The sequence below is a fragment of the Phaenicophaeus curvirostris genome, chromosome 8 (assembly GCF_032191515.1).
Source record: "Phaenicophaeus curvirostris isolate KB17595 chromosome 8, BPBGC_Pcur_1.0, whole genome shotgun sequence".
Taxonomy (NCBI): domain Eukaryota; kingdom Metazoa; phylum Chordata; class Aves; order Cuculiformes; family Cuculidae; genus Phaenicophaeus; species Phaenicophaeus curvirostris.
In genome coordinates this window covers 16,956,986-17,008,225 of record NC_091399.1, presented here as the reverse complement: position 1 = coordinate 17,008,225, position 51,240 = coordinate 16,956,986, and the positions used below count along the sequence as shown (strand labels likewise).

General features: G+C 54.4%; 2 protein-coding genes and 1 pseudogene across 2 annotated transcripts; all 3 read right to left on the bottom strand.

Annotated features, from left to right (window-relative positions):
- Positions 1–3,725: 3,725 nt before the first annotated feature.
- Positions 3,726–11,728, bottom strand: LOC138723340 (cell division cycle protein 20 homolog). Its single transcript, XM_069862286.1, has 11 exons — positions 11,720–11,728; positions 11,455–11,572; positions 7,869–8,017; positions 6,704–6,800; positions 6,214–6,342; positions 5,653–5,849; positions 5,211–5,305; positions 4,778–5,009; positions 4,543–4,668; positions 4,255–4,372; positions 3,726–3,904 (listed from the first exon to the last, which is right to left on the bottom strand). The coding sequence occupies exons 1-11, from the start codon at positions 11,726–11,728 to the stop codon at positions 3,726–3,728; spliced, it is 1,449 nt and encodes a 482-aa protein (XP_069718387.1).
- Positions 11,729–16,662: 4,934 nt separating this feature from the next.
- On the bottom strand, positions 16,663–33,333 carry LOC138723339 (tudor domain-containing protein 5-like; annotated as a pseudogene).
- An 8,352-nt stretch (positions 33,334–41,685) lies between these two features.
- LOC138723338 (cell division cycle protein 20 homolog) lies at positions 41,686–47,880 on the bottom strand. The gene is made up of 11 exons (XM_069862285.1): positions 47,714–47,880; positions 47,245–47,321; positions 45,839–45,987; positions 44,672–44,768; positions 44,182–44,310; positions 43,613–43,809; positions 43,171–43,265; positions 42,738–42,969; positions 42,503–42,628; positions 42,215–42,332; positions 41,686–41,864 (listed from the first exon to the last, which is right to left on the bottom strand). The coding sequence occupies exons 1-11, from the start codon at positions 47,878–47,880 to the stop codon at positions 41,686–41,688; spliced, it is 1,566 nt and encodes a 521-aa protein (XP_069718386.1).
- Positions 47,881–51,240: the final 3,360 nt, after the last annotated feature.

Sequence of the window (51,240 nt, the reverse complement as noted above, 5' to 3'; positions counted from 1 at the left end):
TTTGTAGCCCTCGTCCAGACTCGCTCTAACAGGTCTGTGTCACTGGCATGTTGGGGATTCCAGAGCTGAACACAGGGCTCCAGGTGGGGTCTCACCGGAGCGGAGCAGAGGGCCGCAGTCACCTCCCTCGCCGGTCCCACTGCACAGAACATCTCTGCCACAGCCACTGCTCCCTCTGTGGGGACAAAAGAGAGTAAATCCCAGCAGTTCATTTTCCACTCGCTAAGGTCACCAGCATCAGAAGCACAAGGATTTTCAGTTCTTGCAAACAGAGAAGCTTCCTACATCCCTTTCGGCAACAGCAGTTGCCCTGCGTCCAAGGAAGCTCTAGGCATCTGTGTAAGGCAATGATGCACCATGGACCTCCAGAAGCCATAAGCACAGATCCAGACTGGGGGTGAATTCTCTATGATTTTTCAGATCCATCATCTGGACTCGCTCTAACAGGTCTGTGTCAGTGGCATGTTGGGGATTCCAGAGCTGAACACAGGGCTCCAGGTGGGGTCTCACCAGAGCGGAGCAGAGGGCTGGAATCCCCTCCCTCGCCGGTCCCACTGCTTTGGACGCAGCCCAGGACACCGTTGGCTTCTGGGCTGCAGGCGCATCCATCACCAGAGCTTCTCATCCCATGGCGTTTCTTGGGGGCTGAGGTCAGAATTGACACAAACAACCCATAGCTGCTTCCTTCAGGACAAGCTTTGAAGCAGATCTTCATTCAGTCTGGTTCAACACAGAACACCACATGCTGTCTCCAGATACCTCTGATCCAAAGAGGTTTCTCAGGTCTTCTAAATCCAGAGAGGGGACAGGAGCGCCTTTGATCTCTGGAAGGAGAAGACCGTACACTTGAATCCAATTACAGCACTCGCTCTGGGAAGACCTAACAGAAAATTATTACTAAGGGAAGAAAAAAAGAGCCGTTCAAATATTCCCTCATCAGTTAAACAACCTGTCACTGGCTGATCACTGCCACCAACCAATTCCTTCTGGCCAGCACAGAACACCTCTGCCACAGCCACTGCTCCCTCTGCGGGGAGAAAGGAGGATAAATCCCAGGAGTTAATTTTTCACTCCCTAAGGTAACCCACAACAGAGGCACAGGGATTTTCCATTCCTACAGAGAAGCTTCCTACATCCCTGGAAGCAACAGCAGTTGCCCGGTGCTGAAGGAGCTTTAGGCGTCTGCGCAAAGGAATGTTGCGCCAAGGACCCTCGGCAGGGCGAAGCCTGTCAGAGCACACTCTAGGAGCCCCAGAAAAGCAGAGTTTGTAAGTGAGCTGAGGGGAGTGGGAACTCCTGTTATCCAAGAGCTGTACATTTCTCCTACCCGATTTCCTGACCCCATGCAGAAGGAGGACTTACTTACCACCCCTCTGGCTAAAAGTTCCCTCCCGTTCTGGCCTTTAACCCTCTGTGGAAACAACCTCTGAAAGTCGCCTGCATCCATACACCAAACGCAGACACGGGCGAAAACCCACCTCCTTGCTTTTCAAATGTCAGTCCCTGGTTCTTCTCTGCAGTTTTCTCTGGAGAGGCTTCCCGGGCTCAAGGACGGTTCTCCACTCCCAACTCGGCGCTGACTCGACTCGCATGGAACGGATCCACCTGTTGATTCCTTCGACCTGGAGCTGCGTGTTGTTTTCAGCACCTGAAAGGGTCCCTTCCAGCTTTCTGGAACTTCCGCTCTCCCACGGCTTGATGTCGACGGAGTCTCCAGGCTGGAAGGGGCGTCCTGGAGAATCTAAAGCGAGAGGCTCAGGACACGTTACGCACCGCCCCAGGTCATTCACTCTTTTACCCGACAACAGCAGAGAAGATTTTAGCTCTGTTTCTCCTTCCAGCACCACGTCTCGAGGAAAAAGGGTCATTTGATAAGGCCTCCCAAACACTGATTCATACAGACTGCTCTTTGTCTCAGCTCTCGGCTGTAGCCTTGTTCTTAGCACAGCCAGTACAAGAGCTCGAGGCCACCACAAAGAAGTCTCCTCACAAATTTTACCCTTTTCCCTCTGCAGAGTTTGATTCACCCTTTCCACCTTCCCACTACTCTGGGGGCTCCAGGGCGGGTGCAGGGCCCATTTTATTCCTCGGACTCGGCTCAGCTCTTGTACAATCCCCGCCAGAAAGCGAGGACCTCTAGCTGACAACAGACCTATGGCAATTCCAAACCTTGGTCAAATTCCCTACAAGGAGGTTTGAGTCACCTCTCTTGCTTTGACGGTGCTGCAGGGCAATGCCTCTGGCCAGCCTCAAAATGTGGCTCCTGGTCCCCACAGGTCCCGGGATCCGCCCTGTCTGGGCAGCTCAGAGAAATCTCTCTGCCAGGGATCACCGGGGGCATTTCCTCTGCGAGCAACTCCTAGGGGAGGGCGCTTGAGAGGGACGGGATTATTTTTCAAACAGATTTCAGGCCTCCCCACAATGGATTTAGCAAGCCTGCTCATCCTCACGCTAACTACTTGTCCCCTTAAATCATCGATTACAGCCTCTGCTCCCCAGTGAGTTTCTTGATGCTTTTTCTCAATGAATTTTAGCACTACCAGGGAGAAACTACAGCCTCTTTTGTAGGGGTCACCATCCACCCCCTCTCGTTTGCTGTTGCCCTCACTGATTTTGCCAGTTCCAGATCAGCATCGCTAGAAATGGCACTTGAGAGGGACGGGATTATTGTTCAAACGCATTCGCATCCCCCCACAACGGATATTCAGATCCCTCTCCACAGAAGGGATTAATACCAAGATACCTTTTCCTGCTGCCCTCGAGCTGCTCGCTCTGCCAGTCCACTACATACCTTCATCGGGGACTTTCCCACCCGAGGAGCCTTGCGATGCATTAACGCCGCTTCTCTCCGTTGCCCGACGTCTTCCCGCAACTGCAGGATTTCTTCTCGGTGCTTGACGGGGGATCCTCGTGCAGTTAACACTCCTCTTCCTTTCCACGTTGCCCCACGGGCACGGACCAACCCCAAAGCGTATTTGGAGGCCATCCATCTATTTACCTTCTGAAAGCTGTCCTGATACGGTAATTCCCCTGTTACCTTTACCCCTAGAAAGGCAGCTGCATTTCCTCCCGTAGCTGTTTTCAGCTCCTTGAATCAGGAGCACTGGTGTCGCCGCTGCCCGCAGGCCCTGGCCACCCCCGGCTCACGTTACTCAATTCCTTAGAAAAGGACCCACCGGTCCCCACACGAGCAGCCCTTCCCCAGAGGCCTTAAGGGCCTTCTAGAGAGCCTTTACCACAAGTCCGTCACGAGGTATCCCCAGGCGACACCATCAGCCGTTCCCAGGAGGTCTCTCAGCTCCCACACGCCTCTGGGCTCGGCGGTTCGGCAGACGCTTCCCTGCGATCGCTCCCGAGTCGCTGACGTCCCAGCCGTCACCCCAGGGCTGTCTCTGTGAGCAGCACGCAGGGCGCAGGGCGCTGCAACCTCCTCGGCGCGCAGGAAGGCAGGGGACCCAGGCTTGGAGACCGTCCTGCTGGGACACCGCGGGACTCGTCCTCCGCATCCACGCTGGGCTTGCTCCCATCAGCCACGGCCTTCTCTTCCAGCAGACTCCATAAAAAAGACAAAGGAAAGCACTTGGTTAATTTTAAAACCTTAATTAACATTTATTAACATTTAAACTACGTACAGGGGAAACCATTGAAACTATGTACAGGGGAAACCATTGAAACTATGTACAGGGGAAACCAGGTTTCCCCGCTCCCCCCCCACCCCCATGCCCTCATCGTATGGCCTGGCGAATGAAGCTGCTCTGGACTATGTCTGCCTTCTCTCTCTCCTTCTTCCTGATGGGATCCACCGCAAAGCAGCGCCAGAGTCGCAGCGTTTCATCCGCAGCAGCCGAGGCCACTGTTTCGCCATCGGGGCTCAGAGCCATGCTCAAGACTCTCGCCGTGTGACCTGAAGAGGAGGTGTGCGCTCAGGGACGGGCCGCTCGGCGCACGCCCCGCTCCCTCTGCTTCTGCCACCACGCTCACGTTTACTGCGTGGGCCCCGGGAACCCCAGCAGCTCGCAGAGCTGGCCCCGCACCGGGCTGCAGCAGCAGGAATTCACAGCCCAGGCGGGCATTTGCACCAACAGCGTTCCTTCAGCAGCCCCCAGGAGGGCCTCCCTCGAGCAGCACACGCCTCTGCTCAGCAGCCCGCACCAGCCGAGCTCCAGCTCGGGCCACCGCTCCGCTCCACCCAAGGATCACGTCTCCTTCAGCCGCCAGCAGCCCTCCCTGCCCCAGGCAAAGGGCCCTGCCTACCTTGCAGCTCAGTGACCTTGGACATGGCTGGATACTTCCAGATCACCAGCTGATTCTTTGCGGAGCCGTGGCCCGAAATGAGCTCCTTGTAGGTGGTCGACCACACGATGGAACAGACCTGGCAGGAGGCGGCAATGCAGGGAAGACGAGCTGCTCGTGCCGATGCTCAGCACCCCGAGAGGAGCACGGCCCCCTCCTCGGCCCTGCCTCGGGGCCTCAGGAGCCAGCAGCTCCGCTCAGGCGTCCCACCACAAGCTGTTTACATCCAAGCCGACGCTCACGTCTCACCTGGGAGCGGGCATCGATATTGCCCAGGCAGGTGCCAGAAGACACGTTCCAGAGGCGGATGCGTTTGTCGCCGCCTCCGCCTCCAGTGGCCAGAACGCTGGGCTGCCACGGACACCACGCCACAGCCTGCCAGAAGAGGGGTCAGCCTGAGGCGTGCAACGAGCACCCTGCGCGCAGGCAGTGCCGCACGGCTGCCTCGCACACAAACGCGAGCCCACAGCTGCCCCGCGCTCACCTTGACAGCACCCTGGTGCTGACGGAAGCTCTGCGCTGGAGCAAATCCTCCACGGCCCCCCTGGCTGCTCGGCCAGATGTTCACCACGTGGTCGTCACCACCACTGGCGAGGAAGCGGCCGTTTGGAGACCACTTGAGGCCACACACCTCCCGCGTGTGACCAGCAAGCGTGGCCACCTGGTGCTGAGCGACTCTGACGTCGTGGTGCTGGATGCAGCCGCTGCGAGCCCCGCTGCAGAGAGAAGGCTCACAGGGTCAGGCTGCACACAGTGCTGGGAAAAGCCATCCTGGCGCTGGGGCAGGACGGCTGCACCTGCCGCAGGGTTTCACACCGGTGCTGCCGGCAGATCCGGGCTCTTGGCGTGAGCCGAGCACATCCACAAGGATCTGCACCGGCTCCGCTCCGCCCTTCCAACCCCACCCACTGCTTTACCTGGACAGGATGTAGCTGTTCCAGCTGAGACACCCGACACGGGACACGTGGCTGCTCAGCGTGCGGACACGTTTCCGACGCTCCACGTCCCACAGCTAGGGAAGCAGAACAACAAGTTCTCCAGAGGGCCAGGAAACGCCAGCCCCGTTGCTTTGCCCTACAAACCGCAGCGCGCAGGCTCTGCCATTCAGCCTGCTCACTCTGGGAGCAGGGAACTATTTGTATCTCCTGCCCGCAGAACGGAAGGAGAACGCCAGGGGTCAGGAACCCCAAACCCAAGCTCTGCCTCACTGCCGCAGCTGCTCACTGCCGGAGGACATCTCCAGCCCACACCAGGCAAGTCGGAGCGCGTTGCATCCTTCTAGCGCCAGCCAAGCCTTCGTCCCAAGGCCCCACAGCTCCAGCAACCCCTAAACAGCTCCAGCTCGACTCCTGCACTCACCTGGACCTCACCGTTGCTCAAGCCAACAGCCAGGCAGCTGCCTCCGTTACCCCACGACACAGACGAAACGTAATCAGCTACGTGCTCCGTCTCCATGAGGTTGATGATCTCCCCAGAGACGTGGTGCCACAGGTAGACAGTGGTGTCCAGAGCCAGCGCCAGGAGGTTTTGAGAGCTCCAGTCCAGGAGATTCAGATCTACCGTTTGGAAGAGCAATGCAATGCAGGCCACCCTGCGCTGCCCTGGAGAGCCCTGCCCTTCACCGGTGCTCATCATAGAATAACCAGGTTGGAAGAGACCCACCGGATCACCGAGTCCAACCCTATTCCACCTCCACCAGGTATGCGTGTCCCCCAGCCCCAGTCCAAGCCACCTGCCCAGCACTCGGGACCACTGCTCCTACAAGGCTTCACCCCAGAAGTGGTCCATGCCAGCCCGAGGGCAGAAGAGACCGAAACAGCCCAGGCAGAGCTCCAGTCCCTCAGACCATGCTGGCCTAGGAACCGCACTGCGCTACACAACGATCTCAATGCCCAGCGCGCGACATCGCAGCCCACTTACAATAGTCATCACGGATGTCTGGGGCATCCAGGACCCGCTCTGGCGCGCAGGGAATGTATCTGCCCTTCCTCCTGCCGCACCCAGGCATCACCTCGTGCCCGCAGAGCGCTGTGACGTTGTTCTGAAAGCCTGTGTGCAGAGAAACACTTCTGTTAACCGGAGGTCCCGTTTCCTCCCAGCTAAGCCCTGCTCACCCGAGGAGAAATCCCTCCCGGGGAAAATGCAGCCCTGAGAGCAGAGCCACGCTCAGAGGAATGCAGGGCGCTAACGGCACTGCCGGGGTGAACTGCTGAACCAGCTCTGGTAAATCAGTTCTCTGGAGCTGTCACACAGCCCCTCAGCCGCTGGACACCTAAGGATTAGGGAGAGCCCGGTGTGCACAGCAGCTCCCAGAAGCCGGTCAATGCCTCCAAATGCGGAGCCTCTGTGCCGCTGTTCCCCTCCCCAGGGCTCTCCAGCCGAGTCGCCTCACCCAGAGCCTGTCCCTCACCTGCCGTAGGGCTCGGAGCCTTTCCACTGAGGCTCAGGATCTTTGCCTCTTCCACATCGAAGCCGTTCAGCCTCACTGCCCAGGCTTTCTGGCGCGCCTGTCAAGGCAGGTCGAACAGGACAGGTGACCCCAAAGCGACCAACGGAGGGTTCCATCCCATCTACGTCGCCCTCGCTTTGAAACCCAAAGACCACGAGGGTCGGCCCCCTCCTCTGTGACGGCCGCTGAGGACCTCGTCTCTCTCTTTGCCCCCGACCCTGGACCCGCGTGTTCCTGACTCCAGTTCCTGAGCTCAGCTCCCTCCTGGCTGTGGAGCCATTCCCTCGATTCTGCTCTGCAGGATCTGTGGTGACGTTGAGTCATCGAGGGCGCGATCTCAGATATTTGTGTGTATATATATATATTACCACTCCTAATAAGATCAATAACCATTATTATTATTATTATTGTAATTTTAATTAAAGCTGCGGTTTTAGTTTCCAACTCACAAGTCTCTTTCCTCTCATTTCCCTTTCCCCCTTTCCAGGGGTAGGGAGTGGAGGGATTTGGGAGCGCAACTGCACGGTTTTAGCTGCTGAAATCAGCCGGGCTGGGGCTAACCCGTGACACAGCTCCAAGGGGTTTTTCCTCAGACACCAGCAAGCTCTCCTGCTCACATCTGAGCACAGAAGAGCGGCCAGGTCAGCGTCTCACGGCCAGCGGACAAAGCCACGGCCACAAGGAACCAAATGCTTCCTACAGAGATTTCAGAACCCAGCAGACACGTTCCAGAGCGGCTCCCCACGCAGACATTGTGCTGGAACAGCTCCCGCCAGCAGTGTCCCTGGGCACAGGCTCACAGCCTAGGAGCTCTGTACCCTGGGCCGATGAGGCTTTAAAACGGAGCAAAGCTGTGTTTGGCTCCCACAAGGGCCAGAGGCTCTTCCCAGGGACACGACCCTACAGAACAGCTTCGCTCAGGGTCCCGCGTCCCCGTTCCATTCCCAGGCCCTACAGCTCCAACCTCATCCCCGGCTCCTCAAGGGCAGAGCTGGAGGCAGCGGCGCTCGGGGCTGTCAGCCTCACGCAACCACGCGACACAACTTACAGTTTGCTTCCCTGGGAAAGGCCGCGAGGGCGTTTGGGAGGGAGCAGCGCAGTCCCTGCAACTCAGCAACACGCTCACCTTCTTGGTGGGTGACACCAAGGCAGGGTCCTGCTCTTGGCTCAGGAGGAACTTGGCCACCTCCATCCTCAGAGCGCGACGGCTGGGAATGTAGCGATCTGGCCGAGCGGTCGTTTGGCTCCTCTGCATTTTGGATCCTCGTTTACCTGCACTCACACGCATCAATATTGTCTGACAGCTACGCAAGAGCCCAGAGGAGAGCCCTCCCGAGGCAGCCAAGCCGGCGCTTTGCCACATCCCCCCTCGCAGACGAGCGGGACTCCCAGCGCTCGTGCCATCCAAAGCCCAACTCGCTCGTAGCTCTGCCCCCCGTCTAACGCACCAGTTAGAGGCTGCCGAGCTCTGTGCCCCCGGCCTCCAGAGCCCCTCGGCTCCCCGCACCCCCCTCTGCCACCGCTCCCCGCTCACCGGCTGCGCCGCACCACATCGCGCTGGAGCTGCGGCTGATGGGGCTGAGCCCGGGGCTGAGCTCTGCTGGGCCTCGGGGATCGCCGGGAGCGGCTGCAGCAGCGCCGCGGGGATCACTGCAGGGATCGCCTCAGGAATCGCCTCAGGAATCGCCTCGAGAATCGCTTCGGGAATCGCCTCGAGCGGAAGGGTCGCCTCGAGCATCAACTGCACGTGGGACGCAGGCGAGGGCGTCAGCGCAGGCAGCAACGGGACTGGGCTGCAGCCTGGCTGCCAGGGCCCTGGGCTGATCCTCAGCACCCTCAGCACTGAGGCCTCCTCTGGCCCGGCCTCTCCCTCTGCCCCCCTTCTCCTGCCCCTTCCCTCTCCCCTCTTTCTCTCTCTCTCCCATCCCTCCTCTCCCTCTCCCCTCTCTCCCTCCCACCCTGCTCTCCCTCTCTTCCCTCCTCCTCTCCCTTTCTTTCCCTCTCCACAGCTCCTCTAGGACCCCACGAATCCCTCTAGGAACAGCAGAACCCCTCTGGAGACCCCCAGGACCCCTTTGGGACCCCCAAACCCCTAGAGGGAACTTCCAGAATCCTCTAGGCACCCCCGCAAGACACCCATAGGACACCCCAGAAACCCTCTAGGGACCCCAGGACCCCTCTGGAGTCCCCCAGGACCCCGTTAGGACCTCCTAGAACACCCCGGGGACCCAGAACCCCTTTAGGGAACTCCAGGCCGCCTCTCGAGCTCCCCTGCAACAAGGTGGGGATCAAAGGGGAAAAGAGCGCCCCCCCAGCTCAGTGCCGCCGCCGTGTGGCCGCATCGCGGTACTGCAGGAAGGGCTGCAAGAGTCTCTTCCACAAGCTGCTCCTTCTCCCTTTTTCCCACCCCAATTCCCCCAGGCGGGAACCCCAGACGGGTCCTGGGGGGTCCTGCAGGGGTTTTTGGGGTTCTATAGGGGTTCTGTGGGTCCCTAGAGGGGTCCTTGGCATCACTAAATGGGTCCCGAGGCTCTAGGGGGCTCCTAGGGATCCCTAGGGGGGCCCTGGAGGTGGTGGAGAGGTCCTTCAGGGGGTTCCTAGAGGGGTCCTGAGGAGTCCTAGCGGGGTCCTGGGGGGCTCTAGAGGGGTCCTGAAGGACATAGAGGCATCCTAGTGGTCCCTAGAGGGGTCCTGGGGGTCCCGAGACGGGGCCGGGGGGGGTCCTAGAAGGGGCCTGGGGGGCTCCAGAGGGATCCTGGGGGTCGTGGAGAGGTCCTGGGGGGTCCCTAGAGGGGTCCTGGGGGTCCTAGATGGGTCCTGGGAGGCACGTGAGGCCACTCCCCTTTCCTCCTCCCCCCTCTCCCCCCATTCTCCTCCCCTGCCCCTTCTCCTCTCTCTCCCCTTCCCTCCCCTCCCTCTCTCCCCCTCTCCGCGCCCCTCCCCGCCTCCCCCGGACCCGCCGCTCGCTGCCTCCCCCGGACCCGCTGCCGCCCGAACCTCCGCGATGCGGTTGGGGCTCCCGCAGCCCCCGACGGCGGTTGGACCCGCGCGGACGCGGCTCCGATTGGCTGGGGCGGGGACGGGCCCCTCCCATTGGCTGGGGCGGGGACGGGCCCCTCCCATTGGCTGGGGCGGGGACGGGCCCCTCCCATTGGCTGCGGCGGGGACGGGCCCCTCCCATTGGCTGGGGCGGGGACGGGCCCCTCCCATTGGCTGCGGCGGGGCCTGGGGGCGGGGCTAGGGCGAAGCCCTAAGGGTGTGGGGGGAACTGGGGGGCTGGAGGGGGAAGAGAGTCGTGGGGGGTCAAGGTGCTGGTGGGGTTTACAGGGCCCCCTCTAGGGACTCCAGGACCCCTCTAGAACCCCCAAAACACCTAGAGTGAAGCCCAGAACTCCCCTGGAGCTGCCCAAGCCCTCTCTATGTCTCCCCAGAAGCACTCTAAGGACGCAAAGACCCCTATAGGGAATCCCAGGACCCCTCTGGAGCTGCCCAAGCCCTCTCTATGACCCCTCAGAACCCTCTAGAGACCCCAGAACCCCTCTAGCAACTCCTCAGGTCCCCTCTAGGATCCCCCAAATCCCTCGAGGGACACCAGGACCCCTCTGGGGCCCCCCAGGACCCCTTCAGGACCCCCAAAAGCCCACAGGGAAGCCCAGGAATCCTCTAGGCTCCCCCAGGGCCTCTCTAGGACCCCCCATAACCCGTGTAGGGACCCCAGGATCCTTATAGGGAAGGCCAGGACCCCTCTGGAGACACAACTCCCCCCCACCCCAGGACCCATCTAGGGTCCGGGGAAGGTCATAGAAGTATCCCGGGGTGTTCTAGAGGAGTCTTGGGGGTCCCTAGAGGGGTCCTGGGGATCTTTACATGGGTTCTGGGGGTCACTAGATGGGTCTTGGTTGTCCCTTGAGGGGTCCTGCGGGGATCTAGAGGGGATTTGGGGGTTCCTAGAGGGATTGAGGGGGGCCCTGGGGGGCCCTAGAGGGGTTCTGGGATCCCTAAAGAAATCCTGCAGGTTCCTAGAGGGGCCCTGGGGGGGTCTTAGAAGGATCCTAGGGGATTCCAGAGGGGTCTTGGGGAATCCCTAGAGGGTTCCTGGGGGTCCTTAAAGGGGTTCTGGGGGTCCCTAGAGGGGTGCTGGTTGTCCCTGGAGTGGTCCTGTGAGGATCTCGAGGGGACTTGGGGCTTCTTAGAAGGATTCAGGGGGTCCTGGGAGTCCTTAGATTGGTCTTGGAGGGTCTAGAGAGATCCTGTGGATCCCTAGAGGGGCCCTGGGGCTTCTTAGAGGGATTCAGGGTATCCTGCGGGGGCCTAGAGGGCTTCTGGGGGTTCTAGAGGAGTCCTGGGGTCCCTCGAGGGGCTCTAGAGGGGTCTCGAGGAGCCTTAGAGTTATTTGGGCGGTTCTGGGGACCCCTAGAGTCATCACGGGGGTTCTGGAGGGGTCCGATGCGTCCCTAGATGATTTCTAGGCGTCCTTAAAGGAGTTCTGGGGGTCCTAGAGGGGTCCTGGGGGCCCCTAGGGGTTCTAGCGGTGCATGGTGCTAGCGGGGTCCCATAAGGCTCTAGGGAGGTCTTAGAATGATTCGGGGGGTCCCGGGGAGTCCTAGAGTCATCCTGGAGAGTCGAGAGGCATCTTGAGGGTCTGTAAAGGGGTCCTGGAGGTGCTAGAGGCGTCCTGGTGGCCCCTAGAGGGGTCCTTGACATCACTAAATGGGTCCTGGGTGGCTGTTTAGACGTCCTGTGGGTGCTGGTGGCTTTAGAGGGATCCTGGGTGTCTCTAGAGGGGTCCTGGTTGTCCCAGGAGGGGTCCTTCGGGGCTCGTGAGGGATTCTGGGGGACCCCGTGGGGGCCCTAGAGGGCTCTATAGGGGTCCTAGGGGTCGCTAGAGGGGCCCTGGAGGTCGTGGAGAGGTCCTACGGGGCCCCTAGAGGGGTCCTGAGGAGTCCTAAAGGGGTCCTGGGGGGCTCTAGACCTCGCCCAGTCCATCCACGCCAGAGCCCGGGAGCTGGATCACAGCCCTTACCCTTCACGGACACGCAGGACAGAGTGAGATTACGCAGGGAGATCGTTAAGAAAAGATTTTATCCCAAACTTCTTGTGCGGTTAGTTCTGCAGGCACTTTTCTTGTTGTGTGTGTATATCATGGGTAATAGAAAGTGTGATCGGTGGTGGGAAAGATACAGGAAGAGAAGGAGAGAGAAAAGGTTTAAGGAGCAGACAATACACTCGGAGATGCGTCCCGATCCAATATCAGGGAGGGTTCTTAAACGATCCCAAGAGACCAAGATTAAGGCACAAACGAGGTCAGGTGCCGTACAATCTTGTGAGCTTTATTTTAACAACTGACAACAGCGACAGGACAGAGAGGAAAAGAAAGGAAAAGTTAGAATCCCTAAGCAAGAAGACGGTAGAGATGCGGCTAATTACCACCACCACGAATCCAGCGATGTCCCGTTGGATCGGTCTCGGTGCAGGTGATGATGAAGACACAGCCACGGGGTGATGATGATGTTCCAAGCTCCAGGAAGTCCGGCGAAGGCACACACAGCAACACACACGAGGTCGAGTCCACCAGCAACGAAGAAGCAAGCAATGAAGGAGTCCAGCACCCCGAGCCTGCCGAGCAATGGGGAAGTCAAGCACCCTGAGCCCGCCGAGCAATGACGAAGTCGAGCACCCCGAGCCCACCGAGCAACGAAGAAGCCAGAGGCTCCCCCATTTATCGCCCCAGTCCACGGTTTCCCCGAATAGTCCAACCATTTTCAGGAATGCCCAGGTGCCACTCGGTAAGCGCACTTCGGGTGGATGTCATGGTTTTTCCGTTGGGGACAGTTTGGCAGCGCTCACGAGATCGGCTCTTCATTGCAATAAAGATCCCTTACGAGATCGTGGGGGGGTTGGCAGCGATGTTGAGCCAAAGCAGTTCAACGGTTACGGCCCCTTACACCGCCCCGTGGCTCAACATCGCTGGCTTCATGGCGGTGTGAAAGACAGAAGGACAGAGAGAGAAAAAGGCCAGAAGAATGCGCAATACAACAACAAACAAAACGTCCAGCAAATATTACAATCACAAGCATCTTCTTGACAATATCCTTAACAAATATTACAACCTTAACAAATATAAACATCTTACAAACCCACAAGCCTTATCTTAAAAACTACTTAAGCCTACAAAACCGTAACATCTTATCCTAAAACTAATCAACTCGACAAAGCTTCAACATCTTATAAAACAGTTTTAAACCTCCGATTCGTTGACCGTCGGTGCCTCCGGGCCCGCCTCTGATGCCTCCGGGCCCGCCTCTGATGCCTCCGACGAGTCAGCACGACAACACAATAGTTTACATTGTGGACATTCATGAGGCAAAAATACACGTATACAAAGGCAAAACACGAGAATCAATGCTATAACGCTAAGGGTATAAAAGATGGGGACTAACACCAACATTTTTAAAGAAAAATACCAAGAAGCGTCTGAGGCCCTGGCAGTCCACGCGGTCGCTGCTTCGCCCGATTTGGAGGTCGCATGCGCAGTGGGAAAATCCCTTTCCACACCTCCTTATAAAGCGATTTTAAGGCGTAACGCGCATGTGCTGTTTGGGTCTAGAAACTTCTAGGTGGTTCTATCCTAAACTTAGAAAGAAAAAAAAACCCTCTTGCAGCCCTTCCTGCAGTACCGCGATGCGGCCACACGGCGGCGGCACTGAGCTGGGGGGGGCGCTCTTTTCCCCTTTGATCCCCACCTTGTTGCAGGGGAGCTCGAGAGGCGGCCTGGAGTTCCCTAAAGGGGTTCTGTTGAGCCCTAGAGGGGTTCTGGGTCCCCGGGGTGTTCTAGGAGGTCCTAACGGGGTCCTGGGGGACTCCAGAGGGGTCCTGGGATCCCTACAGGCATTCTAGGGGTTCCTAGAGGGGCTCGAAGGGGTCCTAGAGGGAGCCTAGGGGGTCCCTAGAGGGGTCCTCGGCTTCCCTGTAGGGGTTTTGGGGGTCATAGAGGGGTCCTGGGGGCTCTAGAGGGGTCCTGTGTGTCCTCTTATTAAACCTTTTCTTAACCATCTCCCTGCATCATCTCACTCTCCCCAGGACCCCTCGAGGACCCCCAGAACTCCTTTAAGGACCCCTAGAAACCATCTAAGGATGCACAGGACCCCTCTAGAATCCTCGTGACGACTCTAGGGGTCCCCAGGACACCCCGAATAACTCTAAGACTCCTCAAAACCCCTCGAGAGCCCTGCAGAACCCTCTAGGGCTCCCCAGAACTCCCCGAATCCCTCGAAGAACCCCCAAAGGCCCCTCTAGGGACCCCAGGACTCCTCTAGAACCCCCGAGCATCCCTCTAGAACCCCCAGAACCCCTTTACAGACACCCAGAAGCCCTCTAGGCCCCCGCAGGATACCCTGAATCCCTCTAAGAGGCCCCAAGGCCCCTCTAGGGACCCACAGGATCTCTCTAGACCCTCCAGGACCAATCTAGGGACTCCCAGGACTCACTAAATCCTTCTAAGAAGCCCCAAGTCCCCTCGAGATCCTCACAGGACCACTCCAGGGACAACCAGCACCCCTCTAGGGACCCCCAGAACCCCTTTAAGGACCCCCAGGAACCCTCTAGGGATTCCCCAAGACCCCTCTAGAATCCCCTAGGATCCTTCTAAGACCCCCCCAGGGCCCCTCTAGGGACCTGCAGAATTTCTTTAGGGACCCCAGAACCACTCTAGGGCTCACCAGGGCCCCCGAATCCCTCGAAGAACCCCCAGATCCCCTCTAGATCCCAGCTGGACCCCTCAAGGGACAACCAGGACCCCTCTAGTGACCCCCAGAATCCATGTAAAGACCTCCAGGACTCCTCTAGGGACCCCTAAGACTCCTCTAGAACACCCCAGGATACTTCTATGACCCCCCCAGGACCCAAGAGGGGTCCTAGAGGGGTCCTGGGGGTCCCAGAGGGGGTTTCATCTCCAGAGGGGTCACAGTCACTTTACAGTCCCCTGAGGCACCTTTCTCTTGTTCCAGTGCCTTAAGGAACAAATGTACAAACAGGGACCTGCCAGGCATGAGAAATGTGAGCTGAGATGCTCTGAGATGCACCTTTTCTCTTGATTGAAAGTGCGTGGAAAACTATTCAAGCACTCGCAGACACGTGAATGGCAAAAGCTTGTAGGAAAACATGCTATCCTGACAAGCGAAGCACCAGCAAAGGTACATGGGAGCACAGCAGAGCCCTGCGCCCGCCTCCAACAGGTACCCAGGAGTGTGCAAGAAGAGTGATGTGCAGTGCTAACAGCCCAGAATATGCTTCCTCCCTCCCAGACTGGCAGGTTAGGGTGCTCCCAAGTCACAGGCAATGTCCCGACGCTGCTTAATACTTGCTGGCTGCTCCCTTGCTGCACATAGAAGCCCCTGGTGTCCACGCACCCTGTCTTCCAGACCCTGACAGAATCTCCCCGTTCCCAATTTCCCGGGACATCCCATGCTGAGCCGCAGCGGAAGCCGTCCCCAAAAGCCCCCAGCAACACTTCCAGGCAGCTGCAGGACCCACTCCATCCCAGGCAGGGCACGGGGATGGAGGCAACCCCAGCTGGGAACAGGGCTGCTGCCCACCCAGCAGTCTTTGCAGCTCCTCATCCCCCACAGAAGAAGAGTTCTATGCTGCAGGGAGCCGAGCTGTGGAGCCCAGCAGGGACACGGCAGCAGTGGGGACAAGCAGGGGAGGACACGCGGGTCTCCTTCGGACACCCCAGCCCAGCCCCAGGTCCCACGTGCTGCAGCAGAAAGGGTGCTGTTGGGACAAACACCCCATCGCCCGGTGCTCCGAGCAAGCTCAGCTCCCTTTCATCCGCTCCCTTCGCTGGACGACAAACGTGTGAGACAAGCCCCCAGTCTGAAGCCAGAAACCTCCCCACAGGGTTGTACAGCCCCTGCCTGCTCAAGCCATAGCTCCCCACCTCTCTGCTCCCATCTCCTTCACTAGCTTCCCCTCCCAAGAAGCCCCAGATTCTCTCTGCCTTTTTTTTTTTTTAGCCCTTTCACACATCCAAATCCACCCCCAAATGCTGAAATCAAAACAAAATAGTCACAACATCCTGAAAGAGTTTGGGTTGAAAGACAGCTTTAAAGATCGTCTCAGACCATCAATAAACTTCTTATGCTGGGCTTTTAACTGTTTCAGCGTTCGTGTTAAATCCCACCTTGAGCCTTTCTTGGGGCTCAGCAGCAAAACACACCTCTGGCACATTTCGGGGTGGGCAGAGCGGCCCCTGAAGCCCTGAAGAACAGTCCAGGCAGCAGCAAAGCAGCTGAATGTCAGCATTCGCAGCCAGGGCGCATCTCTTCCCACAACTTTTCTCTGCATTAATAAACTCAGGCCCAAGAGGATTTCTTGCCACAGGCAAAGAGCTACGTAAACAAGGCCAATGTCAAGCTTCAAGCCTTCTCTTACTGGATTCTTTATAGATCTCATTCAATATCTGTACCACGGGATTCCCGATGCTTCGTAGGTGTGGCATCCCGATCCATCAACAATTCAGAGCATCCTTCTCTCGGGGAAGGAGATTTCCTTTGGCAAGTTCTCAGCATCACCACGGACTGAGGCCACAGCTGGGATACAACCACCTCTCCTAAGAGCAAGGAGCGTGTGGAGCATCCGTGAAGTCAAAAATCAAAAAACCATTTCCCCACACAACGTCAAAACTGCTTGTGCGCCGAGGGAGTGAGGGATAGGTAGTCCACTTCCCTCTCCTAAACTTAGAAGATATATAGCACAACGTCACACTCTAATGCAGTGCTTCAGAACAACAACCAAGAGCAATAAATCAGTACCAAATCAAACCGTTTTCCTGAAACATTAAACATTTCTGAACAAAGAAAATAACAGCGTGGTCATACCGGTGGCTTTTGCTACTCCAGGCAGCCTTCCTTGGCAGTTGCTCAGCCTTCTTCCCCTCTTCTCAAGTTCTTTCTCAGGCCGGGGAACCACTGCAAGTAGGAACCGCAAGTGGCTAAGCGAGCAGCTGGGAACAAGGCAGCTAGCGTGACAGGAGGGACAAGCAGTTTCAGAGACGGCGCTTGGTCACACAGCCCGCTGGCACCGCACAGGCCAACCTCGGCACTTCTGGGCAAGTCTGTTCCTCACTTCCTCTTTCCCTGCATAAGGAGGAACACAGAAAAGAAAGACGGCATCAACAATGGCAACTCTCAGAGCTCCACTTTAGACTGATGTCCCTTTTGCCTAGACCTTACCGGGTCACGGCGAGAGGGCTTTCTACTGCACATCTCTTCGGTGAGCCCAACGCAGTATAATCTGAGAGCCTCTCTCCCTCTCCTCCCAGTGCTGCTACTCAATTCACATCTGATTTCCCATCCGTTTCCCCGAGGGGGGAAGTCAGATGTGAATTGAGTAGCTCCTGCCCAGAGAACCGGGCCTCCACTCCACAGAGAGCGCAGACAGATCCGTTCCGAGGCACAAAGAACAGGCGCCGCCTTTGGCAAGTCAACTGGCCTTGTAAAATGGGCAAAGCTCATACAGGTTGGTGGATCCTTTCATCATTTGGAAGACGAACACCCACACAGGGACCTTACAAAGTTAAAAAACTGCTTTTGTCCCTTACCTCTGGCAGTCAGAGATTCAGTATGAAATGAACACGGGCTAGCATGGAGAAACAGACTTCTGCACGAAAACAGCCTGAAGTCTAGAAAAGACAGCAAAAATCAGAGAAATAACCCTCAATGCACTTGTTCCCACGAAAGACCAAACCGATGCATTGCACCTGGTTATTTACTATCGTCGTATCTCCACCCCACAGGAACACCAACGTTTCCACCTGTTCTAGCAAAACAGCAGCACTAGTCCCAAGGTGCCCAACAGCGACTGCAAGAGTCGCAGCACAGTTACAGGCTGCTCGGTTTTCTGCTGTGTTCAAAGTTTACTGACAAATCTATTCGTACTGTTATGGTCGTCCAGCATAAATGGCGCTGCCATAAGTAGAACAGCGGGATGCAGAGCAAGACGTTGGGCCTCGTTGGGAAATCTTTCTGTCTGATCAGGGTCATCTTGGCTCATTCCTCTTGGTTGCCTGGAGTAGGTATAAATGTCTTCCACCGACTTGAAGAAGACAACTGGTATTGAGGACTCTTCAAGAGAGGGAAGTGTCTGCAAAGGTATATCAAAAACTCATGAGAAGGCACGATTAGTACATTCGCTTCATCGGCTGCCCTGGTCTGTATCCTCTCTCAATTGGAAGGAGAGCAACTGGATAATTTAAAAACAAAACACCAGTAATTACTAACAACTTTGGCCAAAGGGCAGCTCTCCTGCACAGCAAGCTGGAAAGAGGAACACATTAGCACAAGATACAAATCACCATGTCTTAGCAAAGAGCGAACAGCTGGCTCACCTCTCGGCAGCCCCACGCAGAACAAATTATGGCAGCAGAGGGAGTTTCTGCAAGGGAGCGGGAACAGAGTCAGAGGCCGTCGCTCTGCATTTCTGCTCAAATTAAGCAAGTTCCAGGGACGATTACCCACCTTTCGGCCACAGACAGGTAATACAGCCAACGTTTGTATTTGTTAACGCAGCCCGGACGAGAAAGATAGCGAAACAACAGACAAGCAACTATTCCCCTTGCCCAACTACGGCTGTTCAAAAATCCGGTACTTGCTCTCTAGGCTTCTTCTGTTGTCAAGGCAGCAGAAGAGAGCCATCCATCCTCACAAGGGGTGAATCGCCATTCAAAGCTGCTTCACACTTGGGTGGAAGTGTGTTCAGAGGATTAGCCCACAACAAAACAATTGTTTTCACAAAAAAAAAAAAAAGGATTTAAACAACATAAACTGGCCTCCCCAGGGGACCACAAGGTGCTCCTGAAGCAGCATGGAGAGCTACACGGCTGGGCAGCAGAAATTCTGCGCTGATAGGACACCCATACAGAATAACTTGGGTGAGAGGTGAATCCAATTAACCAGCCGGACTCTGCTCGATACCCACCAGCCCACTGTAAAATCCCCACCTGACATGCAGTAAAAATAAAAACTGCTAGGACAAGAGTTTAAAAAAAAAAAAAAAAAGAACCAAACAGATGTAAAAGATGACTATCACCTCCTCTTGCCACCCATGCTATCCTCACTGGGATAGGCAGCGTCACTGCCACTCCACAGCAAAGCAGAAACAGACAGGGTGCAAGGGTGGACGCTAAAAATGTCTGTTAGCACACAAGAGGCAGATGAGAGCAGGTACCCTAGAGAGTGTCGTGAGGAGCAGGGAGTAGCCAGGCCTTCTCTGGTCCAGTTAGCAAATCCCTATGCTTTGGAACTCGCCGTTTAATACTTGTGGGGAAGTACTTAAGTCAGCTCACAAGGACCCTATTGCTATCTGCTCATCTGCCTACTTCTCATCTCACCTCATTGTACTTTCTCCCCACGCTTCCTAGGAGAGGTTTTCCCTCCTCTCTCCTTCTCTCAAGGTCCCTTTCCAGCTTGCTTTCCCTCCATCCCCTTCAGGTAACATCTCCCAGCGCCACCAGTTCTTCCAGCTCTGCTTTAGACTATCTGAGAGCCAACTTCCCCCTCGTCCTTCTACAAAGCGCTTTGTCTCAGTCACTCTCAATCTCCAGATGGGTAAGGAGCTGCGGATATCCAAAACCTTGCAGGCACACTCCCATTTCCAGCTCTATAACACCTTCTGTGACTCGACAAACCCTGAGTGACACCGGCTCCCTGCTGAACCCAAAGGAGAGCGCAGGCCAAAGGCCATGCTGCAGGCCCGGCCAGACTCATTACCATTATCATTAACCACTATTTAAGCAGTAAAGTTGTGTTACTGGTGCCACACAATGCCTCAAAGCACAGCCCAAAATGCCACCCTCTCAAACCCATCCCCCTAACCCAGGGGGGACCTCTGAGTGATCCAGGAAAACCCCACAATGACTCCCAGTAACCCTCAGGACTGTGCATGAAAGAGAAAGAAGAGTAGTCTGCTGCCCACCACACCTCAATGCACCAGCAGAGCACTAGTCGAGCACCCGTAACGTAACACCAGAAACAACAGCAAGGAGGAAAACACAGCCCCGAGGCCATGCCAGACGCTTTAAAAAAAAACAAAACAAAAACCACAGGTCAAAGCAATTCACACAACCTAAAACCAAGAATAACCCTCCTCAACTGCAATAGCTCTGCGCAGGGCTCTCACCTTCGCCTCTGTGATGAGCTCTGGAGGACTTTCTTTTGTATCCTCCTGTGCAGGTTCAGGGGCTCGGTCCGTTGTGCTTTGCACACTGGCTTCATCCAAAGCTGGCCACACATCCCCCTCTAACTCCTCCTCAGCAGAGAGGTGCCACTGCCAAGGAGACGGACAAAGCAAGGAAAGCTACTGACTCCCACTTTCATTTCTGTACTCCACAGGAAAACTTACCACCTGGAAAGGACAGTTTTATCTGAGCAATCTTTTCTGGTTATTGCTTGCTGCCTTCTGAGGAATTTCACCATGGAGAAGTGCCTTCACACAGCACAGCTGAGACAACTCAGCGTCCGGCCATTTTGCACTTAAGGGCAGAGGAGGGGGTCGAGTTAATCCTGACAAGGCAAATCTAAGATTGGACAACACAAAGGGAGTTCCCCACTGCCAAAGAGGAGTTCCCAGAAAACGCTAGCCGAGCAGTACCAAGAGTCAGACGTATTTCATCCCAGTTCTAAACACTTTGAGCAATTATTAGAGTTGATACTGATGGTGACATCAGTGATGCACCGAGGAGGAGAGGAATCGTTTCGAGCAACTAAACAGAATAGCAGAAAAGAGAGGATTACTGTTCCTGGAAAAGGATTCTAAGACCCTTCAAAACAGAAGAAAACCTGAAGGCACTTAACATTCCTCTAGTCTCCAAATTGCCAGCTCTGTCTGACGTTTACACACATGGATCTTGCTGCACTTAACCAGATTTTACCATAAAAATCACAATAAACTCAGATTTGCAGAGTCTCGGTCACATTCATTTCTCCCACGTAAAGACGATGTTTGGGACCTTCAGTTCAGATGATGTATTGACAGTGCAAGCCCACCAATATCCAACACGTGCAGCTTATAGTTTCCCTAGCCCAGACACACAGTTGGCTAAAATAAAACCTGGCTAAAATGACCGCTTTACAAGTTACCGACATTACAGTAACTCTTACGTTTTTACGTTTCAGAGGAATGTCAGAAAAACAGCCCTGGAGCCGGCCCACTGCTGAACACTTCAACAGCTGACAGTTACTTGGCGTCAGTAGTAAAATGTGTCATGAAAAAACTACAATTTAAATCACACAAAAGTAGAGAGACTGACCTGTAAAACAATACCCCTGGTGTTTCTAACGGTACCGTGCTAGACTGCACTCAAGACCTGGATTTTACTCCCTGCTTAACCCCTCTGTTCATCATTCTTTTTCATCCATTAAATAATAGCAAAGGGCTCCTCTCTTCAACCTGCTCTGAAATCAAAGGCGTACAGCAGTATCCAGACCTGGGTATCGGTCGCTATTAGAGTTAACTTTTAAAAAAAACTCCAGTCGTGTACAACTTTAACCCCTGTAACAATCAAGACTGCAAATGGATTCCTTTCGGAGAAGTTTAAAATGAGCAAGACCCTTAAGGCAAACAAGACATCGCTAGTTCTTCTGGTCCTTTCCCACACGTAAATGACACTCCGAGTTATTACACATCCTTTGCCAAACCCCAGAGACACTAGAGGAGACCACACCACCTCTTGGCTCCTGGGGTGCAAACTAGGAAAGTGCTAAGTCAAACTGATCTCAGGGATCTGGTACTGGTCTGAGTTCTTGGAGTCCATTCTCCCTCTAACTCAAAAACGATGGTGCACATGGAAGGTTGGAGAACTCACTGAGCACAGACTCCCTGAAGTCTGCAAAGGGATCAGAGGTCAAGCAGCGACGGACCTATTTATGGTCCACGTGTAATTGTTGTTACGTCACGGTTCTGCTTGCTTTTTATAAAAGCAAAGGAAAAAAAACCACTCCACAAGACACTGCATAGGACTAAGCCAACACATCTACTGATCCCTGGAGCCAATTCCACTGAACGATAGTCACACCGCAGCCAAACTCTCACCTGTTCCCACAGTTCATCCTCATCCAGCTTCGAGCTTGCTATGTCACTATTTACGTTCAAAGATTCCTGCTGCGAGCGAAGGTGTGGCTCCACGGGTTCAGCATTCTCCTGCTTTCTGCTGGGCTCAAGATACAAGGCTGAAGGATTCACTTCCTCAAATCCCTACGAACAAATAAAACCCCAACAGCTGAGTCAAGAAAAGTAAGTTGTCACCACCATAAAGAATAAAAAGAATTCTAATGGGTTTTACAAAGAAGCACACCACCCACAAGTGAGCTCTGAATTCTTGTAGAAATTGTCTTACTAAGAAAATCAACTCCCTCCAGCAATAAAATCACCCAGCAATAGCCCCCTACCCGCTAAATGGAACACGCACACGCAAAAAGACAATTATTGGATTTAATCCTGCCAAAATACGCATTCTGCATCTACTAAACGAAACAACAGATACAAGCACTCCGGGCTGCAAAGCCTGACTTTCTGCTGAGATACAAAACTGTTGCAGCACCTTTCTAAAGGTTTTCGTATCCACAGACTTCTTGCTGAAACTGAGCTGAGACATTCAGGCAACACTGATGGGCCTAAATCATAAATGCTCTCTGTGCTGGCTCACAGCTTGAATCTCTGCTCAAGGCACAACATGCAATCTACCCTGGTTACACCGTCCAGCACTATACATGTCACTGGCAAAGAAAGAGACTTTGTAAGCCAAGACCATATCTATAATTCAGTTTAACGGCACAACCAATCTCCGGGGCCTAGAGCAGGAAAGGCCAAAATTATTTAACTACCCTGTTCCTCACTCAACTGCCCGTGCCACTGGCTAGCAGAAAAAATGGATATCAGACTGGATATCAGACAAAAAAAATTTCACAGAAAGGGTCATCGGGCACTGGTAGAGGCTGCCCAGGGAGGTGGTTGAGTCACTGTCCCTGGAGGTGTTTAAAAGACAGGCAGACAAGGTGCTCAGGGACACGGTTTAGCGGCAGATAGGAATGGTTGGACTCTACGATCCAACCTGGCAATTCTACGATTCTATGCAGCGCTACTTGAAGCCAGACAGTAACATCTAATGGACTTGCTCTCATGGTCTGGATGACTCGGAGGCCTCAACTTATGACTAACAAAACCTACCGGAATTAACAATGTTTAGAAAAGTTACAAATACAACTCCTCAATTCCATCCCAGCTTGGCCTCATGTTCAGAACATCTATTTTCCTTTTCGGCAATATTAACAAGCTAATCCACTTTAAAAATCCACTCTTAGAAGTCAGGATGAAAAGAATTTGTTCTGCTAAACCAGAACATCTCTGCTGTATCATCGAATTCCACCTTACCCAAAAAGAAAGCTGTCACCGTAGACACCGTGGGATACAGCCCCAAAACAGTAAATTGCAGGGAAGCAGGGAATACCGGTTTTGCTCTTCACAAAACTACTTGCTTCAAGGTAAAGATCTCTCCACTACAGGCACCCAACCAATCCTTTCCCTGCCTTTCCTGTCAGAAGCACACGCCTCCCTCCTGACCTGGGAAGGAACCTTCTTCCCACAGATGTCAGCACATCCCCTACTGCTCAAGACAGCGTGGAAGTAGATATCGTCCTTAGTGGCTGCGTCACACAGGAAGAGATGACAAATGCCATTCACATATTCATCCACGACGCCCACAAGTAGCTTGGAATCACACAGCTTCTTGAATAGGAGAATCGCATCATTGGACCGTGAACCCTGAAGAAGAAACAAGAATGTTAAGTTACTATAAACAGATCAACATCCAGTGCCCGAGATTTGTCCTTGTGAGTACTTGTCAAGAAGGCAGTGAAGCCAGGTCAGGCTAGGGACAAATACAGGGAAGTCAGGCAGACAAGCTTCCCAGCACTGAAGTAAATCAAACTACCCCAAGGCCGCAGTGCTAGGCACACTGGGAAGCCCTTTCACCCTAAACGTCTGTTTTCAAACACGCTTCAATGGTGTTCACCGCTCATTTTTACCACAACTGCCTAAAATATTGTTGCGTCTTTCTTTTTTAATTTCTGGAATCACATAATTAGAGACTTTAAAAGTGTCAGGTTTTGGAAACTGCTAAGCTTCACTGCAAAGAAAATTGTGATTCTTTAACCCTCAAAAAAACAGAGGAAATAACTTTTTTAAAATAATGTCTTTACAATGCAGAAGAATCAACCGTGCTCATGCGCTTTGCTTCAGAGACTGTATTTCTCAGGTGTCTTGACCAAGAGGCTTCCCAGCACGGAGGAACTTTTTTTATGACCTCTATAATCCTTTGGCTACGCTGACTGCATCAAACCAACTCACTCAAAGAAAGCTCTGTCAGAGAAGACAGATTTAAAACAGAGGCCTGGAGCTAGCAAGACTTCAGAAGGACCAGGGAGAACTACCGGCAGGGGAAGAAACAAGTCTGTTCATTTGCTTAACGGCAGCTATCTGTTTCTGCAACAATATGAGCAAGAATACTCTGACTGGAAGGAAAACAGACAGCGGAAGAGCAATCCCCTGCAGAGACAGACACTTAGGCAGTCACACTCCGCTGAACGTAACAGCAGCAGGACCCAAATTATTCCAAAGGTTTGCCCTTGTCAGGAGAAAAAGCCAACCTCGACTTGATGGCTGTCATGCATACGTCAAAGAAAACTGCATGTGAGCACGTACCCCCACGGGTTTTACCCACGCCAAGGAACACGGGATGGCCTGAGCAGGGAGCTTCAAGTAGCACCGCCTACAACGCAAAAAAAACCAAAACCTGTTACAGGAGTAAAGGAGCAAAACCAGGCAGAAGAGCAGAACTTCCTCCTCTTCTGGGTTTTAAGATCAGCTTAGGAATAGAGAGGCACATATCGCATTTTGTGCTTACGAATAAAGCCCGACAGCAGCTTTGGAAAACACTCCGTAGCCAGAGAAGGGGCACAGCAGAAATAGCAATAACAACCGGTCCCTTATGCCTTCCCTTGCCCAAGCATCCTCTCCTCATAACCTCTTTTGATAAGAAAGTTATGGACAGAGAAAAATCACTTTTGAAACACAGAATGCCTATGGCCAGGCATGAATAGAGGCAAATGAGAGGGCAGAAGCAAATATGGGGAAGGTACTGAATTACAGAGGAGAACGAGTACCTCTGACACCACAAATGCTCCCAACTGGGAGGATGTCTGTTCAAGAGATGTTTACGTCCATTCACAAAACTCAGGGAAGAGGATTAGGGAGCTTCCTCGAAAGTGACAGAAAGGGGCAAGAGTGAATAAAGGAAGAGGAAAGGGTTTAGCCCACAGCGATGATAAGCAAAGGGCTTGGAGTGATCTGCACCGCAGATCTTGTTCTTAACGTCACCTCACGCATTAACATGTAAGCAAGGAAGTACCTGCAAGGCACTGCTACGGGAAAAAAAAATCCAAATAGACACTTTCTAGGAAACCTGCGTGGTGGGATGTCTTCCTGGAGAGTGACAGGCCCAGCAGCCTCACCCTCATCCCTGGGAAGGCGATGGAACAGCTAATCCTGAGAACCATTTCCAGGCAAACCTTCGGACGATTCCCAGGTTTCCGTAATCTGCGTAGAACACCTCTGCTTCTTGGTCATTGATCACGCGGTGGATGATAACGCGGTACCACCATTTTGAGACCGTTACACAGCAAAGCTGTCCAGGACGTACTGAAGACTCAGGCATGACAGAACGATCAGAAACAAGTTTACTCAAGTAACAGTGTCTGCCAGAGATCACAATGAAAAACTGTGCTTGGTAGGACGCAGGAGATGGATAAACAGAAATACACTTCAGGGTTCAGAAGAATCCTCATTTCTCAAAGCCTCCACGAGACCGATTTTCAGGAGTTGTTCTAATAGATAGTTTATGTTTCTGTTCTACTTAAACCAAGTGACAATAAATACACAAACCTAAACTTTTAACATTTAAATGGTATTCTTGGGGTCCAACAAAAAGTTAACTAATGGGCGCTAATCAGCGACTAAATACAGCCATTCTAGTCGTTCACTTTTAACATTACCCTGACTTGGCACAGGGCTTCTTACGAGCCAGGTTCCGGAGTCCTGGCTTACACACACAGTACCTGTCTGCAGCCTGCGACCACACGTTTGCCCCACGGACATCCAGTATTTACTTTGGCACACGACTAACAGCAACTGCAGCGTAGTGGAAGAGTCCCAAACGCACAACGTACCTGACAGACAAACCCACTGATGGGGTTTTGCTTTCAAATATAGATATGACTAAGGCTTATTACCTGCTGCTTTTGGTAAGTGCTGGAGATGGAAGTAAAAGCCTTAACCAAGCACATTAGCAATAGCAATGTCAACAATACAGAACCCTCAAGTTCCTTTCCACAACTTTTCCAGGCTTTTAAAGTTTAAGACCGTCTAGGACACAGCCAAACTATTAGCGATACTTACTGCTTGCTAGATAAAAGGAATGGGGAAGCATTATGATTATGTGATTTAGTACGGCACTGGCATCTCCATATCCAGAAGTCAAGCCTGTAGTGACCGTAACAAACAGCTGGGTGCCCTGTTCCCTCAGTGCAAATACCCAGGTAATAGCACAGAATCAGCATAGCACGTCCTCCCCTCATCTCAAACATCATATCCTGGAGTTTATCGGATGTTTCTGCGTGGCACGCTTGGATGTAGAACCGGCTAGGAGAGATTATACATTCCACAAAGACTCCCACCAAACACAAGCGCTCCAAAGGTGGGAAACTGCAAAGGCTTCTGTCCTGAACAGCATCAGGGGGAATTTCTGGAGTCGTTGCCAGATTGAAGATTGACAGCTTCAAATCTAAATCTTGACACTACAAAGGGACAAGAGGAAAGTAGCACTCAGAAGTCTTGCTACGCCCTGAACACACATAACTGGCCTCTGCATTAAGGTAAAAAAATAGTTCTGCTTTCCTGGGAACCCATGAATTACTGAAGATCAGAGATTCCCAACAAATAGCGCAAACTCGGATTAAAACTGTCCCTGGGATCCTAACATCTATTTTCACACCCTCCACCTTCCTTCTCTCTTTCCTCCCTCCTGTGTAAAGAGTGGTGCAACAAAAATACCTTCCTCATATTCCTTCAAGGAATAAAGAAGAGGAACTGATGACACGTTAGGTATTTAGACAAAGATATTGAATGGCTACTGATAAAGAGAAAAAAAAAAATCAAAAACTCACACCAAAAAAACCCACCTGCTTGTTGGATTTTACCCCAAAGATGCTGTTTCTATCTTCTGTCCCCATGAAAGAGCACATGACTGAAGTAGAAAAACTATCTGAAAACAATTCAAGACACAGAAGGCACAAATGCATCTCACACACACCAGAGCTATTTCCCAAAAGATAAGAACATACAAACGCTACAAATCCTATTCTTTTCTCATTCTAGGCAAATTTGTACATCAGTTCTTGGCACAGCTTGCAATTTTGCATCATTCTTTAGCTGCTGTAAACTTTATTCCACTTGAACCAGCGTGCATGGAAACCTTAATCAGACATCAGCCACTTTCACTGCCTCCAGAGATTCGGTTTGTGCCAACAAACAGCACTCCTCCAGCGTCCAGAAGTCAAAACTATTCCAGTTTTACTCATTGTGAGTATGCTACGAGTTACCACTGCATCACACACCAGACAACTTACAGGAAATTTGTCTTCCAGCACACCCCACTGCTTACACGGCTACAGTCAACCGAGAGACAATACTAGCCCTTCGAACCGTTTTTTAAAAAAGCAGATTAGAGTCTCTCCTGCAGACTGAGCGAGGAAGAACACCCTTGAATTCTTTTTGTTAAAAACTTTGACTAAAACATTGAGTTAACCAGGCAGTTAACATTTTTGAGTTAAAGAGTACCTGAGGGAATTCTTGCCTGAGCAGCAGCAGCACCTCTAAAATCCCCTTACATTTCATGGATTTCCTCCCAGAAGTGCCAGTCAACAGTGATATTGCCAAGGGACAGGTTTGCTCCATGAAAGCTCCTCGTGTCAGACTGTTACGGGCACACGTGATGTTTATCACGTAGTTCACACGTTGGCAGAGACAACAGACATTCCTTTGAAAGACGTAGAAATGTCTACTTAAAAAACACCTTCACAAAATAGCAAGAAAATTATAAGAAAAAGGTAAACAACCGAACACACTGTAAAACTAGCCCTAGAAGAGGCACGGCTCGTAAGACTGGCTAACTCCTTGCCTTAAGCCAGAGCGGCAGCTGCCAAGAGTGGTGTGGATGACAACTTTCCTTCTGCTCGGCACGGCAAGAAAAAGCTGCCAAGAGCAGCAGCTCTATATATTTGACCCTTCTCGGGGCCGAGCAGATTGACTCGGCCCTTGTCCCTCATTTGTCCCTTACAACGCTTCCGCTATTGGCGTCTCATCACCAGATACTTCCATACCTTACAGCAGGCCAGGAATCAGGTCGCATCTTTCCCCTCGACTTTGCAGCATCTTGAAATCTTGGTTCACTGCCTACCCAAACACATTCCAGCTCACTTTCCTCCTCTCTAGGGCACTTTTAAAACAAACCAGCAAAACTGGTGCTTCATGACAAACACGAGTTGTACAAACACGTTCCAAGACTCGCCCTGCTAGAATCTTTAAACAGATTCCCTTTGCGACACATAACAAGAAAAAAATGGGGCTACGTGGACCATCTCTCTCCCTTTTCTACCCTTCCCACAAGCAGACTTTGTCTGATCTAGGGAAATTCCCCACGGACTTCATCCAACTCGTAGCCCTAAGCTTTCAAGTTCATTAAGTGAACAGCACACCAAATTCAGAAAGAATCCCTGCAACCCTTTCCCTGTCTAGGTACTCCAACTGTACAGTTGTGTAGAACCACCAGATGAGCTTGGCAGAGGAAATAATTCGCAGCAGGAGAACTTTCCTGAGAAAACAAAGGCCTAAAGATGCTCAAAAGAGGAAAAAAAAAATAGAGGGGGCACAAAGAAATTCTCCCAAGCAGGTCTGGCAGGTCAGAGCCTCTGTACTTCTCCATCCCTTTCTAAAAATACATTGCTAAACCACAACAACAGCAACAAAACTTTCAAGTCCAACCAAAGAGCAGAGTGGCAACGACAGGACTGAGGTCTCCAAGGACCATTCCTCAGCTCTGCCACGTAGCTGCTAGACACTTAAACCCACGCTACTGCAGCAGGGGCAATGTCACACAGCTACTCTCAGAAGAAGGCTATTAAGAACACAAAAAGAATTGTCTCCACTCTTATTGGGGAACAAGATTATGCTTTACTGGCTTTGGATGATCTCCAACAGAGATCTCAAGACCAGAAAGAGACAAGAAGAAGACCTAGGCTGGAGGGCACATAGAGTTATATATCAGGTCAGTATGACTCTGGTCACCTCCAGCCTCATCTAAACTAGGTACAATTTTTTTTTGGAAGCAACAGTGCATCAACAATACAAACCAAGCAAAAACAAAAGCAGTGAAAAAAATTATCACCCCCTGGACGAAGACATGACAAAGCTACAGATCACTCATCCTGCCACTTACTTGTTTGAGGACATCACCCATATCTAGTGCTTGTCCTTCCACTGGCTCTGACTTCTCTTCTGCCGGCAGGTGAAACCACTTGGCATCACGGATGGGTTCCAAAGGAGGCATCTCAATTGCAGGTGCAGCTGTAAAGAGAGTTTAGTTGTTATTCTTTATTTACATATTAAGCAGAAGGAGAATACACCTGGCCATGAAAGCGTACAAGTACTAGTGCCATTTTCCTCATCTCTTGTAGCACCCACAGTCACGGGGATTTGCTTGAGAGGCATCCTTCGCCGTACTAATAAATTCAAGCAAAATAAAACACACTTGCTCTTGCAAGCATGACAAGGACTAAATAAATTCCTAGAATGATGCTAAGAAAAGTCAGGCATTTGGCAGGAACCTTATGCAATCCTCTGCTTTCTCTCATAGTTGTTAGGGGAACGCTGAGGATATCTACAGGCTCTTCTTCAGAGAAGCAGTATAGCTATGCCTTTCAGATTAGTGCTTCAGCCTCAAAAAGCGCATCTGGAAGGCTTTACCAGCCTGCGGAGCCGACGTGCCAGAGATCCTTCTAGTTTTATTACCTGTTGCCTGGAATTACTAGAAATTCCAGTCCTATACACGCATTCAGAAAGGGCCTTAACATCCCTTCTTTCACCTCGCACTGAAAAACAGTGGCAAACTGTAGAAAACTTCCAGTTAAGCTCTCTGCTACCACAACACCACCCTTGTAACAGCTGCTTCTACAGTACCTCGCAGCCCTTCTGCGCTAAAGCTTAGGGAAACCAGGACTACGACAGCTACTGGAAAGGCAGCATCATCACTTGAAACACAGCTGCTTGGCAGCTACATACTTCCAGTTAAATAATACCCTCCCTCACCTTCTGGCACCTCTTTGCGCGCCCCACCGTGCGGCACCTCTTCCTTCGCTGTCTCACCTTCCGGCTACTTCCTCAGGGTCAGCAAGGAACCTGCTTTTGTCTGCTCAACAACAATGATATCGGACACACTTTCAAGGACTTGAAATACAGAGACAAATCCGTATCACCTATACTGGAACGGCCGGCCAAAGCGTCTGCGATAGGCCCTCTCAAAGTTCCTGAGCAGAAGTGGTGAGGAACTCAGCAGATCCTGCAGCTCAGCCTTCCCAGTCGCTGGCAGGACGGGAGCACTGGCTTTGTGAGGGAGACACTTTGTGTTCCTAGAGGGAAAAGCAGCACGTGCCTTCACAGCATCATTCTTTCGTGACTTAACACTTTCCTCCTGCCTGGCAACCAGTTTTGCAATACCTCTGGTGATCTCATCTGCAATGGCTACCAAAGAAAGAAAGAAAGAAATTATTCGATTACCAAGACAGCAAACTACTGAAAGCTTTATACAAGCAAAGGTCCTCCTCTTTCCTGTTCTCGCCACCCACCCTCTTCAGAAGCAGGCGTGTCTTTCAAAACCAATCACGCTAGATCGCATTTCCAACAGGGTAACTTTTACTCTCCCTTTGTGAACTGAAATGAACCAGATGAAACAGCCAAGAACCAACCTGCACCCTCATCCCTAGAAATCCAGATCCAAGCAGAAAGGCGGGTCCAATTCTTGGATACAGGATCACAAAAGGAAACTCATCTGCTGCAAGTTTTGTTGGGAAAATGATAGAAGTTCTTTGATACAGACTGAACTTCTTACAGAAACGTTACTGCAGTTTCTAAACCAAGAGCAGAGTGCAAAATGTACAAAAAGAACTGGAAGCCTCTGTTATTTTCCAGGAGGAAGGACGAGAAAAGTACAAAAAGGCAGATTAAGACACAGTAAAAACATCAACGGCAAAAAAATTAAACAGAGCTATATGAGAAAAAGAGTGACAGAGATACGTGACCTACAGCTCTGGCAATTCATTCTGCACCTCCTGGTTTTAGAGCATCACTTCATACCAGTATGAGGTTCCAAACAACTCCTCCACTTCTACGGCAATAAAACCCCACCTTTGAGGAGAAACGTGCCTTTCTCCTGAGGACAGATTCTGACAACGTCAGGCATTTTTGCCACCAGCTCCAAGGTGGACTGGAAGCCCAGGTCACGTAGAGGGAGAGGTTTGCCCATCATGGCCATGTACTCCCCTCTCCAGCTGTGCTGGGGTTAAACCCTCTTTATCGGTAATAAGCAGCGACCTCACCTCCTTCTTCCAGGCGTGGGGTCTCCTTGCTCTGTCCTACGTGCTCCCTTGCCCCCCACAGAACTCCATGCATCCTTAATTCCAGGAAGGGGGATGCACCCTCGCCCCTCACAGACCATGAAGAACCTTCCCTGTACCCCCAAGCGCTCCCCTACTCACCCCAGAGCTCCCTGGGCCCCTAATTCCCTCCTTCTCCTCCTCCTCCGCGAGGGCGGAGCCGCCGCCTCCTGGCGGGAAAATGGCGGGGTGGGGGAGGAGGAGGCGGGAATTTTCCCCTGTTGGAGCAGCCCCTGCGGGTCAGTGGCACCTGAGCCCCCCTTCTGAGGGGGGAAAGGCAGAGCCCGAGGGCCAAAAAGCACCAGCTGTGCTTCCCCGCTGGGCTCCACGTGCCCCCTTGCCCCTCACACAGCTCCCTGCATCCCTAATCCCAGGCATGGGGAGTCCCCCCTGTGTCCCAAGTGGGAAACACTCATTCACTGGTAAAACCTTGAAAAGGATCAAGTCTTTGAGGCAAAGGCAATAACATTTTTGGTTTACAATTCGGCGCTGAATTGGATGCCCTTCTAGAAAAAGGCCTCACGCTTTACAAAAGCAGTGGGTATATATACTAGTTTTAGGCAAAGAATAGTGTAAATCCTCAAAGAATGAAACGGAGGCAATGGCATTGCTGGACAGTGAGCAGCGAGAGGGAGGTATGGATTATGGAAGGGGAAGGGCTGGAAAGCTGTGGGCTCTTTGACCCTGTACGGCCACAGAATAACCCCGCACGGTGAGTGCCATCGCACCCACCTGGCACAGACACAGTTTTCCTTGGGGTGAGACACGGGAGACCCCAGCCAGCCTCACAGCCTCCTGGTGCTGTAGAGCTAGAGTGATCACGCAGGTTCTTGGCATGTGAACCTCCCTCCAGACCTGCTGGCTCTGCAGAGAGCTCCAAAGGCAAAGGGGCAAGAAGGGAAGAGCTCGAGAAGATCTAAGTGGGAGACGTGCAGGGACGCTAACTTCACTGCTGGTCCGCCCTCTGGGTCTAGGTACCCCAGAAGGAATCTATTTCCAGGCCACACCTGCAGGTTTTCCCTCACAACAAAGGTCAGCCAGGTCAAGACGCCCCGTCCTGGCTTTGGGGAGATGGGGAAGGTCATTTTGACCCGAGCACCCCAGTCAGCCCCCACGCCTCGGTGTGACCGCTGGAGGGCGCAGGGAGATTTCAGTAGCACCAGCGGCTCGGTCCCACCGCATCAGGGAGCTGGGATGCGACTGAACTCCTGTTCCAAAGGGCCTGAGATCCTCTGACAGGGAAGGGCGCTTCAGGCTGTGCACGTTGAAATCAACTTCCTATTCGCCATCTTTCTCTTTGCCCTTAGCTCACCTCTCCCGACGAACTTCTGGGCTCCCAGGTCAGCCAACAAATTGCTCCTTCCAAACCCTTGGACACCGCTTGGTGCCTGCAGGTCTTCAGCCTGAAGGCTGCTCTCTAGTCGAGGCCCCACGGGGAAGCACGGCTCCATTTCTGGCAGTAAAGCGGGGACGAAACCTGTCGGTGCATCCTGGCAGCTCCTGCTCACCTGAGCCAGCTCCAGGGAGAGCAAATGGTTCACACGCGCCGGGTTTAGGCAAAGGCCAACACTGAAGCTGACGGGCCCGGGCGCTTGTCAGGCTGTCGGTATTTTGGGAGCTGGCCTCTGCTAACACGGTCCTTTTGTATTTCTCCCTAGGAGTAAAGTCTCCAGGTCTGGGCATCTGTGAGTGGCTTCTGACCATCTTGTCTTTCCTGTTCATCATAATGACCTTCCCCGTTTCTGTCTGGTTCTGCATGAAGGTGAGAATGGTCATGGGGCCTCCCCAGGCTTAGTAGTCGGTGTCTGATGTGGACGTAACTCACTGGTTCGGCACGTTTTGGACGTGAGCATAAAGCTTTTTCTGGGTCTAAGGTTCTATTTACACTTCTTCAACCCATCGTTAATTTTGACTTTCCTTCCTCGCACATTGCTGCAACAAAGGGCTGCACAGGGATCTTCCGCTACCTCTCAAATACTCCTGCTGAATTATCAGCAGGCAAGGGCTTAGGTTTCTCTTTTGCTGAACAGCTTGCAGGTCTGTTCACTTTCAAACATCGCCTTCAGCACACCCAGCCCAGAGAGAGTGGCACTGCAGCAGCAGGTAAATAGGTTTTGAATGTAAAATGTTAAGAGAGTTTGGTCTCTCAGGTACCGATGGATTTGCCCTCTTTTCCCCCTTTTCTCACATTTCTAGCGTGGCTACGAGTAGGCATATTTTGGTTCCCACTTCTGGGGAAATTTCACGTGAATCTTGCTCTCAACAAGGGTGTCAGTGTCATCCCTCGGATCTCACAGGGGTGAGCACATGCACACACGGTTCCCTCGGAGGCAAACAACAAGCACGCAAAATTTTAGCTCAGGATGTTTGAGTTTGGCCAGGCTCTGAGGAAGCAGAACGCTGGCCTCATCCTGGGAAAGCCCAGGCCCCTCTAACATGGGCTGCTCTCCCAAATCCTGGGTGTCTCGTGGCTGCTCCTTCTCTGCTCACACACAAGGCCAGCCAGCAGTTCTGTGTCAGGTCCTCTGCGGGGGTAAAGGGACACAGGGACAGGTAACTCCGGCAGCTCACACCTGCTGAAACCCTCCCTTTGCAGCGCATCCAGCTTTTGTTTCCCCTGCAGGTAGTGCGGGAGTATGAGAGAGCCATCGTTTTCCGACGTGGGCGTCTCCTTCCTGGCAAAGCCAGAGGGCCTGGTAAGGTGGTTACTGAGATCCCTCCAGCTGCGTCACTCCCCTTCCTCGTATGGAACCGAAGCTCACATGCTGGTGCCCTCCAAGCAGGCACAGCTACACAGGAGACGGGACGGCTTTGCTCCCTCTTAGGGCCAGTGGCTTCTAATGCCTTTTCCCATCACAGAAGCAGCCTCTTAATTAAAGCCCACGTATGTTCCTTTGCAGTTTTGCATGCGAAACCCTCCCCTGTTGTCCAGAGCAGGAGAGGCAATTCCTGAGAGCTGTCCCAGAAACGGGGCCCACGCCGCCTCTGGTCACTCGGAGTGGAGCTGGGCTACTGGCAGCCACCAGCGGGTCCTGGTCTGGACGCAGGAGGGAAGGCAGCCCAGGCGTGTGACGTGAAGCGGGTTGCGCATGGTTCCAGAAGCCTCTGGTTTTTTGGAAAGGGAAAAATATAGAGCGTAAGGAGCAGTGGCTGAGGGAACATGGGTGTCATCCCTTCCCCTTCACAGGGCCAGATGCACCTTGACACCCTAGAGCCTGGTCTTTCAATCCATCACCTCCGCAGCAAGGACAGACATAAACGTCCCCGTCCTCAAACCAAACAGGCAGGAGGACGGCGCAGGGTGAGCCTGGAAACAGGAAGGGGCTCAGTGTACAGGCAGGTTCTCCTGGGACAGGGGAACAAGCTGGGTCCCGTGTGCAGCCCCGGGCGTGAGATTTCACTCACACACAAACGCACACAGGTAACCAAGGATTTTGTCCCTAGTTCTGAGCTGAGAGGAAAGGGAAGAGGAGGAAGGGGCAGCCTTCATGGCCTGGCACTTCCCTGCAAGTTCCATCAGCTCTCTGGAGGGAAGGGAGGCTGTGCTGCTCCCGCTTCCGCTGGGGGTGCGGCAGGACAAGAGCTCAGCTGAGGGGCATCCGAAGCGTGAGAAGCGATCCATTGAACCAGCTCCCACCGAGCTGACAAGGGGGAATCCGGCTCACGTTGTATTTAACCAACCCCTCGGCTCCCTGGAGTCGCCTCCTCAACACTCGGAGCTCCCATAATACTCTCTCTGCGAGTGCTTGCCGGCTTTTTCACAGCAAGGGCACCGCGCAAACCAGGCCCCTCACAAGTGGCTGGGAAGTGGAAAAAATCCCCCCCTTCGCGTCTCTCTGCTCACACGAGCATCTGAGCTCCAGGGGCATCCTCACGTACCAGTCATAGAATCATAGAATTATAGAATAACCAGGTTGGAAGAGACCCACTGGATCATCGAGTCCAACCATTCCTATCAAACACTAAACCATGTCCCTTAGCACCTCATCCACCCGTGCCTTAAACACCTCCAGGGAAGGTGACTCAACCCCCTCCCTGGGCAGCCTGTTCCAGTGCCCAATTGATGGATGGTTACGAACCAGAGGACATTTAATGAGCACCCCAAGCACTGAGCAGCTTATGCTAAATGAAACAAAGGCACCTTAGCATAAGGCCTCACAGCTTTTGCACCACAATTAAAGCTAACTTTGCAGAAGCAGCAGCTGCTGTAAATGACACACTCCCTTCAAGGTTTCTCTTTGCAACAATAGAGAGTCGTTCTACCCTAGACGCCTCTCATTTCTCAGGGGAAGCTTTCCTCGGTAGTCCTTGACTTGTTACTTTGTAGGCTATCAATTTGTAGACTGAAATGCTCACATAGCTATTTCTCATGGGAAAACATAATAATGTATTGTAACTAATGATTACTTGTTGCAAATGGAGAATTGTCAAATCAGCTTGTAAAACAATGGCTTGCTTCAGCAAGTAGGGTATAAAATGTGTTGGGAACTTCGATTAAATGGCTTCACTTGGATCATATTGATCACTGCGTGTTGTCCCATATTTTCTTCCGTCACCCAATGACCCTTTCTGTGAAGAATTTTTTCCTAATGTCCAGCCTAAATCTCCCCTGGCGGAGCTTGAGGCCATTCCCTCTCGTCCTGTCCCCCGTCACTTGGGAGAAGAGGCCAGCACCCTCCTCTCTACAACCTCCTTTCAGGTAGTTGGAGAGAGCAATGAGGTCTCCCCTCAGCCTCCTCTTCTCCAGGCTAAACAACCCCAGCTCTCTCAGCTGCTCCTCCTAAGACCTCTTCTCCAGCCCCTTCCCCAGCTGGTTATAAAACCTGGTGATTCTGTGTGTGATTCTGTGTGTGTGAAGAGCAGCGGAGATGCTGAGACCCCACGGAGCTGTAGGGGGAGGAGGTAAGGAGTAACAGCAGGGGACGAGGAGTGCAATGCTACTAGGAAAGGACACCAAGAATGTACTCGGGCACTGCTGTTCTTTAATGTTTGCTTTGTCTCGATCCCTGGAACTGGCCAAGCCTTGACTCCTGAGAGACTTCCTTGGAAACACGTTTCTGAAAGGAAAACTAAACAACAAAGCAAATCCATTAAAAATTCCATGGAGTTAAAACATGCCCAAGGTATCACATCCATAAGAAAGTTCATCTCCCCTCCCGCTTTGATGTCAAAGAGACAGGACGCACGGAAGGACTAAGGGAAGAAGTTTTAATTGCCATTCTTTCTCCTTCTCCACACTGACCCACGCTGTGGATCCAGCTGGGAAAGGACACTAGGGAATGCTTTCACCCACAACAAACGTGCAGCCTAAGGAACCACTGTCACACCCTCCGGGCAAGACCACTGGGTCAGCAGTGTTCACACAACTCCTGGAGACAGCAGGAGAGCCCTGGGCTGGAAACACAAAAGGTCTGTAGCCTCTCACAGTGAAGGCACTTGGAACGTTATTTCTTTCCTAGCCTGAAATCAGTGACCCTAAATAGATCTTCTGGAGTGCAACAGGGAACGCTCACTTACAAGGGAGACAAAGTCAGTTACAGTGACCTCCTGGATATTGAGCCTGTCCCACATCTCAAAATCAGACAAAATTACTTTCTCTCAAAACCAGACCACGCTCAGCAATTCTTTCTGCCCTGAGCCGGAGTCAAGGTAACAGCCTCCCTGCTCGGCCTCTGCCAAACACACTGGACAAATCCCTCGGATGTGCCCAGGCGGAGAGAGCCCTGCCGGCACAGGCGGGAAATGAGGTGCCCTCAAATATTGCCTCCCTCTCGGCCTGGGAGAGCAGACTGAGTCGCTCTAACAGGTCTGTGTCACTGGCACGTTGGGGATTCCAGAGCTGAACACAGGGCTCCAGGTGGGGTCTCACCAGAGCGGAGCAGAGGGCCGCAGTCACCTCCCTCGCCGGTCCCACTGCACAGAACATCTCTGCCACAGCCACTGCTCCCTCTGTGGGGACAAAAGAGGATGAATCCCAGCAGTTAATTTTCCACTCAGTAAGTCACCGACACAGAACAATCCAGTTCCACGCCCTGCCGAGGGCAGGGACACCTCCCACTGGATCACGTGGCTCGAAACCCCTTCCAACCTGGCCTTGAACACCTCCAGGGATGGGACACCCACCACTTCCCTGGGCAACCGGGGCCAGGGCCTCACCACCCAAAGCACCAAGAATTTCTTCCTACTGCCTAATCGAAATCGTCCCCCCTCCAATTTACAGCCATCCCCCCTTGTACTGTCACTCCACGCCCCTGTAAAGAGTCCCTCCCCAGCTTTCCCAGAGCCCCTTTCAGTTCTGGAAGCTGCTCTAGGGTCTCCCCAGAGCCTTCTCTCCTCCAGGCTGAACAACCCCGACTCTCTCAGCCTGTCCTCACAGCAGAGCTGCTCCAGCCCTCGCATCATCTTTGTAGCCCTCGTCCAGACTCGCTCTAACAGGTCTGTGTCACTGGCATGTTGGGGATTCCAGAGCTGAACACAGGGCTCCAGGTGGGGTCTCACCGGAGCGGAGCAGAGGGCCGCAGTCACCTCCCTCGCCGGTCCCACTGCACAGAACATCTCTGCCACAGCCACTGCTCCCTCTGTGGGGACAAAAGAGAGTAAATCCCAGCAGTTCATTTTCCACTCGCTAAGGTCACCAGCATCAGAAGCACAAGGATTTTCAGTTCTTGCAAACAGAGAAGCTTCCTACATCCCTTTCGGCAACAGCAGTTGCCCTGCGTCCAAGGAAGCTCTAGGCATCTGTGTAAGGCAATGATGCACCATGGACCTCCAGAAGCCATAAGCACAGATCCAGACTGGGGGTGAATTCTCTATGATTTTTCAGATCCATCATCTGGACTCGCTCTAACAGGTCTGTGTCAGTGGCATGTTGGGGATTCCAGAGCTGAACACAGGGCTCCAGGTGGGGTCTCACCAGAGCGGAGCAGAGGGCTGGAATCCCCTCCCTCGCCGGTCCCACTGCTTTGGACGCAGCCCAGGACACCGTTGGCTTCTGGGCTGCAGGCGCATCCATCACCAGAGCTTCTCATCCCATGGCGTTTCTTGGGGGCTGAGGTCAGAATTGACACAAACAACCCATAGCTGCTTCCTTCAGGACAAGCTTTGAAGCAGATCTTCATTCAGTCTGGTTCAACACAGAACACCACATGCTGTCTCCAGATACCTCTGATCCAAAGAGGTTTCTCAGGTCTTCTAAATCCAGAGAGGGGACAGGAGCGCCTTTGATCTCTGGAAGGAGAAGACCGTACACTTGAATCCAATTACAGCACTCGCTCTGGGAAGACCTAACAGAAAATTATTACTAAGGGAAGAAAAAAAGAGCCGTTCAAATATTCCCTCATCAGTTAAACAACCTGTCACTGGCTGATCACTGCCACCAACCGATTCCTTCTGGCCAGCACAGAACACCTCTGCCACAGCCACTGCTCCCTCTGCGGGGAGAAAGGAGGATAAATCCCAGGAGTTAATTTTTCACTCCCTAAGGTAACCCACAACAGAGGCACAGGGATTTTCCATTCCTACAGAGAAGCTTCCTACATCCCTGGAAGCAACAGCAGTTGCCCGGTGCTGAAGGAGCTTTAGGCGTCTGTGCAAAGGAATGTTGCGCCAAGGACCCTCGGCAGGGCGAAGCCTGTCAGAGCACACTCTAGGAGCCCCAGAAAAGCAGAGTTTGTAAGTGAGCTGAGGGGAGTGGGAACTCCTGTTATCCAAGAGCTGTACATTTCTCCTACCCGATTTCCTGACCCCATGCAGAAGGAGGACTTACTTACCACCCCTCTGGCTAAAAGTTCCCTCCCGTTCTGGCCTTTAACCCTCTGTGGAAACAACCTCTGAAAGTCGCCTGCATCCATACACCAAACGCAGACACGGGCGAAAACCCACCTCCTTGCTTTTCAAATGTCAGTCCCTGGTTCTTCTCTGCAGTTTTCTCTGGAGAGGCTTCCCGGGCTCAAGGACGGTTCTCCACTCCCAACTCGGCGCTGACTCGACTCGCATGGAACGGATCCACCTGTTGATTCCTTCGACCTGGAGCTGCGTGTTGTTTTCAGCACCTGAAAGGGTCCCTTCCAGCTTTCTGGAACTTCCGCTCTCCCACGGCTTGATGTCGACGGAGTCTCCGGGCTGGAAGGGGCGTCCTGGAGAATCTAAAGCGAGAGGCTCAGGACACGTTACGCACCGCCCCAGGTCATTCACTCTTTTACCCGACAACAGCAGAGAAGATTTTAGCTCTGTTTCTCCTTCCAGCAGCACGTCTCGAGGAAAAAGGGTCATTTGATAAGGCCTCCCAAACACTGATTCATACAGACTGCTCTTTGTCTCAGCTCTCGGCTGTAGCCTTGTTCTTAGCACAGCCAGTACAAGAGCTCGAGGCCACCACAAAGAAGTCTCCTCACAAATTTTACCCTTTTCCCTCTGCAGAGTTTGATTCACCCTTTCCACCTTCCCACTACTCTGGGGGCTCCAGGGCGGGTGCAGGGCCCATTTTATTCCTCGGACTCGGCTCAGCTCTTGTACAATCCCCGCCAGAAAGCGAGGACCTCTAGCTGACAACAGGCCTATGGCAATTCCAAACCTTGGTCAAATTCCCTACAAGGAGGTTTGAGTCACCTCTCTTGCTTTGACGGTGCTGCAGGGCAATGCCTCTGGCCAGCCTCAAAATGTGGCTCCTGGTCCCCACAGGTCCCGGGATCCGCCCTGTCTGGGCAGCTCAGAGAAATCTCTCTGCCAGGGATCACCGGGGGCATTTCCTCTGCGAGCAACTCCTAGGGGAGGGCGCTTGAGAGGGACGGGATTATTTTTCAAACAGATTTCAGGCCTCCCCACAATGGATTTAGCAAGCCTGCCCATCCTCACGCTAACTACTTGTCCCCTTAAATCATCGATTACAGCCTCTGCTCCCCAGTGAGTTTCTTGATGCTTTTTCTCAATGAATTTTAGCACTACCAGGGAGAAACTACAGCCTCTTTTGTAGGGGTCACCATCCACCCCCTCTCGTTTGCTGTTGCCCTCACTGATTTTGCCAGTTCCAGATCAGCATCGCTAGAAATGGCACTTGAGAGGGACGGGATTATTGTTCAAACGCATTCGCATCCCCCCACAACGGATATTCAGATCCCTCTCCACAGAAGGGATTAATACCAAGATACCTTTTCCTGCTGCCCTCGAGCTGCTCGCTCTGCCAGTCCACTACATACCTTCATCGGGGACTTTCCCACCCGAGGAGCCTTGCGATGCATTAACGCCGCTTCTCTCCGTTGCCCGACGTCTTCCCGCAACTGCAGGATTTCTTCTCGGTGCTTGACGGGGGATCCTCGTGCAGTTAACACTCCTCTTCCTTTCCACGTTGCCCCACGGGCACGGACCAACCCCAAAGCGTATTTGGAGGCCATCCATCTATTTACCTTCTGAAAGCTGTCCTGATACGGTAATTCCCCTGTTACCTTTACCCCTAGAAAGGCAGCTGCATTTCCTCCCGTAGCTGTTTTCAGCTCCTTGAATCAGGAGCACTGGTGTCGCCGCTGCCCGCAGGCCCTGGCCACCCCCGGCTCACGTTATTCAATTCCTTAGAAAAGGACCCACCGGTCCCCACACGAGCAGCCCTTCCCCAGAGGCCTTAAGGGCCTTCTAGAGAGCCTTTACCACAAGTCCATCACGAGGTATCCCCAGGCGACACCATCAGCCGTTCCCAGGAGGTCTCTCAGCTCCCACACGCCTCTGGGCTCGGCGGTTCGGCAGACGCTTTCCTGCGATCGCTCCCGAGTCGCTGACGTCCCAGCCGTCACCCCAGGGCTGTCTCTGTGAGCAGCACGCAGGGCGCAGGGCGCTGCAACCTCCTCGGCGCGCAGGAAGGCAGGGGACCCAGGCTTGGAGACCGTCCTGCTGGGACACCGCGGGACTCGTCCTCCGCATCCACGCTGGGCTTGCTCCCATCAGCCACGGCCTTCTCTTCCAGCAGACTCCATAAAAAAGACAAAGGAAAGCACTTGGTTAATTTTAAAACCTTAATTAACATTTATTAACATTTAAACTACGTACAGGGGAAACCATTGAAACTACGTACAGGGGAAACCATTGAAACTATGTACAGGGGAAACCAGGTTTCCCCGCTCCCCCCCCACCCCCATGCCCTCATCGTATGGCCTGGCGAATGAAGCTGCTCTGGACTATGTCTGCCTTCTCTCTCTCCTTCTTCCTGATGGGATCCACCGCAAAGCAGCGCCAGAGTCGCAGCGTTTCATCCGCAGCAGCCGAGGCCACTGTTTCGCCATCGGGGCTCAGAGCCATGCTCAAGACTCTCGCCGTGTGACCTGAAGAGGAGGTGTGCGCTCAGGGACGGGCCGCTCGGCGCACGCCCCGCTCCCTCTGCTTCTGCCACCACGCTCACGTTTACTGCGTGGGCCCCGGGAACCCCAGCAGCTCGCAGAGCTGGCCCCGCACCGGGCTGCAGCAGCAGGAATTCACAGCCCAGGCGGGCATTTGCACCAACAGCGTTCCTTCAGCAGCCCCCAGGAGGGCCTCCCTCGAGCAGCACACGCCTCTGCTCAGCAGCCCGCACCAGCCGAGCTCCAGCTCGGGCCACCGCTCCGCTCCACCCAAGGATCACGTCTCCTTCAGCCGCCAGCAGCCCTCCCTGCCCCAGGCAAAGGGCCCTGCCTACCTTGCAGCTCAGTGACCTTGGACATGGCTGGATACTTCCAGATCACCAGCTGATTCTTTGCGGAGCCGTGGCCCGAAATGAGCTCCTTGTAGGTGGTCGACCACACGATGGAACAGACCTGGCAGGAGGCGGCAATGCAGGGAAGACGAGCTGCTCGTGCCGATGCTCAGCACCCCGAGAGGAGCACGGCCCCCTCCTCGGCCCTGCCTCGGGGCCTCAGGAGCCAGCAGCTCCGCTCAGGCGTCCCACCACAAGCTGTTTACATCCAAGCCGACGCTCACGTCTCACCTGGGAGCGGGCATCGATATTGCCCAGGCAGGTGCCAGAAGACACGTTCCAGAGGCGGATGCGTTTGTCGCCGCCTCCGCCTCCAGTGGCCAGAACGCTGGGCTGCCACGGACACCACGCCACAGCCTGCCAGAAGAGGGGTCAGCCTGAGGCGTGCAACGAGCACCCTGCGCGCAGGCAGTGCCGCACGGCTGCCTCGCACACAAACGCGAGCCCACAGCTGCCCCGCGCTCACCTTGACAGCACCCTGGTGCTGACGGAAGCTCTGCGCTGGAGCAAATCCTCCACGGCCCCCCTGGCTGCTCGGCCAGATGTTCACCACGTGGTCGTCACCACCACTGGCGAGGAAGCGGCCGTTTGGAGACCACTTGAGGCCACACACCTCCCGCGTGTGACCAGCAAGCGTGGCCACCTGGTGCTGAGCGACTCTGACGTCGTGGTGCTGGATGCAGCCGCTGCGAGCCCCGCTGCAGAGAGAAGGCTCACAGGGTCAGGCTGCACACAGTGCTGGGAAAAGCCATCCTGGCGCTGGGGCAGGACGGCTGCACCTGCCGCAGGGTTTCACACCGGTGCTGCCGGCAGATCCGGGCTCTTGGCGTGAGCCGAGCACATCCACAAGGATCTGCACCGGCTCCGCTCCGCCCTTCCAACCCCACCCACTGCTTTACCTGGACAGGATGTAGCTGTTCCAGCTGAGACACCCGACACGGGACACGTGGCTGCTCAGCGTGCGGACACGTTTCCGACGCTCCACGTCCCACAGCTAGGGAAGCAGAACAACAAGTTCTCCAGAGGGCCAGGAAACGCCAGCCCCGTTGCTTTGCCCTACAAACCGCAGCGCGCAGGCTCTGCCATTCAGCCTGCTCACTCTGGGAGCAGGGAACAATTTGTATCTCCTGCCCGCAGAACGGAAGGAGAACGCCAGGGGTCAGGAACCCCAAACCCAAGCTCTGCCTCACTGCCGCAGCTGCTCACTGCCGGAGGACATCTCCAGCCCACACCAGGCAAGTCGGAGCGCGTTGCATCCTTCTAGCGCCAGCCAAGCCTTCGTCCCAAGGCCCCACAGCTCCAGCAACCCCTAAACAGCTCCAGCTCGACTCCTGCACTCACCTGGACCTCACCGTTGCTCAAGCCAACAGCCAGGCAGCTGCCTCCGTTACCCCACGACACAGAGGAAACGTAATCAGCTACGTGCTCCGTCTCCATGAGGTTGATGATCTCCCCAGAGACGTGGTGCCACAGGTAGACAGTGGTGTCCAGAGCCAGCGCCAGGAGGTTTTGAGAGCTCCAGTCCAGGAGATTCAGATCTACCGTTTGGAAGAGCAATGCAATGCAGGCCACCCTGCGCTGCCCTGGAGAGCCCTGCCCTTCACCGGTGCTCATCATAGAATCATAGAATAACCAGGTTGGAAGAGACCCACCGGATCACCGAGTCCAACCCTATTCCACCTCCACCAGGTATGCGTGTCCCCCAGCCCCAGTCCAAGCCACCTGCCCAGCACTCGGGACCACTGCTCCTACAAGGCTTCACCCCAGAAGTGGTCCATGCCAGCCCGAGGGCAGAAGAGACCGAAACAGCCCAGGCAGAGCTCCAGTCCCTCAGACCACGCTGGCCTAGGAACCGCACTGCGCTACACAACGATCTCAATGCCCAGCACGCGACATCGCAGCCCACTTACAATAGTCATCACGGATGTCTGGGGCATCCAGGACCCCCTCTGGCGCGCAGGGAATGTATCTGCCCTTCCTCCTGCCGCACCCAGGCATCACCTCGTGCCTGCAGAGCGCTGTGACGTTGTTCTGAAAGCCTGTGTGCAGAGAAACACTTCTGTTAACCGGAGGTCCCGTTTCCTCCCAGCTAAGCCCTGCTCACCCGAGGAGAAATCCCTCCCGGGGAAAATGCAGCCCTGAGAGCAGAGCCACGCTCAGAGGAATGCAGGGCGCTAACAGCACTGCCGGGGTGAACTGCTGAACCAGCTCTGGTAAATCAGTTCTCTGGAGCTGTCACACAGCCCCTCAGCCGCTGGACACCTAAGGATTAGGGAGAGCCCGGTGTGCACAGCAGCTCCCAGAAGCCGGTCGATGCCTCCAAATGCGGAGCCTCTGTGCCGCTGTTCCCCTCCCCAGGGCTCTCCAGCCGAGTCGACTCACCCAGAGCCTGTCCCTCACCTGCCGCAGGGCTCGGAGCCTTTCCACTGAGGCTCAGGATCTTTGCCTCTTCCACATCGAAGCCGTTCAGCCTCACTGCCCAGGCTTTCTGGCGCGCCTGTCAAGGCAGGTCGAACAGGACAGGTGACCCCAAAGCGACCAACGGAGGATTCCATCCCATCTACGTCGCCCTCGCTTTGAAACCCAAAGACCACGAGGGTCGGCCCCCTCCTCTGTGACGGCCGCTGAGGACCTCGTCTCTCTCTTTGCCCCCGACCCTGGACCCGCGTGTTCCTGACTCCAGTTCCTGAGCTCAGCTCCCTCCTGGCTGTGGAGCCATTCCCTCGATTCTGCTCTGCAGGATCTGTGGTGACGTTGAGTCATCGAGGGCGCGATCTCAGATATTTGTGTGTATATATATATATTACCACTCCTAATAAGATCAATAACCATTATTATTATTATTATTGTAATTTTAATTAAAGCTGCGGTTTTAGTTTCCAACTCACAAGTCTCTTTCCTCTCATTTCCCTTTCCCCCTTTCCAGGGGTGTGGGGAGTGGAGGGATTTGGGAGCGCAACTGCACGGTTTTAGCTGCTGAAATCAGCCGGGCTGGGGCTAACCCGTGACACAGCTCCAAGGGGTTTTTCCTCAGACACCAGCAAGCTCTCCTGCTCACATTTGAGCACAGAAGAGCGGCCAGGTCAGCGTCTCACGGCCAGCGGACAAAGCCACAGCCACAAGGAACCAAATGCTTCCTACAGAGATTTCAGAACCCAGCAGACACGTTCCAGAGCGGCTCCCCACGCAGACATTGTGCTGGACCAGCTCCCGCCAGCAGTGTCCCTGGGCACAGGCTCACAGCCTAGGAGCTCTGTCCCCTGGGCTGATGAGGCTTTAAAACGGAGCAAAGCTGTGTTTGGCTCCCACAAGGGCCAGAGGCTCTTCCCAGGGACACGACCCTACAGAACAGCTTCGCTCAGGGTCCCGCGTCCCCGTTCCATTCCCAGGCCCTACAGCTCCAACCTCATCCCCGGCTCCTCAAGGGCAGAGCTGGAGGCAGCGGCGCTCGGGGCTGTCAGCCTCACGCAACCACGCGACACAACTTACAGTTTGCTTCCCTGGGAAAGGCCGCGAGGGCGTTTGGGAGGGAGCAGCGCAGTCCCTGCAACTCAGCAACACGCTCACCTTCTTGGTGGGTGACACCAAGGCAGGGTCCTGCTCTTGGCTCAGGAGGAACTTGGCCACCTCCATCCTCAGAGCGCGACGGCTGGGAATGTAGCGATCTGGCCGAGCGGTCGTTTGGCTCCTCTGCATTTTGGATCCTCGTTTACCTGCACTCACACGCATCAATATTGTCTGACAGCTACGCAAGAGCCCAGAGGAGAGCCCTCCCGAGGCAGCCAAGCCGGCGCTTTGCCACATCCCCCCTCGCAGACGAGCGGGACTCCCAGCGCTCGTGCCATCCAAAGCCCAACTCGCTCGTAGCTCTGCCCCCCGTCTAACGCACCAGTTAGAGGCTGCCGAGCTCTGTGCCCCCGGCCTCCAGAGCCCCTCGGCTCCCCGCACCCCCCTCTGCCACCGCTCACCGGCTGCGCCGCACCACATCGCGCTGGAGCTGCGGCTGATGGGGCTGAGCCCGGGGCTGAGCTCTGCTGGGCCTCGGGGATCGCCGGGAGCGGCTGCAGCAGCACCGCGGGGATCACTGCAGGGATCGCCTCGGGAATCGCCTCGGGAATCGCCTCGGGAATCGCCTCGAGCGGAAGGGTCGCCTCGAGCATCAACTGCACGTGGGACGCAGGCGAGGGCGTCAGCGCAGGCAGCAACGGGACTGGGCTGCAGCCTGGCTGCCAGGGCCCTGGGCTGATCCTCAGCACCCTCAGCACTGAGGCCTCCTCTGGCCCGGCCTCTCCCTCTGCCCCCCTTCTCCTGCCCCTTCCCTCTCCCCTCTTTCTCTCTCTCTCCCATCCCTCCTCTCCCTCTCCCCTCTCTCCCTCCCACCCTGCTCTCCCTCTCTTCCCTCCTCCTCTCCCTTTCTTTCCCTCTCCACAGCTCCTCTAGGACCCCCCAGAATCCCTCTAGGACCCCCCCAGGATCCCTCTAGGACCCCACGAATCCCTCTAGGAACAGCAGAACCCCTCTGGAGACCCCCAGGACCCCTTTGGGACCCCCAAACCCCTAGAGGGAACTTCCAGAATCCTCTAGGCACCCCCGCAAGACACCCATAGGACACCCCAGAAACCCTCTAGGGACCCCAGGACCCCTCTGGAGTCCCCCAGGACCCCGTTAGGACCTCCTAGAACACCCCGGGGACCCAGAACCCCTCTAGGGCTCAACAGAACCCCTTTAGGGAACTCCAGGCCGCCTCTCGAGCTCCCCTGCAACAAGGTGGGGATCAAAGGGGAAAAGAGCGCCCCCCCAGCTCAGTGCCGCCGCCGTGTGGCCGCATCGCGGTACTGCAGGAAGGGCTGCAAGAGTCTCTTCCACAAGCTGCTCCTTCTCCCTTTTTCCCACCCCAATTCCCCCAGGCGGGAACCCCAGACGGGTCCTGGGGGGTCCTGCAGGGGTTTTTGGGGTTCTATAGGGGTTCTGTGGGTCCCTAGAGGGGTCCTTGGCATCACTAAACGGGTCCCGAGGCTCTAGGGGGCTCCTAGGGATCCCTAGGGGGGCCCTGGAGGTGGTGGAGAGGTCCTTCAGGGGGTTCCTAGAGGGCTCCTGAGGAGTCCTAGCGGGGTCCTGGGGGGCTCTAGAGGGGTCCTGAAGGACATAGAGGCATCCTAGTGGTCCCTAGAGGGGTCCTGGGGGTCCCGAGACGGGGCCGGGGGGGGTCCTAGATGGGGCCTGGGGGGCTCCAGAGGGATCCTGGGGGTCGTGGAGAGGTCCTGGGGGGTCCCTAGAGGGGTCCTGGGGGTCCTAGATGGGTCCTGGGAGGCACGTGAGGCCACTCCCCTTTCCTCCTCCCCCCTCTCCCCCCATTCTCCTCCCCTGCCCCTTCTCCTCTCTCTCCCCTTCCCTCCCCTCCCTCTCTCCCCCTCTCCGCGCCCCTCCCCGCCGCCCCCGGACCCGCCGCTCGCTGCCTCCCCCAGACCCGCTGCCGCCCGAACCTCCGCGATGCGGTTGGGGCTCCCGCAGCCCCCGACGGCGGTTGGACCCGCGCGGACGCGGCTCCGATTGGCTGGGGCGGGGACGGGCCCCTCCCATTGGCTGGGGCGGGGACGGGCCCCTCCCATTGGCTGGGGCGGGGACGGGCCCCTCCCATTGGCTGCGGCGGGGACGGGCCCCTCCCATTGGCTGCGGCGGGGCCTGGGGGCGGGGCTAGGGCGAAGCCCTAAGGGTGTGGGGGGAACTGGGGGGCTGGAGGGGGAAGAGAGTCGTGGGGGGTCAAGGTGCTGGTGGGGTTTACAGGGCCCCCTCTAGGGACTCCAGGACCCCTCTAGAACCCCCAAAACACCTAGAGTGAAGCCCAGAACTCCCCTGGAGCTGCCCAAGCCCTCTCTGTGTCTCCCCAGAAGCACTCTAAGGATGCAAAGACCCCTATAGGGAATCCCAGGAGCCCTCTGGAGCTGCCCAAGCCCTCTCTATGACCCCTCAGAACCCTCTAGAGACCCCAGAACCCCTCTAGCAACTCCTCAGGTCCCCTCTAGGATCCCCCAAATCCCTCGAGGGACACCAGGACCCCTCTGGGGCCCCCCAGGACCCCTTCAGGACCCCCAAAAGCCCACAGGGAAGCCCAGGAATCCTCTAGGCCCCCCCCTCCCCCAGGGCCTCTCTAGGACCCCCCATAACCCGTGTAGGGACCCCAGGATCCTTATAGGGAAGGCCAGGACCCCTCTGGAGACACAACTCCCCCCCACCCCAGGACCCCTCTAGGGTCCGCGGAGGGTCATAGAAGTATCCCGGGGTGTTCTAGAGGAGTCTTGGGGGTCCCTACAGGGGTCCTGGGGATCTTTACATGGGTTCTGGGGGTCCCTAGAGGGGTGCTGGTTGTCCCTGGAGTGGTCCTGTGAGGATCTCGAGGGGACTTGGGGCTTCTTAGAAGGATTCAGGGGGTCCTGGGAGTCCTTAGATTGGTCTTGGAGGGTCTAGAGAGATCCTGTGGATCCCTAGAGGGGCCCTGGGGCTTCTTAGAGGGATTCAGGGTATCCTGCGGGGGCCTAGAGGGCTTCTGGGGGTTCTAGAGGAGTCCTGGGGTCCCTCGAGGGGCTCTAGAGGGGTCTCGAGGAGCCTTAGAGTTATTTGGGCGGTTCTGGGGACCCCTAGAGTCATCACGGGGGTTCTGGAGGGGTCCGATGCGTCCCTAGATGATTTCTAGGCGTCCTTAAAGGAGTTCTGGGGGTCCTAGAGGGGTCCTGGGGGCCCCTAGGGGTTCTAGCGCTGCATAGTGCTAGCGGGGTCCCATAAGGCTCTAGGGAGGTCTTAGAATGATTCGGGGGGTCCCGGGGAGTCCTAGAGTCATCCTGGAGAGTCGAGAGGCATCTTGAGGGTCTGTAAAGGGGTCCTGGAGGTGCTAGAGGCGTCCTGGTGGCCCCTAGAGGGGTCCTTGACATCACTAAATGGGTCCTGGGTGGCTGTTTAGACGTCCTGTGGGTGCTGGTGGCTTTAGAGGGATCCTGGGTGTCTCTAGAGGGGTCCTGGTTGTCCCAAGAGGGGTCCTTCGGGGCTCGTGAGGGATTCTGGGGGACCCCGTGGGGGCCCTAGAGGGCTCTATAGGGGTCCTAGGGGTCGCTAGAGGGGCCCTGGAGGTCGTGGAGAGGTCCTACGGGGCCCCTAGAGGGGTCCTGAGGAGTCCTAAAGGGGTCCTGGGGGGCTCTAGACCTCGCCCAGTCCATCCACGCCAGAGCCCGGGAGCTGGATCACAGCCCTTACCCTTCACGGACACGCAGGACAGAGTGAGATTACGCAGGGAGATCGTTAAGAAAAGATTTTATCCCAAATTTCTTGTGCGGTTAGTTCTGCAGGCACTTTTCTTGTTGTGTGTGTATATCATGGGTAATAGAAAGTGTGATCGGTGGTGGGAAAGATACAGGAAGAGAAGGAGAGAGAAAAGGTTTAAGGAGCAGACAAGACACTCGGAGATGCGTCCCGATCCAATATCAGGGAGGGTTCTTAAACGATCCCAAGAGACCAAGATTAAGGCACAAACGAGGTCAGGTGCCGTACAATCTTGTGAGCTTTATTTTAACAACTGACAACAGCGACAGGACAGAGAGGAAAAGAAAGGAAAAGTTAGAACCCCTAAGCAAGAAGACGGTAGAGATGCGGCTAATTACCACCACCACGAATCCAGCGATGTCCCGTTGGATCGGTCTCGGTGCAGGTGATGATGAAGACACAGCCACGGGGTGATGATGATGTTCCAAGCTCCAGGAAGCCCGGCGAAGGCACACACAGCAACACACACGAGGTCGAGTCCACCAGCAACGAAGAAGCAAGCAATGAAGGAGTCCAGCACCCCGAGCCTGCCGAGCAATGGGGAAGTCAAGCACCCTGAGCCCACCGAGCAATGACGAAGTCGAGCACCCCGAGCCCACCGAGCAACGAAGAAGCCAGAGGCTCCCCCATTTATCGCCCCAGTCCACGGTTTCCCCGAATAGTCCAACCATTTTCAGGAATGCCCAGGTGCCACTCGGTAAGCGCACTTCGGGTGGATGTCATGGTTTTTCCGTTGGGGACAGTTTGGCAGCGCTCACGAGATCGGCTCTTCATTGCAATAAAGATCCCTTACGAGATCGTGGGGGCGTTGGCAGCGATGTTGAGCCAAAGCAGTTCAACGGTTACGGCCCCTTACACCGCCCCGTGGCTCAACATCGCTGGCTTCATGGCGGTGTGAAAGACAGAAGGACAGAGAGAGAAAAAGGCCAGAAGAATGCGCAATACAACAACAAACAAAACGTCCAGCAAATTTTACAATCACAAGCATCTTCTTGACAATATCCTTAACAAATATTACAACCTTAACAAATATAAACATCTTACAAACCCACAAGTCTTATCTTAAAAACTACTTAAGCCTACAAAACCGTAACATCTTATCCTAAAACTAATCAACTCGACAAAGCTTCAACATCTTATAAAACAGTTTTAAACCTCCGATTCGTTGACCGTCGGTGCCTCCGGGCCCGCCTCTGATGCCTCCGGCGAGTCAGCACGACAACACAATAGTTTACATTGCGGACATTCATGAGGAAAAAATACACGTATACAAAGGCAAAACACGAGAATCAATGCTATAACGCTAAGGGTATAAACGATGGGGACTAACACCAACATTTTTAAAGAAAAATACCAAGAAGCGTCTGAGGCCCTGGCAGTCCACGCGGTCACTGCTTCGCCCGATTTGGAGGTCGCATGCGCAGTGGGAAAATCCCTTTCCACACCTCCTTATAAAGCGATTTTAAGGCGTAACGCGCATGTGCTGTTTGGGTCTAGAAACTTCTAGGTGGTTCTATCCTAAACTTAGAAAGAAAAAAAAACCCTCTTGCAGCCCTTCCTGCAGTACCGCGATGCGGCCACACGGCGGCGGCACTGAGCTGGGGGGGCGCTCTTTTCCCCTTTGATCCCCACCTTGTTGCAGGGGAGCTCGAGAGGCG

Coding starts and splice junctions, on each gene's coding strand:
- LOC138723340 (XM_069862286.1), bottom strand. Junction 4,669..4,777: donor AGCACCAGGGTGCTGTCAAG/GTGAGCGCGGGG, acceptor CTCTTCTGGCAG/GCTGTGGCGTGGTGTCCGTG. Junction 4,373..4,542: donor ATATCGATGCCCGCTCCCAG/GTGAGACGTGAG, acceptor GCCTCCTGCCAG/GTCTGTTCCATCGTGTGGTC.
- LOC138723338 (XM_069862285.1), bottom strand. CDS start 47,880: ATGGGAGGGGCCCGTCCCCGCCCCAGCCAATGGGAGGGGCCCGTCCCC. Junction 47,322..47,713: donor GGGGAGGCAGCGAGCGGCGG/GTCCGGGGGCGG, acceptor CACCACCTCCAG/GGCCCCCCTAGGGATCCCTA. Junction 42,970..43,170: donor AACAGCTACATCCTGTCCAG/GTAAAGCAGTGG, acceptor TTCTCTCTGCAG/CGGGGCTCGCAGCGGCTGCA.